A 60,948-nucleotide genomic window follows, 5' to 3' on the forward strand; every position below is an offset into this window, starting at 1 on the left:
CCTTAGAAGATTGGGAAAACAAGGCTTCCAGAAGTTAAGGTCCTAGCCAAGCCAGTATAGGCATACCTCATTTTATTGTGGGTCACAGACGTTGTTTTTTTTTTTTTTTTTAAACAAATTGAAGGTAATTCGTGTGACTCACTTTATTGCAGTGGCCTGGAACCAAACTTGCAATATATCTCTCTGAGGTATGCCTGTAACGTCATCGGGCCAGGATAAGACTATCTGGTCCTTAACGTGCTAACTATGGGGCTTCCCTGGTGGCTCTGCTGGTAAAGAATCTGCCTACAGTGTGGGAGACCTAGGTTCAGTCCCTGCCTTGGGAAGATGCCCTGGAGAAGGGAATGGCTACCCTTCCATGGACTATCTAGTTCATGAAGTTTCAAAGAGTTGACCACAACTGAGCGGTCAGGCTGACCACGGCTTCTCCCCTGTATCACACTGCCTCCTGCTGGTGCCCACTGAGAGGGCAAGAAGTTCTGAAATGCCTCAAATCAGGTCCCTTAGATGAGATTTGGCTACTTGTGGTCAGGAAGACAGTGATGCTGGGACAAACACGTAATAGTGGGACTTTGAAAAATGAGAAAGCTCATCAAGCTTTTCCCTTAATATTTATGCAATTTATGTGTTACACATTAACTTAAAAAAAAAAACAAAAAATGAGAAGATTTTTGATATAGAAGGAAAGGAAAGGCTTTTCAGGCAGGCAGGCCATGAATGGATAAGTTAATAAAAGTAGCTCACACTTACTGAGTCCTCACTACAAGCCAGACCCCCTCACCAAGGGTGCTGGGAATACTAATTCATTTAATTTTTATACAACCCCCATGCAGTACCTCTGTTATTTGTGCTTGACAGATGAGGAAACAGAGGCACAGAGATGGTTAAGTAACTTGCTCAAGGTTACAAGTCTAGCAAATCGAACAGTTAGGATTTGAGGCAGGTAATTTGGCTCCTGGTTAGAAGCAGGTAGGCTGGAGCTTCCCTGGTGGTCCAGTGGTTAAGAATCTGCTCTGCAATGCAGGGGATACCGGTCTGATCCCTGGTCCGGGGAGATCCCACATGCTGTGGGGCTACTGAGCCCATGAGCTGAAACTATGGGAGCCCACGCACCTAGAGCCTGAGCTCCATCACAAGAGAAGCCACCGTAATAAGGCTGTGTACCGCAACCAGAAAGTAGCCCCCATTTGTTGCAACTAGAGAAAGCCCACGCAGCAATGAAGACCCAACTCAGCCAAAAATAACTAAATAGAGCAGGCAAGCTGGGATCACAAAGCAGCCACAGTCACCAAAGATCTGACAGAATGAGAGGCCTCTTCCCCTATTCTGGAATGTCCACCGTAAGGAGATTTTGTCCGACCAGGATACCGAACAGTTTAAGGTCCAACTCTAATTCATTCAAGGATCCAGCATGTCATGTCACACCCTCAATGATGCTGCCACTTGTCCTCCTGAGTTCTCCTTTAGTGGCCCCAAAATAGATCTCTGCTGATTCTGGGCCAGTGGCATTAGTAGAAAAACGTTTGAAGCTAGACCAGTTACTGGGCCTCTCAGAGAAGGGGCACACATACCCACCAGAACTGGGATTTCTGTTTAGTCCCGATGATGCACGATGAATTTCAAGCGCATCAGAGACACCTATAGGTGGCTCACATCCTATGTCCCCCCTTGCTACCTACACCCACAGCACACCTAGTCCTTTGGAAATGCCCCTTATTCACTAACTCCCCTGCCTGTGGAAGATATGGTAGATGTGGAAGATAATGATACATGCAATGATGAAGGCTCTCCAATCTCCAAGGTCAATGTGGCAAACCCAACACAGAAATGCAAAGAAGAAAGAAAGGCTCAGGAACCCAGTTCGTGTAACCCCAAGCTGGAAGTGGATCTGGAACTGGGGTTGGACAAGAAAAGACTCGGAAAAGGAGAGATGGACCTCTCCAGGCCTATCTACAAGGATAGAAAAGGAGAAAATAACTCAGGGTATGTATCCTGTAAAATCATAAGATTATGCAGTCAGCGGCTCTGCAGCTAGAAAATCGTAACACAAATATTTAAGAAAGGGGAGGCAGTTACAAGAATGTCCCTGTTTGAGTAAATATAGTTTCCTGATGGACACAGAACTAAATTTCAGTAAAAAAAAAAAATACACTGGTGGTACAGTTTTCCAACATGCATCAAAAGCCTTACTCATGTGCCTCCTCAATTCGACCCAACCTCATGTGGCAGGCCCTGGGCTGGGCTCTTGGATGTACGGTAAACAAGAAGACAGAGTGCCAGCCCCAAAACGAGCTGACTGTGGAGAACGTATTTCAGGAAGGGTGAGGTATGAGGTGCTCAGGACACAGCACAAACGGGATTTAATCTAACCCAGAAAACCAAGAAGAGGTGAAATGTCTTTTAAGTGACACTTGAAGGACAGGAAGGATTTAGTAAGGCTAGAATGGACACGTGAAGTGAAAGTTGCGCAGTCATGTCCAACTCTGCGACCTCATGGACTATACACAGTCCACAGAATTCTCCGGCCAGAATACTGGAGTGGGTAGCCTTTCCCTTCTCCAGGGGATCTTCCCAACGGAGGGATCGAACTCAGGTCTCCCGCATTGCAGGTGGATTCTTCAGTGAGCCACAGGGAAGCCCAAGTGTAGGCTCTGAGCAAACTGAGTAGTAGGTGAAAAGGAAATAATAGAAGTTGTATACACACACACACACGAAACACGAGCCCAAAATGAAGTTGGCAAATAGGCTACTTCTTTTCAGGCTTTAAAAGCCATTTAAGGAGTCTGCATCATATTCAAGAGTAAAAGGGGAGAGTGACGAGTGAAATTCTGATCAGTGTTCTCCTGTATATTCTTTGACTCAATAATTCTACTATAAGGAAATTATCCTAAGGAAATAATTATGAATTGTGCAATGATACATTTAAAAGGGTATTTCTAATATTGAGATAGTCTAGAATTACAAAATTTTGAAATAAACTGAATAACTTATGGTGGTGAAAGTGATAGTCTCTCGGTTGTGTTGGATTCTTTGTGACCCCAGGGACTGTAGCCTGCCAGGCTCCTCTGTCCATGGGATTTCTCAGGCATTGCAAGCAGATTCTTTACCATCTGAACCACCAGGTAAGCCCCCTTACAGTAGTTGTTTAGACAAATGAGACTTTGGTTCATTGGTAAAATATTATGTAGCTGCTAAAGATACCAGAGGAAAAAAAAAACAATAACGTGCAAAGATGTTCATTACATGTTGGATGCAAATTGAAGGTTATATAAAATATACATAGTATAATCTCAATTTTGTATATACACACACATACACACACAGCGAAACAGGTATACAAGATATTGGAAAGCTATATATCAATCTCTCTTTTCATGTGGGATGTTACTAGTAATAGCTGATTTAAATTTAAACCTTTTATTTTTTCTAATTGTTCCATATGTGCTTTTATGATTTTAAAAAATTGTCTTAGAAAAAAAGAAAAAAAAAGAAAATTTTAAAAAAGAAAAGAAAAAAATTTTTAAGATTATATGTCTTACGTGTTTAGAGATTTCTGGGGTGCCGACCATATTCTATTTCTTGACCCCTGATGGATTAACACTGGCCTTTTGCTTTACTTGTTAAAACGTAAACTTTAGAATAAAGTTTCCTCCCTGCACATTACATTTCACGATTTTAAAAATGCTTAATAAGATGCACGCATTTTTCAATAGTTTACACATAGCCCCGCGTCTCTAACGTTCCGTAATTTCGGAGTTGACAACCGCAAACCATGGAGTGTATCCGTCATGGCAACGTAGACTTCAACTCCCAGCAGGCATTGCAGCCAGCACACTGGGATCTACGGGGTCCGAGAGGGAGGCTGGGAGCCTCCGGTTCTTTCCCTCCCAGAAGCCCGCGGGCGGCTCGGAACGCCGTCCGTATCATGGCCGCGGGAGCCGGGACGGCGGGCTCCGCTTCCGGCCCGGGCGTCGTGCGTGACCCAGCGGCGTCACAGTCGAGGAAGCGTCCCGGCAGGGAGGGCGGGGAGGGCGCGCGGCGATCAGACGCGATGGCGGGAGGAGGCGGGAGCAGCGACAGCAGCGGGCGGGCGGGCGGCAGGCGGGCGTCCCGTAGTGGCGGGCGGGCTCGGCGGGGGCGCCACGCGCCGGGGCTTGGGGGCGCCGCAGAGCGCGGCGCGGGGGAGGCGCGGCTGGAGGAGGCGGTCAACCGCTGGGTGCTCAAGTTCTACTTCCACGAGGCGCTGCGGGCCTTTCGGGGTAGCCGGTACGGGGACTTCAGGCAGATCCGGGACATCATGCAGGGTGAGGGCCGGCCCTGGGGAAGGAGGCTGGGGGCTCCTGGGAAGGGGATCTGTGCACACTCCCCCCGCCCCCACGTGTCGCGGCTGGGGGTCGCCGAGTCAACGATGTCTTCTTTCCCAGCTTTGCTTGTCAGGCCCTTGGGGAAGGAGCATACCGTGTCTCGGCTGCTGCGGGTTATGCAGTGTCTGTCGCGCATTGAAGAAGGGGAAAATTTAGGTATGGCTATTTTTTTATGTTCTTCTCTTAGCTTACTTATTTAGGGTTACATTGTTTTCAAACTTACATCCTGAAGGATTCGGGGTTAAGGTGGGCTCTTCTGTTTCAGTCACGGTGGTCTTTTTCCTTCTAGGACGAGTTTATTCTCTGGCTCTACTTTTCTCCACTTAGTATTCTCTTGGCTGCTTTTTTGTGTTTATTTCCTCCCACCTGTTTCTTGCTCGCCCCAACTTTGTTGCTATCTAAATTGAATTATGTGAAGATGGACATTTTTCCTCCATAGTAGAGTGTTTTTAAAGTATGAGCACCTTTTTTTTTTCTTTTCCTAAATTGATCTTGACAGCTGTTTAGCAAAATAATCTATAGTTTCTGACTGTTTGTATCTGATTCTGATATTTAAGATGCATATGCATGTGTTAAAAAAACCATTTTTTACCTGTCCTGGAAATTACTGAAGGTCACTTGAAATTCAAGGATTTGAATTTGGACCCTTAACATGTTTGTAAGCCTGTAGCCAGGATATCAACAAATTAAATGCAAGTCTTACTATATTTGGATTTTTTCTTTTATATGTGTGTATATATATATATATATATATATGGGCATAATTCTGCTCTTTAGAAAATAGGTTAAAGTAAAAACTGTGCTTTTTGTCCTAGACTGTTCCTTTGATATGGAAGCTGAGCTCACACCACTGGAATCAGCTATCAATGTGCTGGAGATGATTAAAACGGAATTTACACTGACAGAGGCAGTGATCGAATCCAGTAGAAAACTGGTCAAGGAGGCTGTAAGGCTCTATTTTTAATTTCTTTCTTCTTTTAACAAAGATCAGAGTTCTTTGAGGAATCAGTGCTTATCTTTCCTGTGTGGAGTGGAGGACAGACAGGGATGGAGAGAGAGCAAGTGAGCATACGGAAAACACATTAACACACACACATAGGTGTTACTTCATCAGGTGACGTTTCTTCCTAGCCCAGTCTTGGAAGGGACTGTTGAGGCACGTGCTCAGCTTTTGTGATTTTTGTAACTCTTCCTTGTGGCCCTGACAGGAGGGGCCACAGTACACAGGAAGTGGGCTGGCATTGAAGAATGGCATTTGGGAGGTTGTGCCATTCAGAGCAGCATGTTGAAAGTGCTAAAAGTAACTGGCTTAGGATTTGGTCACCCTTGTTTATTATAGACTGAGGAGAAGAGCTGGTGCCTTGGAAAATGTGGGACTGCATTGTGCTCTTTCATGCAATTACTGAGAGGCTTAGGGAACATTCCTTTTGAGCAGACAGAATCAGAGATGCTGAGATAATCAGCCAGTTAGAAAAATAGTAATGGTAGGAGGCTGACGCAGGCAGCGTTCTTGACAAGAAAAAAGCTTGTAGAGTGTCTAGGAATTTGGGACTGGAACTATGTCATGGTTCAGGTAGCTTTTAAGTAGTGGAACTTATTTATATTTAAAATATTGAAGTGGCCATGGAAACCAGTCAGAAAAGCTTTTTCTTCTCCAATAACTAAGGCTGGGGCTGTGGAAGCAGATGCAGAGATGGGGACTGAACAATAGCTCAGCATTGTCTTGGTGGTGAAAGTAAGGAAATTGGTAAGAAAAGATAAGAGCACCTCCTAAAAGGATGAGATCTCAAGAGCAGAGAGGTAGGAGATAAAACCTTGCTTAGCAAAGACTTTTGGACCCTTGGCTGTGTGCTGGGTACTCAGACACCATGTTAAAAAAAAAAGTTAAAAAACTGTGTGGGATGCCGATATTTTATTTATTCAGGTAAGGACCTTGGGGCAGGATCTACGTTTGGTCTTGCAAAGAATGCTGAGAAAATTCCCATTCCAAGGAGGAATGATTACAAGAATAGATTTTTAGTATCGGTGAGTCAGGTTTGTGGCGGAGATAAAATGCCAGAAAAGACATTAGCAAAGGAGGAGAAGTCCATGCCTACTTGGAAAATAGCTTAAGGATCTTTTGAATGGGAAGAAACGGTGCTAGTTCAGGGTAATTCATGTAACTACTCTTAAGTGGCCAGCTGATTCAGAAATGCAACTCTTTCAGAACCCAAGGGTTATAGTTCTGACTTCTGGAAGAGCCTGTGGGCTTTCATCTTCAGCTGCATGTTTATTATTTAAGTTCATAGATCTCTTGTTTGGAGGCTTCTTTAGGAAAAATTTGTTAGCAAAATCTAGATTCCCTTAAAACAGTCAACCATTTTCTTATGTTGACTCCCTTCTGCTTTTTCATTTTCCACCAGGTGCCAGATCTCTCCTTACTGTATTACTCTTACTGCTGTGTAACAAAGTAAGCCAAAACTTTAGGAGGTTAAAACAATAAATACTGTCTCTCAGTTTCCAAGGGTCAGGAATCTGGTAGTGATTTAGCTGTGCTTCTAACTGGAGGTCTCTCATGAGATTATAGTCAAGCTGCCTGCCACGGTTACAGCTATCTGAGTTTTGACTCAGCCGGGGCTGATGAGTCCGCTTCTGTGCTCACTCCATTGGTTGTTAGCAGGACTCACTTTCTTGCTGGCTGTTGGCTTGAAGACTTCAGGTCCTTGTCTCTCCTTAGGGCTACTTAGAGCATAGTAGCTTGCTTCCCCTAGAGCAGTAGTGATGGAAGAGAAGAGAAAGCTGTAGTCTTCTAAAACTAATCTCAGAAGTGACTTACCACTTCTGCCATATGCTCTTGTTCACATAGATCTGACCAGCTGGATTAGTGTATGGAATGGGACTATGCAAGAGGTGGGGATCACTGGGAGCCATCTTAGAGGCTGGCTACCACAGTAATATCCAAGTTATTAAATGATGATGTATCACTTGTCTCTTCAATTTATTTATTTATTTATTTAATTTATTATTTAGTCATAGAATCTGTTAATGGTCATCTTTAGGAAAATATCTTGAAATGCCTATGCTCACTGAGGCTTTTTGTTGCATTTTTAAGCTTTGTAAAGTATCACTGTAATTTATCTTAAAGTTTATTAAATTTATTTTTTAAAGTTTATCAAATAAGTTATTTGTTAAGTTTGAACTTCTCCATGCATGGTCCAGGGATCTTTGCAGGTCTTTGGGACCCTTTCAGGGTTCAAAACTATCTTCATAATAATGCCAAAATGTTAATTGAGGTTTTCAGTGCACTGACATTTACACTGATGATGCAAAAGCAGTGATGGGTAAAATTTCTGGTGTCACAGCATGACCAAAGCAATAATAAAATGTATTAGTAGTCATTGTATTCTTCATTGGCACATGCTTACAGTTTTAAAAAAAAAAAGCCAGTTTCAGTTAATGTCTTTGATGAAGCAGTAAAAATTAGTTTTATTAAGCCTAATTAATTTTATTAATATACCTAAGAATGTCTGATGAAGCAGTAAAAATTATAATTTTATTAAGCTTTGAACAAAATGTGTTTTCAATATTTCATGACAAAATAGGAAATTTTCCTGTAGCATTTCTATTGCATACCAAAACATGATGGTTTTCTTCAGGAAAAGTACTTGTGTGATTGGGCTGCATGCTGACCTAGCTGCTTTTATAATGGAACACAGTTTTTGAAATAATTGACAAATTTTGGTTTTTTGGATGTGGTAATCTGGTAGTCATTTTCTTGAGAGAGCAGAGTGAACTTGTCATGTCAATGAAAACAATTGGTAGCATGTGTTGCCAGAGATAAAATTCAAGCTTTTCAGGTGAAAATTAGAATTTTGGAAAACCTACATTCATATGCTGGCTATCTTTCTAATACTTAATTCTGAGATGATTGATAGTAATATTAAAAACTGTGATTTTGAAAATATTTTTAATGAATGTATCAAACACATGGAAGATCATAGCTCAGTAAACCAGCATCTTCCAAATGACCAATGAATTGTATTGCAAAATCATTCAAGGGTAATAGATCCATTAAAAGTGCAAGCTAGACTATCACATTTTAATATAATAATGATGAAAAGTTCACTTGCCAAAGTTTGGTGCAGAGTCAAAGAAAAAAATCCACATTTTCTAAAAGAGCTCTTAAAATAATCCTCCCTTTTTCAACTTTGTGTGAGGCTGGAATTTTTTAATATCCTTCAACCAAAACAACGTACCACAACAGAATGAATACAGAAGCAGAATACCATCTTTCTTCTATTAAGCCAGATATTAAGGAGATTTGCAAAAATGTAAAACAATGCCACCCTTCTCATTAAACTTTTGTCTTAAAAAATAAGTAGTTTTCATAAAGATATGTTATTTATATTAACCTGTAATGTTTATTGTTATTTTTCAATGAATGAATAAATATCTTGAATTTTTATGTTTTATATTTCTAATAACAGTAAATATCAATGGGTATAACCCATGTAAACAAAAGTTCTTTGGGGGTCCTCATTAACATTTAACAGTATAAAGAATCCTGAGACCAAAAGTTTGAGAACTGCTTCTGTAAGCTGATGATGATATTGAGACTGTGTTGGTTTTCTTTTTATAACTGAAAGAGGCCTCAGGTTTTTGTGAACATGGGAGAATAACATACATGGCATGTCCTTGGGGAAGCGTTTATGTGTTGCTTTTGCTGCGCATCTTTGGTAATAGCGCCTTGATTTTCTTTGTGGGGGAACTTACCCCATTTGAGGGACTGGTGCATCTCACACTGTCTTATAATTTTAATTTCTTAAAACAGAAAGCTTTGTCAAGGCTTTCTCAGCATTCGTGCTTCCTTAACATCCAGATTTCTTTCTGAGTTTGCTTCTTTAGCCTTTCACTTCTGCAAGTTTGGTTTTTTCTTCTTAGGTCCTTTCTGGCATTTCCTCCAACATAAACCTATCTCAGCTATACTGAAATCTGTGCTTGGAATTTTGCTTTTGTTTAAGTTAGCCAGAGACCATTGCTGTTGCTTACATGGTAAGAACCTTAACAGATACATAAGAGAAGAAATTATCCTTATCTCTGACAACTTCCAAGTTTTTAAAAAGCAAAGTTTCATATCTTAAAAAAAAAAACAGCAAACGAAAACTTCCTGGGAATCAAATTAATGCATAGTTTTTTAAAAGCTCATAGTACAAACTTTGAAGGTAGGCTTTCAATTTAGATTTGAAAGCATTCACATTTCCTTTCTTGTTTCACAATTTAAACACAGTTGGGCCTGTATTCCAGTTCTAGGGAAGATAGATAAGCATACTCTTCTCTTTCTTAATGCAAGTATAAATCTTGGACAGAATGAATGGAGCAGCTATCTGAGAACACAGAAATGTAAAGGGCAGTAAGCAAATGGAGAAGACCAGAGTATGAAGGTCTACCAAACTGCTGATGGGTAGATAACCATTTTTCCCCTTTCTAGTATCACCAGGCCTGGACTTGAAGAATTCTGAAACCTGGAAGTACATTCCAGGTGTGAACAGAAATAACTCCAAGAGAGGCTCTCTCTGGTCTTAAGAGCAGGAAAGGGGGCTGGCTAAGGGTCAGAGAGGGTGGAAGAAATCTCAGGGGGTTTTTTCTTCCTTTTTCCCTCCTCCTCTATCCTAGCACCCAGGCAGTATTACACTGGTGGCAGCAGTGACATAGTAATGATTACAGTGGCAGGAGGGCAGTCACCTAAAACCAAACGAAAAGAACCTTTTTTCTTTAGTAGTGGAGCTGTAATTCCCAGAACTTGAAATGGATTCCACTTTTTTTGTCTATTCTGATGCTTAGTCCTGGATGCAGATACAGTTAGTATGTGGCAGAATGGGAAACTAAAGCCCAGGAATGCAAGGCTGGTTCAATATTTGAAAATCAGCGAATGTACTTTACCCTGCTCGTCCAAAGAAAGAATCATATGATCATATCAATTGAAGCAGAAAAAGCATTTGACAAGATTTAACGTTAGTTCATGGTACAAACACAGACCAAACTAGGAACAGAAGGAAACTTACTCAACCTGACAAAAGGCATCTACAAAAAACCTACAGGGAACATCATAGTTAATGGTGAAGAACGGAATGCTTTGACCCTAAGATCCAAAATGAGGGAAAGCTGTCTGTTCTCACTTACATTCTACATCATACTAGAAGACCTAGCCAGTGCAGTGAAGTCAAGAAAAATAACAGATTGGAAAAGAAGGAATAAAACTGTCCCTTTTTTCAGATCACATGGCTATCCATATAGAAAATTCCATGGAATATATCAAAAAGCTATATAATAAATAGTTTAGCCAGACTGCAGGATATATGATCAACACACAAAATCAGTGAAATGCTAGCAGTGAAATGAAATTATCAAAACAGTATCATTTATAATAGTTCCAAAGAAGAAAAATACTTAGGTATAAATCTAATAATAAAACATGTAGGTGGGACTTCCCTTGTGTTCATTGGTTAAGAATCTGCCTGCCAATGCAGGAGACATGGTTTGATCTGGGTCCAGGAAGATCCCACATGCCACATGCCAACTAAACCCACCTGCCACAACTGCTGAAGCCTGCACGCCCTAGAGCCCATGTTCTGCAACCGGAGAAGCCACCGCAAGGAGAAGCCTGAACACTGCAACCAGACGGCAGTCCCCGCTCACAACAGCCAAAGAAAGCCCATGCACAGCAACGAAGACCCAGCCAGCCAAAAAAAAAAAAAAAAAAGTAGGATCTGTATGTGGAAAAATTGCAAAATGCTAATGAAGAAATCACAACCTAGTAAATGGAAAGAAATACCCTGTTTGTGCATTAGAAGACCTAATATAGTTTAAGATGTCAATTCTCTCCAACAGATCTATGGATTTACTATAATTCTAATCACAGCCTCTGCAGGATTTTCTGTTAGATACAGACTGATTCTAGAAGACATATGGTAAGGTTAAAAAAAAACAAAAACACTAAAATCACGACAGTTCTGTAAAAGAAGAACAAAGCTAGAGGACTCACACCCAATGTTAAGAATTACTATAAAGCTACAGTATTCATGACTATAGATAGATGAGTGGAACAGAAGATAGAGCCCAGAAACAGACCCATTCAAACGTGACTGATTAATTTTTAACAAAAAAATGTGAAGGTGAACTTCCCTGGTGGTCCAGTGGCTGGGACTCTGCACTCCCAATGCAGGGGGCCTGGGTTCCATCCCTGGTCAGAGAAGTGGATCCCACATTCTGCAACTAAAAGATCCTGCATGCCACAGCTAAGGCCTGATGCAGCCAAATAAATATATAGTTTTTTAATGTGAAGGTATTTTAGTGGAAAAAGGATAGTCTTCAATAAATGGAAATTAAAACAACTGGATGTCCATATGCAAAAATAAATGAACCTTGACCTAAAACTCACACAAAAATTTGATTCAAAGTGGATCATAATCTAAATGTTAAGCAATAAAACTTTTAGAAGAAAACATAAAAAAAAAAACCAACTATGTCTTGGACTTAAGGTAAAAAGCTTCTAGATAAGACACTAAAAGCATGCTCCATAAGAGCAAGAAGTAGACCTTCATCAAAATTGAAACTTGAGAAAAACACTGTTCAGAGAATGAAAAGACAAGCTATAGAGTGGGAGAAAATATTTGCACATCACATATCTGACAAAGAATTTGTATCCAAGATATCTAAAGACCTTTCAAAATGAACAAGAAAACAAACACCCCAAAGAAAACAACTCAAGAGAATATACTGTTGGCAAATAACATTAAAAGAGGCTCACCATTTATTCATTGGGGAAATTCTGGCACATACCAATTAGAATGGCTAAACTTTAAAACTCCTCTAACACTAATACATGTGAGTGTGAATATGGAGCAACTGGAATCTTCATACATTGCTGATGGGGATGCAGAAAGGTATCTCAAGGGCATTATTATAGGGAAAGACATAAGGGAAAGACACAGGTCTCAAGGGCATTACACTAAGGGGAAGAAGCCAGACTCAAGGCTATATCCTTTAAAAATTAAGCTGAGTGACTCCATTTATATAATGCCATTTATATGACATTCTGAAGAGATGAAACGGTGAAAAGATGAGGGGTTAGGGGTGGGGAGGAGGTTAACTACAGAGTGCAGCAGAAGGGAGGTTTACTGGATCCGTGGCTCTCTGGGATCATTGTGGTGGCTGCAGGAGTTGACACGTGTTAGAACAGAATGCCCAAAAAGAGTTAAAACATAATAGGACCTCAATGATTTATAAAAAGTAAAACCTTTGTATTCTTCAAGAAAGTAAGTATAGTCTTAGTATAGTTTTTCTGCTGATAATAATATAAAAGTGAATATGATGGTCTGATTAAAATGAAAAGACTTACCTCATCCCCTCCCTGGCAGCAGGAACTTAGTGTTGTCACAGCTCTTCAGAAGCATGTGACACCAGGTTCCTTTGCCCTATATGGTTGTGCTCAGCCTGTTGAGGACAGAAGCACCAGAAATTTGTATTTTCTGAATTCCCTTGCTAGTCATTTTTCCTTTGGTCTGTACATATCTCCTTAAACTCTTCCCTGTGAAGAACTGAAAATATCTGGGACCAGTTTTCCTTCCCTTTTTTTGTGTGTGTGAGGTATGTTTCTTTGACACTATTTATTTTTTTGACACTGTATTTAAATTAGCTACTTTATCCTATTAGATAACTCCAGGTGGTACCAATTTTTTCCTGGCTTTCCTCATTTAAAAAAAATGTGCACATATGTTTTTAAATATCCTTTTTAATTTTCAATCACTGTTATTTGCCCACTGTGTGTGTGCTCTCGGAACATAGAACATAGGTTTCTTGACTGAAGGACTCTCCTTTTCCTCTGTGCCTGAGGAGACCTTCTCATTCTACGTGGAACTTTGTCCTGTTTTCTTTGCTGCTTGTGGAGTTAGCCCCCTGGGGTTTATAGTATGAAAGGCTGTGCTGGTTCTCCTACAGAATTGGCCTGAGTTCCACTAGTGGAACTCATCAGCAAGTCCCTCCCCCCACACTACCCCCCAGTATATCCTCCTCTCATTCCCCCATTACATCAAACTTGTGCATCCCAAAAGAACAAAACCAACTGTTCCAGGGGTCTGCTGTCCATTTTGCCTTTCCATAGGAGGCCCTATTCAGATTGAGTAAATGGTCTGTAATCCAGTAGATCAGATTCTGCTATATCAGCTGTCTTTTTTTATTCCAATGTAATACTGAATTAGTGGAGGTGATGGAATTCCAGTTGAGCTAGTTCAGATCCTAAAACATGATGCTGTGAAAGTGCTGCCCTCAATATGCCAGTAAATTTGGAAAACTCAACAGTGGCCACAGGACTGGAAAAGGTCAGTTTTCATTCCAATCCCAAAGAGAGTCAATGCCAAAGAATGCTCAAACTACTGCATAATTGCACTCATCTCACACGCTAGTAAAGTAATGCTCAAAATTCTCCAAGCCAGGCTTCAGCAATACGTGAACTTCCAAATGTTCAAGCTGGTTTTAGAAAAGGCAGAGGAACCAGATATCAAATTGCCAACATTTGCTGGATCATCGAAAAAGCAAGAGAGTTCCAGAAAAACATCTATTTCTGCTTTATTGACTATGCCAAAGCCTTGGACTATGTGGATCACAATAAACTATGGAAAATTCTGAAAGAGATGGGAATACCAGACCACCTGACCTGCCTCTTGAGAAATCTGTATGCAGGTCAGGAAGCAACAGTTAGAACTGGACAGGGAACAACAGACTGGTTCCAAATAGGAAAAGGAGTACGTCAAGGCTGTATATTGTCACCCTGCTTATTTAACTTCTATGCAGAGTACATCATGAGAAACGCTGGGCTGGAGGAAGCACAAGCTGGAATCAAGATTGCCAGGATAAATAATCAATAACCTCAGATATGCAGATGATACCACCTTTATGGCAGAAAGTGAAGAAGAACTAAAGAGCCTCTTGATGAAAGTGAAAAAGGACAGTGAAAAAGTTGGCTTAAAGCTCAACATTCAGAAAACAGATCATGGCATCTGGTCCCATCACTTTATGGCAGTAGATGGGAAAACAGTGGAAACAGTGTCAGACTTTATTTTTTGGAGCTCCAAAATCACTGCAGATGGTGACTGCAGCCGTGAAATAAAAAGACGCTTACTGCTTGGAAGGAAAGTTATGACCAATATAGACAGCATATTAAAAAGCAGAGACATTACTTTGCCAACAAAGGTCCATCTAGTCAAGGCTGTGGTTTTTCCAGTGGTCACGTATGGATGTGAGAGTTGGACTGTAAAGAAATCTGAGCCCCGAAGAATTGATGCTTTTGAACTGTGGTGTTGGAGACGACTCTTGAGAGTTCCTTGGGCTGCAAGGAGGTCCAACCAATCCATTCTAAAGATCAGTCCTGAGTGTTCATTGGATGGACAGATGTTAAAACTCCAATACTTTGGCCACCTGATGTGAAGAGCTGACTCATTTGAAAAGACCCTGATGCTGGGAAAGATTGAGGACAAGAGGAGAAGGGGACAACAGAGGATGAGATGGTTGGCTGGAATCACTGACTCAATGGACATGGGTTTGGGTAGACTCTGGGAGTTGGTGATGGACAGGGAGGCCTGGTGTGCTGTGGTCCATGGGGTCACAGAGTAGGACACAATTAAGCGACTGAACTGAACTGAATACTGAAAATCTAGTACGTTACACACTGTAGTACCTTACACAGTTGTTCATATGGTTGAAAAATAATTGTTTTTTATACAGGAATTTGATAGAATGTGGAAAATTGCTTGGGTATATAAGACTCAGTTTTACTTTTCAGTAGAGCTTATTTTGATATTTGATATTTGGATTATATCCTTCGTTATTACAACAGTTAAAAAAATTTTCCCCCTTTTTTAGGCAGTCATTATTTGTATCAAAAACAAAGAATTTGAAAAGGCTTCAAAAATTTTGAAAAAACATATGTCCAAGGACCCTACAACTCAGGTAAATTTGCTATAATTTTGCTTCCATTACCTATATCCACCTCATTGCTTTTTATGGGGAAACAGGGAAAGGGTTCTCTGTCAGGAATGTTAATATTTAGTACCTTGAACATGTCTTTGATATCTAGGATAATTTACTGTTAGAAGGCTCTTCAGAAATTTGAAAAATTTACAGAAATCATTTACTTGACCATTTCTACCCAGTGTGTGACAAAACTAGTGATCAGCACCGGCACTAACACATCTGACTTTATTTACATAAATGCTGATCCTGCAGACTTGAGACTCTGCCTTACTGAGGACTCAACGCCTCTGTTTTCTGGTGTCAAAAACTCTGCTGGTACCCTGCTCTTTTTTTTATATATAAATATAAATTTTATTTTTGAAAAGTTAATATATATGTATATAATACAACATTCATAAATATAACAAAATAGCTTAGTGAAAATTCTCTCATCTCTGACTTGGCTATCTCATTCCTCTCCTTAGAGGGAACCAATGCTTTTTTGTCCTTAAGAGATTCTGTGCATATGCAGGCAAATAAGTGTGCATGTGTGTATGTACAGACATACACATATATCCAGTCTTCCTGGTCTTCCCGTATACGTATGTGAGCGTATTCTACACACTAACTTCACCATTAAATTGCTATTTTCACTTAATGTATCTTGGAGATCTTTTTATATTAGTACATAGGGAGCTTTTCATCTGTTTTGGTTTTGTTTTTTGAAAGTTTAAAAATCTTTATATGTAAAAGTAGAAAGATACTTTAGATCCTAAGTTCTTCTTCTTTTTTTTTTCCCTTTTGTATAGCTACATAGTAACCAACCGTGACTGGTCAGTAATTTTTGACCTGTTCTACACTGTGGTGGAGAAAGCAATGGCCCCCCACTCCAGAACTCTTGCCTGGAAAATCCCATGGACGGAGGAGCCTGGTGGGCTGTAGTCCATGGGGTCGCTAAGAGTCAGACATGACTGAGCGACTTCACTTTCACTTTTCACTTTCATGCATTGGAGAAGGAAATGGCAACCCACTCCAGTGTTCTTGCCTGGAGAATCCCAGGGACGGGGGAGCCTGGTGGGCTGCCATCTGTGGGGTCGCACAGTCGGACACGACTGAAGCGACTTAGCAGCAGCAGCACACGGTGGTAGGCTTGCTTTTCCCCCAGTGCTATTCATTGACAGCACTGAGAAAGTTCTGATAGTGTTGTCTTAACTCATCACTGAAATCTTTACTGGAGTTTTCCTTTCTCATGTTTCAACTATTGGTCCTTTGTGTAGAAGCTGAGAAATGACCTCCTAAACATTATCCGTGAAAAGAACCTGGCCCACCCTGTGATCCAGAACTTCTCCTATGAGACCTTCCAGCAGAAGATGCTGCGCTTCCTGGAGAGTCACCTGGATGACGCAGAGCCCTACCTCCTCACGGTGGGGCTTGGAAACATTGGTCATCCTAAGTTTTAAAGAGAACCAAAAGTCTGGCTTTTGCATGTGACCCCAAAGGTCTATGTAGGATTCAGAAACTAGATTAGGGGTGAGATTGAAAGGATAGAAGAGGAGACACAAAGTAAAATCACTTAGTTTGTTGTCCAAAATAACTGTTTGGAATTCTTGCAACATCAAGATCCTTTTAGCACCACTCAGGTTGAGTTCTCCTTTAGTATAGAAAACTATGAGCCATTGTGTGGGGAAGGAAAGAAGATAGAAATTTGAGACAATTCTTTAAGTTCTCTCCCTTTTTATATCCTCGTGTAGTCTATGCCTAAATTGGGTTTGTAAGTGAAACGTGCTTGCATATTGAATATGTTCATGGTAAAAGCAGAGAGTTAATGAAATTCTGTGACTTCCTCTTCTTGATTATATTTTTCCTTTCTCAGATGGCCAGAAAGGCTTTGAAATCGGAGTCCTCCGCCTCACCCACAGTGAAAGAACCACAACCTCAGCCAGCACCAGAGCCTGTGGAAAAGCCACTCAGAGAACCTGCCAGGTAAGAGGGATGCACTTTTGTGATGTTGGGATGAAACACAGCGGAAGCATAGTTATCATCTTAGAGCAGAGTCAGTCAGTTATTCCTGGTGATTTGACCTCCTAACATGTTACTGGGCTACTCAAGGAAGGCACTGTGGGTTTCACAGAGCACACCCTGGGAAAATGGGAATATTGAAAACAGGATGTTAGGTCTTTGGCAGAAGTTCCCAACTGGCTATTTATTCCTCAAAGGCTCTTTCCTTCTGTTGCTCTGTCTTTGCCTCAGTACTTCCCTGTCGATACTTTATCTCTTAATACCGTGTTCAGACTTGTGAACCAGATTCCTGAGACCAGTTAACAAAGCAGAGATCTCTTTGAGGGGCCTGTAGGAGATGTAAAGGAGCAAAGTGGATCCAGGATAATACAGTGGAGAGCACAACCCAAAGAAAGCATGCTTTCCAGCTTTGTGTGATTGTTGCAAAAAATATTTTTGAGATTTCCCAATTTTTGAATGTTGGTGGTTAGCCCAATTAAGGGGAAAGAAGAAAAGGTTAGACAAGACACATCTCCCAGCTAGGACTGGCATGCAGGCTGCCAGTTTGCCTTTTCCTTACAGTGTTTACTTAAAACATACTAGCTATTCCAAATGCTCGATGAACTTTATTTTGAAAAGGCAGTTTCTCATTGTTCCAAGACTGGCACGCCTCTCACTGAGAATTCTCAAGATCCCATTTATAAGTGTATTGTAGGAGAAATGGCAGAATTGAGACCACTCTTTAACTAGTCTCATGTGAGGGTTGGACTGGGACAGCTGGAAGTAGAGTTTAGACTTGAAGGTGAGATTGCTGGATTATCAGTTGGTCACCCAGATGGACTTGTAGCTGTTAGACATTCTGCAGAGCTCTTGGATTAAAGGAGAGCATCACTTTAGTCCATGCAGAGTAATGGGTTAGCACACCCGCTGAAGAAGTCTCTGGAGGGACTATCATTGGCCCTTGTTCCTTTTAGGTTCTCTTGAAGTTTAAGCGCCATAATTCAGTTTACATATCATATTTAAAACCTCTGCTTAACACTTATAAATGGAAGTTCTTGTAAATAAAGGCTGTATCACACACTTTATCTTTTTTTAAATGAAGAGTTCTCAACTTGAGTCTATAATGTGAAGCTTCACAGTTTGAAAAAGTTGTGGCTGCTTGGATGGGCCTCAGCGGTGGTGAAACTGATTTTTGTGTTTGTGTTGTTTGTAGGCAGCTACAGAGCACACCAACCACCATTGGGATTAGGACTCTGAAAGCAGCTTTCAAGACTCTGTCCAGTGCACAAGATTCTGAGGCAGCCTTCTCAAAACTGGACCAGAAGGATATGGTCTTTCCTAATAAAGTGTGCCCGCCATCACCAGCCCTCAAAAACAAGAGAACAAGAAAAGATGATAATGAAAGTTCTGTCCCCGCTGAGGGTGAGGGTGGCTCTGAACTGCAGCCCAAGACCAAGCGCATGACAATAAGCAGACTGGTTTTGGAGGAGGACAGCCAGAGTACTGAGCCGAGCTCAGGCCTCGACTCTTCCCAGGAGGTCACACCGGCATCACCATCCAAGCCCACTGTCCTCAACCAACCCCTCCCTGGGGAGAAGAATCCCAAGTATGAAGACCTTCTTTGTAGAAGTTTGGGGGCTGGTTGGTGGTCCTGGTTAGGCCTGGTATTGCTTCCGTGAATGAAGTAACTTTCAGCTACGTTATTCACCACCAAGGCTTGCTCAGACTGCTAGAGTGTGACTCAGGGTGGGGAGGGACAACATAGCCATTCTGCCAGTTCTGAAGCCCTGTGCTGGGCTTCCAGGCATTGCACTAGGTGGGAGTGGAAGGGTGTCAGAGCCTCCTACTCACCACTGCTTCCACTTTTAGCGAACTGCTGAGTGCCTTGACTACTAAATAGTAGTCTTCTTACAAGAAGTTTGTTTGAATCGGGCCACATTATACTCTGATCCTTAAAAGAGATTTATGAATATTTATAGTTTTGCACGTTCAATGGACATTTGAAACTTGGCAAATTCAGGAAATACTAATCTCTCACATTCTGCTAGGCTCTGTGGGGCAGTGGTTAGAGTGCTTTCATTTCGCTCCACTTCATGACCCCAACCTGGCTTTCGGTTTTGCTACCTTTGTGCCCTCTTGTGGATCTTTCCTTTAGGCTGACTGGTTGCTTGCTCCCCAACCCTGTTTCTGTCACTGTGCTCCTCTTGCTGCCTCTCATTCCCCATGTTTGGACTACCATTCCTCCATCGCTTGTCAGAATCCCATCTGTCTTTCAAAGGGAAGAAAAGCGATGTTAACTAAATACTTTCTGTGGGCCAAGCACTTTCATTTATCTTAATATCTACACTCACTCTTGAGTGATTTATTTAGCCCCATTTTATCAGTGAGGAAGGTTCAGAAATGTACTAACTTACCTGAAGTCATAGAACTATAAAGTGGCAAAATTGGGCTTTGGGATTTTTAAATCCTAGTTAGTCTTGACACAAAAACCCATATAGATACACCATGTACACCAAGCTGCCTCACCTCCATAAATTTCCCCTGGTCACCCTGCTGTAAGTGACGACCTCACTGATCTCCTAAGGGCACTGCCATCTCTACTTCTGCACTCTGTTGTAGTTGTTTGGGGACCTATGCCCCAGCATGCTTGTGCTAGGTACTGTGTGGGGCTGTGGCATCTGATAAGTGATTTATACTTGGGCACAGTTCTGCACTATATACCACTATCTGCATTTGGAAGTGAGTCAGTCATTGGCTGGGCAAGCTGAATAACACACAATTATTCTCATTTGATACCTGATCTCTGCCTCTCACAGCAATTCTATGAAGTATAGGTGTTGCTCCCATGAACAGATGAGGAAACTGGAAAGGGTATGATTACAGTGGCTTTATAAATGGAAGAATCTGTCAAGGGTATGAGGTATGATGGGTACTCTAAAGCAGAGGTTGGCAAATTATGGCCTCTTGGCTAAGTACACCTGTTGCCTGTTTTTGTAAATAAAGTTTTATTGGAACAGCCACACTTATGAATTACGTATTGTCTGTGGCTGCTACCTTGAGTTGAGTAGTTGCAACAAAGTAAGGCCTGGAAAGCTTAAGATACTATATGCACTTTACAGAAAAAAGGGATTCCCTGACTCTGGTTCTAGAAGAAGCTTAGGTGAGGTGCCCTGGGAGCTGCAGGGAAGAAGAGCTGGCCTGGGCAGCAGAGTTGTGGGCGGGCAGCCTTGCAGAGGGGCTAGCCTTGGAGAATGAGTAGGAAGTCATCCAGCATATTGGGAGCTGTGGGCTTCTGGGCAGTGGGAACCTCTTACAGCTCAAGAAAGCCTGATATGCTCCGGAAACTGTCATGCAGTCTGTATGGCAGGAGAATACAGTGCACAGAGAGGATGAAGGGAGAAAGGTCTGGAAGGTAGACAGGCCAGATTTTAGCTCTTTTTACGTTCTATCAGGCAGAGGTTCTCAAGTGGGGCTTCACATCAGTTACCTGCAGTGCTGGGTTCCTGACTACTGAATGAGAAGGGACAGGGAGTGCTCTCTAATCTGCTTTGCTAACTGTGCCCCAGATAAATCTAATACACCTAATCTGAAAGCCTCTGAGCAGACATCACTGACAGCTTTTGTACCGACACTGAGGGAAAGGAGAGGAGGGTGGTGGAGCCTGCTGCCTGGTGAGCAGTCAGGACCAAGGGGAGGCTGAGCCAGTGGAATTGGAGGCGCGGAAGGCAAGTCTGTCATCTTGATGGGGCCACGACTACTAGGCTTTCATATCCCTCATGGCACATGGCACAGAACTAGTGCTTAAGAGGTATTTTATTAACCAAACAAAGCAACAGTTCTTGGTTCTTGGAATTTAAGGGGACACCAGCAAAACTTCTATAAAAGGGTAAGAAAGGAAACATTTTAGCCTTTGTGGGCCACTTGTGTCTGTTGCATATTATTTTGTTTTTTTACCACCCTTTGAAAAATATAAAAACCATTCTTAGTTCAAGGGCTGTACAAAAACCAGCAGCCACAGGCTGTAGTCTGCCAACCCTCTGAGACCAGTAAGTTGTTCTAACTTCACCACTTAGGAGCGCAGTGAGCCAGGAGTCTGCACAGCCAGCTAGCAGTCAAGATGAGAACCAGGTCTGAGCCCCTTCTACAACATGATAAGTTAGGAAATACTGAAACATTTATACATGTAATAAATGCTGAGTTCAGAGGAGGCACAGAAAGTTAACAAAGTGATCTGCAAAGACAGTCTACAGGAAGACTGACCAGCCACTTAGGTGAAAGTGACGGACCTAGAGGTCAAAACCAGTTTTATCCCAGGACTTGGATAAATTGATGAAAAACTTAAAACTCTGATCCTGACTTTTATTTACGAGTAGTACTTAACATAGCTAACATCTTGAGATAGATAAACCTCATGTAATTTTTACTTTGTCTCAAATCAGTTATTCTTAGAAATATCCTTTTGGAGGTTATGATCTAATTTAAAAACAAAGAAGAGAGTCCACTATTTGTCTGTCACTTGTTAAGTAACTGTATAGAAAACTTATGAAGTTTTTTCAAGTATATGCATTTATTAAGCAAACTGCTTTCATTACTCATTTGAAAAATACCCAGACAGGCTCTGCAACCAAATTTCTTAGTGGGGAAGAAGACCGCAGTTTATCTGTGCTCTCTTGTCAGGCTTTTCAGGTGATTCTGATCTATATAAATTCTTCAAAACTTAGTTCAGATACTTTCCATGTTTGTTTTGTAAAGGATGTTACAATTCTCATGTTATAATCTGTGCTATGTTCGGTAAGGCTGAATATAATTTTCATTTATTTAGCAACTTGGATTTTGGATTATGTTTTAGTTTTGGAACTGTTCTTGGTTGCAACTAGGTACTAAAAATTTCATGTTCACAGGGAGGATTCTTGTTTGCTTACTACTGTAATCTTTGATAGTATAATTCCTTTATGGCTCTTTGATAATCCAATTGTTAGGTTAGTTAATATCTCTCCAGCTTCTGTTAGGGTATGTGTTACGGTGCAAGTTGTTTAGGGTAGACAATGAGGATAATGGTTTCTGATGTCAAGGTGCTTACAGTTACAGGTATGTCGTGAAATGGTTGTGTAGTACAGTGACAGCAGAGGAGCAAGGGATTTTTGTATGTGTTGGGCAGTCTTCATTGAGAATGATGGCCTTGAAAGACTTCACTTGGCAGGGAAGGGAATCCCAAGCAGAAAGAAGAGTAAACAGAGGCAGGAAAGCAGAGCTCATAGGAGGAAGGAGGGCGAGGCTGTCCTGTTTGAGTGGGTGTGTGGGTGGTGTGGCTCTGATGTTGGTGGGGAGAGGAGGAACTGATGAGAAATTGATGGGCCAGACTGGATGATCTTGGCTCCCCTATATGGCCATTTAGTCTTAACTGTTTACACAGTGAGAAGCATCACTGAATAGAGGAGGGATCTGTAAGTTTAGGATGACTGTTCTGGTGGCTTCGGAAGGAGAATGGGCTGGAGGAGAGAGATTCCAATTAAGAGGCTAGTATGATACTGGTGAAAAGTACTGGACCGTGGGCTTGGGCTTGAGGAATGGGGAGGAAAAGGAGAACACTCCAGGGATAGGAACAGAGCATCTCTATGACAGAGGGGAAGGAATTTGCAGCTTCTAGGTTAGAATAACACTGAAATCTTTATGAATCCAAACCAACCAAACTAAAAGGCCCAGGAAAATGAACAGGTTGTTGAAAGCGGATGGTGATGTATTCAGTGCTGAGTTTGGGATGATTTTGTTTTACACCTTGTCCTCTCATTGATTTTACCTCAGAGTACCCAAAGGCAAGTGGAACAGCTCTAACGGGGTTGAAGAAAAAGAGACTTGGGTGGAAGAGGACGAACTGTTTCAAGTTCAGGGTAAGCCAGAAGGTTCTCACTGGTCTCTCTCCTTGACACTTGCTGAAGTACAGATGCATGCTACTGTCAACAATGTTCCAGAAACTGCTTGTCTCCAAAACAGAAAAAAGTTTAAAAGTTCCACATAGTGATTCATGAGCAATCAGTTTTATGTGTTTTCCCATTAAAGAATGGAGACTATCAAAGCAACATTTTACAGTTAAAATTCCTGGTTTGGTTTAATAAATCCTATATTTAATGGTAGTTGATATTCTTCCCAAAGGAAGAAGTGGTCATTCCCTACATTTCTTATTTAACTAAATAGTCTCTTACCAGTTTCTGTATAATAAATGTTTTTTTCCAAGATGAGAAATGTTACTTTCCCTTAATGAATACTAAGCTTCATAGCATTTGCATTAGGATCCCCCGGCCACCACATACTTTGCACTCTAATGAAAATATCTACATGCTAAACCTTAGTCTTGCAGATGCTGAAGACTTTTGTAACACAGCAGCAACCAGTAATCTTTTGCTGGTCTCAAAGGTTTTGTCCTTAAGAATTACCTTTTGTTGGCAAAATCAAGATTACACAGAAGATGGGAGAAATAATGATGAATAAAAGTGGCATTAAATATGTTTAAAAACAGGATATAAAAGTTCTAGAAAACATCCACTTCTGATGCAGTCCAGATCTGTCAGTTTCAGAAATCTGCTTCTACTATATATAGTAGGAAATACTTCATAATTTAAATAATCTGCTCCTGTAAGTACCCCTTCTTCTGTCACCCTCCCTCATTCTTTAGGAAGCATTCCTGGGACAGCGATGTCTGCTAAGGCAGACCCTGCAGCAGGTTCCACGTTTATGCAACTTTGCCTTACGCAGCTTTTTAACTGGCTCTTGTTGGCTTGAGATGGCATGTCCATTACACTTGTATACCCTCCTGTAGCCCTCTGGTCCTTTAAAAAATTATCTTGGTCCTTGTTTTATGAAGCCTGACCTATATCCATAATGATGAAAAGGTAGAATCTGAGTTGATCTCACATGGTCTATTGGAGTGGGAAGCAATAATTATTACCCCATTCTTTTTGTTTGAGGAATTGAGCCAAATTTTACTTACATCTGATATTTTGAAAATTAAAAAATAATAAACTGGGTTATTTCAAAGCAGTGGTTAACAATGAGTTAACAAATTATATATATATATACACACACACACTCATAGGTCTATGTATATGCACGAATACATGAATATATTACATTCACACATATATATGTATGTGTATATTAGGAGTATATAGATATATTAATATATATATTAGGATTTTAAATACCACAGTTCCTCAGTTAAGTTTAGAAAATGATATTGGTTTTACTAAAGAGCCTGAAATCCTGACTGTTTACTGAATGCCTGTTTGTGAAGTATTTGCTTTGTACAGATTCTCATGGACTGAAGTGATTGGTATCTTTCAAGCAAAGGACAAAAACAAATTATCCTTTAGTGATATCCTTTATTCTCTCAAAGTCTGTAAAATCTGAATCAAGTTTTCCCTTTGGGGATGTTCTGTGTCTTTATCTTGTGGGTTGTACTGAGAAAGGTGAGCTCTGACGTGAGTCTGCTTCTAATGTTTTCCAGCAGCACCAGATGAAGAGAGTGCAACCAATACAACAAAAAAGCAGGTAATTGTTTTAACCTGTCTTTTCTAATGTTTTCTGGTTGTAGGGGTAGAAGAGAGGTAAAATAGGTACCCACATTTCACAGACATAGACTACCCATGCACCTGGTAAAAAATTTTATTTGTAGTTTTCAGATAATCCAAACTAAAGTAATAATTACTCTCTGGAAGAAAAATCTAGGTCAGAAATCATGGTTTCCCAACCATGAACAATGCCATGTTTAAAGTTCTGAATGCAGAAATGATTATTAGTTGAGGACAAAACAGTAAGACACTGAGAATTAGTAAATGTTCAAATCCATGGTGTTAATTTATAATCTGTATCATGTTTAAAGAGTATAAATCCTTCCTTTGGGTTCAGATTATTCTCCTAGACCTCTTCACTGAATGAAAATGTAAGTGGAGAGAACAGGTGTTGATAAATCCTTTGTTTCTCTCTTTTCTCCTTGCAGAAGTGGACTGTAGAGGAAAGTGAGTGGGTCAAGGCTGGAGTGCAGAAGTATGGAGAAGGAAACTGGGCTGCCATTTCTAAAAACTACCCATTTGTTAACCGAACAGCTGTGATGATTAAGGATCGCTGGCGGACCATGAAAAGACTTGGCATGAACTGAAACAGGCTTTCATTTCCACAGAATTCACAGGAGCATGGTTCCTAATAATAGCCCCTGGTAGTCTGCTGTTTCTTTCAGAAGCTGGGCTGGGATGAGAATTTTGGGCATCCTCCTCTCATGTGGGGGAGGTCCCAGTTCCACTTCATCACAGTTGGAGATCATGGAGCTGAGAAACAAAGCCAAGTCCACCCCATGTCCTTGGCAGAGATGACAGGCACATAGCTTGTACAGTGCCAGAATACCATTAGTATTTCCCTTCTTTAGTGGTTTGCTTGAATTTAAATCCCTGGTAATCAGTAGAACCTTCTCCTAGGAAATGGTGGAGTCTGTTAGGAGCCACTTTCGACTCCATGACCTGTTAAAACCAGCAACATGAGCATTATTTGGAGTGAACTTCTTCCAGGTAAAGCTTTGGCCTTCTGATGCAAATGCAAAGGAACTTCAACTGTCGTGAGCCCAGGTTGATGAGAGACCAGTCCTGGTGGAATCAGAGTCCCTTTAAACATTGTTCAGCCAATTGTGACATCGACACCTAGAAACGTGACTGCCTTGGCATTTGCTCTATTTGCTGGCCTCCGTAGGCAGGTTTAACCTCCACTTCTCACGTGGTTGAACCGGTGTGTTTTTTGGTAAAATGGTGATTGTAGATAAGCTTAGCCCCTGTCCCCATCCACTCTTCCCAATTCCCTTCTTTATGCTGGACTTTTAAAGCTTAAAAAAATCCTGATTAAGTATAAATGCCTAATTCCATTCTTTGTGAAATGGTTGCTTCCGCCTGGTTCCCTAATTGTGCTGTGTTAGTGTCTTGCACTGGAATTCAACATTCCCTTCTCCTTTTGTACTGTGTTGTGCTTGCTGTCTCTCAGATCCTTAAAGACTGTCTTTTTAGCAAAAAAATAATTTCAGTAAAGTGTTTTCTGTAATCTTTTTTTAAAATGAGAACTAATTATTGTCCATAACTTGTAGCATTCATTAAAGTCTTGCTTCTCTCAAATTTAAGTAGCTGTTTAATTGCAGCTGAAAAAACAGAGATAGCAAAATGCTGAACAAGCTTTGGTAAAACCTGCTGTTTGTGTTAAGAAACTAATGTCAAACTGTATTGAATGTTCTAATCCTTAGAAGCTGTGCCATACAGACATGTGGAAGTTCTTCTTAATCTGTCTCATTTCTTCATATACCATACCTCTGAGGACAAAAGAATTTCCTTTTGTCCATTTCTTTTGACAAAGCAAATGTTAAAAGTTTAAAAATTCATCTTGCAGTTAAAATTTGGAAACTTTGTACAGCTTTATTACCTATTACTACATGTTTAGGGGTTTGGTACTGCTGTTTTTCTAACAGTTAACCCCAAATTAAACTAGTAAGAAGGTGAGAACTTGGTCTCCACTTGATGTGGTGGTAGCTAGTCGTGGTCTCCCTCCAAACCAAGCTTTAAGATCCAGTAGCTTCTTTATTTTCAACTCTCACGTTGTTAGATGTGACACTGGGATATACTTAAGGAAGCAAAATATTCCAGTAAGTGTTTCTCCAATTTGAGAAGTGCATAGATCCACTAGCCACCCCCCCACCCCTTTTAATATAACTTCAATGTTATTTTTTACTGTAATGTTATGGAATGTGTACAGAAAAAATTCTGCCTATAGTTTTATGGAACCAGACCACTTACCATGAACTGATGAGACTGTTTCGGTGGCCCTGTCACTGCTTACCACATATTGGTGGGCAGTGTTAGGATTGGGGCAGTGGTGGGACTCCAGTGGGGGTGCCGGCGTCATTGTGTGTCACGGGGAAATGATCCCAGTGTCTCCTACCTTCCCCTTAGCGACACTGCAGCCACTGTGCCTCCAGATTGCTGTGATGTCATCTGGCATTTGCTGGAACTGAACACAGTTATGAAGTACGTTCTTCATAACAGCACATACTTGGTGACAGTTAAAAGTATCACCACTCGGATTCATCATGATGCATTCTGAAGCGATACTTGATTAGAAGGTACTCATGCTTAAGTTGATGGCTGAGAGAAAAACATGTAGACTCTGTCAGAACTCAGAGACTGACAGACACACTGTCCTGAGGGGTCAGAATGTGAGGCCTACTCAGGGCCTCAGCTGTGCTTGTAGATGGTGAATTAGCTACTGGACTCTGGATGTCCATTTCATTTCTAATGCAGTAGGTAATGGTACTTCCTTTGTAGGGTGATGTGAGAGTAAGATGCAGGTAAATCTCTCCTCCATAAAGACAGTGGGTGTTCAGTCAGTCTTTTTCCCCCTGTGGGTGCTAAAGAAGCCACAGATAAAAGAAGACATATCTAGTGTTTGAACAACGTAACGGTCTTTCAGTGGGTTTTGGATAGCTTTAGGTGACTGTTATCATTCAGGTGGATGGTAGCAGAATGAGGAGGGTTATCCATGGAGGAGTTTGACCACTGTCTCTTGCTCACTCTTCATCCATTTAAATGTTTCTACACACTTCCATGCTGTGCTTTGCTCTCCTATGCTGTAGCACTGGGCAGAAAGAAGTCCAATGAAACAGGTTTTGCCCCTTGTATCTTATAGGAGCAACAGGTATCATCTAGCAATTTGATATGAATGAAAAAAAATCTCCCAGCGACTACTGAGAAATAAGTCCATACATTCAGATAGTTGGAAATAAACCTGCTTAATGTTTATTCCCAACAGGTAAAAACTGAAAAATGACAGCCTAAAGGAAGGGTGGAAATCGCTCTTCTGAAGTAATAGGTTCTATTCAGAAACCCATTAAATATGTTTGGTAAGCCACTGAGTGTTTGAAGTTAAAGCAAAAATTCTTCCTGTGAGCCAGATGTGGGGTATCATGCCAGTTCTATTCTGGAATATCTTATGCGTGGCCCTGAGACTGGCCTAAGTGTTACTTGTGGAGTTAATCATTACCCCAGCAGTTGTCTAAATTGCTCGATTCCGTGCTTGGTTTGACAGTACACATATACTAAACTGCTTGATTCCACTGGGCTGCACACACAGGAGTCTCCAGAGAGCAGCATGTTCCCTTTGCTCTTTGGGGCTGGACTGGTGGTTCTGAACCTAGTGAGCTCTGCTAGGAGCCAGAAGACAGAACCCCTTAGTGGCACTGGGGACCAGCCCCTCTTCCGTGGAGCAGATCGACACGACTTTGCCATTGTGATCCCTCCAGGAGGCACAGAATGCTTCTGGCAATTTGCCCACCAGACTGGCTACTTCTATTTCAGTTATGAGGTAGGTACGTGGTCATACTGGGGACTTGTTTTTCTTGTTTGTTCATTTCCTTTTATAAAGGGGGTCGGTCAGGTTTTAAATAAATACAAAGTTCTAGTTGTCTTTATTATGCTGTGACTCCCCACCTGTTAGTGAAATGGGTCTGCAGTTAAATGGAAACTTGATAGATGAAAAATCACTAGAACATATGGCTTGGCTTCTCAAATTTGGGGCTGTGGCAGTATGCTTGAAGTCATGGGACAAACTGGGTGCCTCTTCCTGGAGAGGTAATCATCACATTTACTTGAATTTGGAGATGAGAGGGGAAAGAAAAGAGTCCATTTTTTAAATATTAAAACAATATGGATATGGTACCAAGCTGAATGAAAAAAAATCACATGGACTTTGGAGACAGACCCAGAGATTTCAAAGATACTTTAGTTAATGAAGTTGGGGAAACAATATTACTCAAATTCCCGCAAATTGAAGAATCACCGACTCAAGGTTTCTCTATGTAGTCAGTCCTGTTGCTTAAATGCTTTAAGCCAAGTACTTTAATCCATGCTGTGCCCAAGGATGGTCTGCTCAACAGTAACTTAGAAGCTGTTCATTTCCTTTGTTCTTTATCTTGGAAACCTATTAACTTTCTAAATTTTGTTTACATATTTAAAAACTATATTAATCTTATTCCAATGTAACTTAAAATTCATTTTATACTAACTTATCAGAGGTTTTCCTTATCTCTGAATTAATAATAGAATAGTAGCTACCACACAGCTCACAGCCTGGGCTTATCAAGATCCAGCTTGGAGACAAGTACCTATTGAATGCCTTACTTGCTGTCAAGTATCAAATAAGCCCAAATCTGGTATACCACTGGGGAGGTCAAAACCAAGTGAGTTCAGCCAAGAACTACATGGCCAGATTCAAGGTCTGAGACATGTTTTCTCACCAGGGGTGCTATTGGCATTTTGGACAATTCTTTGTCTTGCTTACTGTTTCTAACATGGCAGGATGTTCAGCATTGCTGCCTCCCTGCCCTCTCCTACTCACACGCAACATCACTGCGATACCGTGACCCAAATTCAAGGTGGGGGTTGGGCAGTACCATCCCTGACTGAGAACCACTGTACCGATGGTCACTGGATGTCAATCTTACCATTCAGTTAGCTTCCTGATGATGTAGCAGGGGCTTTTCTCCCTCTTTAATGTGTCTCGGCAGGTTCAGCGGACTCTAGGAATGTCACATGACTGGCATGTTGCTGCCACTGCACATACCCCACAGGGTTTCCTTATAGAGACCTCTAAGCATGTTCGGGGCCAGATTAACTTCTCTACCCACGAGACAGGTCTGTTTCCATTCTCACAGCTATTGTAATAATCATGTATTTCTTTGAAATTGGGAAAATAATGAGGAAATATTGAAATGAATAAGTACTGAGATGCAAAAGCCCTGACTTTTCCACATATGGATGGTGAAACAGTAAGGAGAAAAAATTAACCTTGAACACTAGAAACCAGATTTCCTGTAGACTGCCAATGGCCAAGGACATTAATCAGATGTCCTTGACTGGGCTCCAGAAGCTTGATTTTATTTCATCATCTCCAGTGAACCAGATTATGGGAAAGTGATCAAAACAGGCAGACCCATTTATGATACAGAATTACAATTAATAAATTTATTATGGGATAGTACTCCAGTCATCAGAACAACTTGAGCCAGTTACCAAAAAGCACATTCAGAATATAAGGAAATGCACGGCCATGACAAATATCCACATTCTACAACAAAGCACTTCTCCAGTCACCAGAAAATTCCCACAGCCAGATAGAGCCTGTCCTCACTCCGGACAGCACTAGTCAGTTTGAACTGTTCTCTGTACCAGCCAGCTACACAAAAAAAGACAGTATTTCTCAACAGGTATATAAGACAATCCTTCAGTTCACAGCACAGGCTATCAGCATTATTATTTAACATCTTGGCCCCGATAAGCCAGTGGTGCCTTCCAGTCACTTAAGATAATCAAATACACTGCAGCATCTTTCGACCCTGCTCCTCCCCACTGCTCCCCAACTGCCACGTGCAGGAGGTGACCCCAGCTGAGAATAAGCGTCAGTACATACCCCAAACCAGCAGCCCCCATACAGACCACCTTGCAGGAAGTCACTCCTGGATAGCTTCTTTCATTCACACAGCATCCATCTTTTTCCTACTTTCAAGATCAAGATGATATCCCAGCTCTAATGGTGTACAAGCAGGCAAACAATATGCTCTTAATATGCTTGTGGTTATAAATAGTTTAGATGTGAGAATTATAGGTTGAAAAAGATGAAAACGTTTTCTATCCAATACAGAGCTCAAGCTACTAAAATTTGGCAAAACAACATTATACTATTTAGTAAATATGTTTCAAGAGCGAGCAGGATCTTCCACATCAAAAACTGAATCTGCAGTTTTGTCTATAGTAGCACATTTAATTTTGGAGAACAGTTATCTCCAGGGAAATTTAGAGGGTGGGAGGGTAGGAGATCAAGAACTTGGTAATGATCTCGGAATTCGTACAGGTTTTTATCAGCTTTGTCTAGCAAACCAGCAAAATCGCTTTGGTTCCGTGCAAGTATACCTCAATTTTGGAGTCTTCTATGAGGGGCCTGAGATGGACCACAAAGAGAATGAAAGAAAACAACTGAATGATACTCTGGATGCAATTGAGGTAATTGTTCTGTGGGAGAGAAACATCCCTGGAAACTAAGTTTAAATTTGGAGGAAAGATTAGAATTAGTGGGAATAATATCATACTAGTGAAAGCTCATTTGGGTAGAAACCAAACCGGCCAAAAGATTTGAAGCCCTTAATTAATTTTGTGCCTTGGAGCTCTTGAAAGTCCTCACTTGTTTTCTACCAGGCATCAGCAAATAATGGCTCATAGCCTTTTAATTTAGATATAACATACCACTTTCAGTGTACAGTTTAGTGGTTTACAAGGTCCTGCAACCATTACTAGCATCTAATTCCAGAAGTTTCATCACTCCAAAAGTAAACTGCATGCCTGTTATTCACTCTCTGTCCTCCATGCCCCCACAGTCCTGGGTAATCCCTCACTCATCTACTTTCTGTTTCTACAGACTTGCCTGTTCTGTACATTTCATACGAGGGGACTCATACACTGTGATCTTTTGTGTTTGGCTTCTTCCACTCAGCAAGTTTTCAAGGTTCAGCCACACTGTAGCATGTGTTAATTCTTCATTCCTTTTTCTGGATGGATAATATTCTATTGTATATATGCATCGTATTTTGTTTCTTTACTTATTAGCTGGTAGACATCTGGGTTATTTCCACTTCTTGACTATCATAAATAATGATGCTGTGAGCACCTGCATATAGATTTCTGTGTGAACATACTTCTATTTTTGTACACATAAAAGTGGTATACTCTGCTAGTATGGTAACTTTTTAACTTCAATGAGGAACTGCTCTTTTCCACTGTGGGTAACACATTTTACATCACACCAGCAGTGTTTGTTGAGAGCTGCAATTTCTCTATATCCTTGTCAATGTGTTACTGTCTTTGTTATAGCAACCTTAGTGGGTGTAAGTGGTATCTTGTGGTTTTTGAGTTGTGTCTCCAATGACTAATGACACTGAACATTGTTCCATGTGTTTTTTGGCCTTTCGTATATCTAGTTCAGAGAAATGTCTATTCAAATCCTTTGCCCATCTTAAAATCTAGTTTTTTTAAATGGTGGAGTACTAAGAGTCCTTTATATATTCTAGATAACAGTCCTTTATCAGATATATGGTTTGCAAATATTGAGTTGGCCAAAAAAGCTTGTTCAGGATTTTCTAGCCTATCTTCCAGAAAAACTTTTCAGCCAATACAGTATTTTATCTCACTGTTTGGGATCTCTCTCCACTTTCCCTGATGCACAAAAGCCCAGTTTTTGTAGGTGAAGCTTTACTGGAACAAAACAATGCTCATTTGACAATTACAGTTAGTCCCCCTCTGTATCTGCAGGTGGAGAATCTGAAGATATGGAGGGCTGACAAAGGGACCAGAGCATCCTCTGCCGGTCCTGGGACCAATCTCCCCGCAAATACTGAGGGACAGCTAACTGGACACATGTCCGTGGCTGCTTTTGTGCCACAGTGGCAGAACTTAGTAACCACAACAGAGACTGTATCACTTGCAAAGCCTAGAATATTTACTGTCCGGCCCTTCAGTAACAAATCTGCAGGCTCTCATCTTTTACCATAGACGAAGGACAGAAGACACTGCCCAGAACGGCATCGATATGCTAAGTATATGTCTACATCTAGACATACTCTGGAAGAGCTTTCTGGTTTCAGCACTGAAGTTTTTCATTGTAAAAATTATTTTTTTAAAACTGAAGTCCAGGTAATTTTTCCATATACAACAAAACTAGCCATTTACCAACAACTCCAATAGCCCTTTTTTTGTTGTTGTTCTGCACCCTCAATAGCCAACTTTTACATATCATAAAATCATGTGAATATAGGAGGTTAGTGCTGGTGGGTACCCAGGTGAGGCTAGATGAGAGGTAGAAAGGAACCCTTGCTGTATTTCATTTTCTGTCCCGCAGGAGAGCACACGAAAGGTGCATTACAATATCTTTCACATGTGGCGACACTACAACTTCGCACGCATGAGAAAAACAGCTGACTTTTTCCTTCTCCAATCAAACTATAACTACGTGAACTGGTGGTCAACAGCCCAGAGCCTTGTCATTGTTCTTTCTGGGATCCTGCAGCTGTATTTCTTGAAGCGTCTCTTCAATATCCCAACGACTACAGAAACACAGAGGCCAAGATGCTAAGCTCAAATGACTACAGTGCCCTAGCTCTTTCCTTCTGGGGCACAAGCTTTGTCAAACCTTTGTAAAGTTGTTGGGGGAAAAATCAACTTCAGAAAGTTGTACTCTATGGCTCTCCTCTACACAGGCAAAACAGCAATAAAATAATAAAATGTGTTAAGTTCTGACACTGATTATTTCTAAAGTATGCACTAAATGCTACCATCAAAATACTTCCCATCATATTGCAACCTCTTAACCTTCACTATATCTATTTAGAAATTAACAGAGAAACTTGGAAGGGAGAAGAGTTGAAACAAATGGGACAAAAATATATAAACTGGGTTTTGTATGTTGCATACTGAAACAGGAGTTGTAGAGTGCTTTGCTGTAACTGAAAAATGCTTTCTTTTTAGAGATGTCATCTTCGAAATTTAAAATAAGCAGTATATGCACTAAAGAAACTACAATACAGGGAGTTAAATTTTTTCTATATGCTTTTTTGCTAAAAAATACTTAAATAATTCTAAAAGTAATTTTGGAAGGCATGGGGGAGGACAGAAGAGCTGAATTATTATTGCAGGGCAGGGTCTCTGATTAGTGCTTTTTGTCCAATCCAGTGAGGTAATTAAAGATTTATAAGAATATACATATAAATGAATCACTCTGCTGTACACCTGAAACTAACACAATATTGTATATCAACCATACTTCAAGAAAAAAAAATTTAATTAAAAACCAAAAGATTTATAATAGAAATCAAGGTGATAAAAATAACATTCAGCCGGGGATCATAAAACTCAAGAAAAAGATCAAGAAAACCGCTTATTAAAGCCAAGGTAACATAATCAAATTATATTCATAATATCCTGTTCTTAGTAACAAAAATACTCAGTATAAGTGTTACAAAAACAAGTCTTAGCATGTACTCAACACCATCATTTGCCAAGCATTGTGTTAGGTGCTTTACAATCATGATTCTGAATTCTAAAAACTATTCTTAGGAAGATGGGTAAGGTATTTATTGAAGTTTAATGACTCATCTAAGGCCATATAGCTGGTAAATGTGAGAAATGGTGTTTGAATCAGAGTTTCTTCTTCCACACCACACAGCACCTATCATATAGAAAAGCCACAGAATAAACTGCCCTTACTATTTTATCTATATTTCATTTGCAAAATCCCAAACATGACCTACTACTATGATATGGCAATATCTATCTTTCATAATATTAATAAATAGTTAAGAAAATTCATTATGCCACTAAAATTAATTTCCTGTAAAAAAAAAAAAAAAGAAAAAAGAAAATTCATTATGTTCTTATCACGTGTTTGGAAAACAGTGTTATCACAGATAACAATAACAAGCTATTCTTGTCCTCAGTTCCAACAGTTTAGAACCTGTTACTCAAAACAAGAAGCCCTCTGATTCAAATATAAAACACAGTAATCTATTGAGTCACAATCACAAAGATCCAAAACCCAATTTTTGAGTCATTTCTGCATAGTAAGAATCCAGCCTGCATTTGTCCGTGATAGAGAAAATATTAAACTAAGAAATCCCTGAAGAGGTCACAGTGTTGACAAAAATTCAACATGACGGTGGCGCCTACAGAGACACAGGAAACAAAACTAGCCCCTTCCACACAGCCACAAGTCCTTGCGACGATTTTGCTTTAAGTCAATGTCTCTTCATGTCGCACATATTCCCCAATGTCTGCTTGATGAAATACCACAATCGCCATGGGGTCTACTTTCCTGCAGTCTTGTGTGGACTTTGCTGCCACCCCAAAACCCTGGGATTCAAAAGAAGAGACACTGATTCACTCAAGTCATTCCATAAATACGCATTGAGGTCTGGAAACAACAAAGATGAAAAAATACAGTTTTTTGAAGAATTCAAAAGGTGCCAAGAATTTAGCCTCTCAAGAGCAGACTGAAAACACATCCTTCTTGAAAGAAAAGATACTTGATTTTTTAACAGCCACCATCTCTACTCACCAGAGGGACATCTGCCATGGAGTACACGACAACTCCCTGGTACTGAGAAGTGTTTTCAGTGATTCGCCCAAGTCCAGATTTCAGCACATGGTTCCCATACAGGAAGGACTGCTCTGCTCCAGGTTTTATCCACACTTTATACTAGAAGAAAAAGAATTAAACCCAAAAGACATAAAAAGGCTAACAGTTACACCTTTGTAGATTAGCTAGCTACTACGTCTGTGGTTAATTTATTTTTCTTATGAACTAAAGCTTTTCTACTTTTACACTGAATTATGGGCGTGTATGTGTGTGTTCAGTCGCTCAGTCATACCCAACTCTTTGTGACCTCAAAACTGAAGTACCCTGACCTACAATACTATGTCAGTTGCAGGTACAAAACATAATGATTGTTATTACTACACATCATTTATTTTGTCATATGAATTTTCAGGGAAAGAGGCCTGTTTCCCTTAAACCGTTCACTCCATGATGAGAACTACCAAGAGATTCTTTCCTCAACTCTTCAATTTCTCCCATGGGCTAAAAGTTTAACAGCTCTTTTTCTGTACCCCACTGTGCTCCTCTTCATAGCCACCTATTTACTTTTCGGTCTTGAGCTGCGTCTGCATAGGCTTTTCAATTTTTGCTGGAGATAAGGACCACTAAGCAGCCCCACAGGGTTAGCCCCCAGCCCCAGCGACGCCCAGGTAGCAGATGTACAGCATCAGGTGCTGGCACTGACCCTAGGCAATGGTCAGGGACTCCGCTGCATAGCAGATGTGCCTAATTCTGCGTTCTGATGTGGCCTTCAGCCTTGACTGTCTCCATCCCTAGTGGCGAGCTGAAACCACCCCACAAACCTTGGCATAGGGTGCTAGGTAATCCAGAGCCGTGATGTGCAACCGAAACTTATGAGTCTTGGTGAATTTTCCGAAGCACGTCCCCAACGACACCAGCTTGTCACCGGAGATATTGGCGGCCAACTTCAAAATCTTCTCACTGAAGGGATAGGGAAGGAGGAGGTGAGGGAGTAAGGTGGGACCCAGGCCTGCACCCGCTCCACGCTGCCTACCTGGCCCCGCGCCCCCTCACCTCACGTAGTACACTCGGTCTTTGTGCAGCCTGAAACAGTAGGTGCCGTCGGGCCTGTCGACCAGCAGCTGAAGATTCTCCCCGATGCTGAGAGCAAAATGAGGACTGGAGACTGCGCCCGGAGCCGTCCACGCACCGCGCCCCCCGCCCCACCCTCGCCCCTCCCCGCCAACCACGCACTCCCTCTTCTGCTCCAGCACTCTTACTATTTTGCTATCTTCTCAAACATTACTCGGGTCTCCTCTTCAGTCAGCGGCCGCATTTTCCCGCTGGGTTGGAACGCCGGATCCTCGTGCCTCAGTTAGCGGAAACGGAAGCCCAGCCGCCGGCCGCTCCTTGGCAACCCCAAAGCCGGCCTCTCTAGCTCCTTTCTAATCGTTCCCCACGCTAGCGCCCCGTAATCTGGAGGACTCTCGGGAAAAGAAAGCCGGCCTGAAGAGAAACCATAGAGACAGTGACACCTCCACCCCCCAGCCACTTCCGGTTCTAGACTAGAAAGTCAGCGCCCTCCCTGGACGGGAGAGGAAGTGACGCTGTTGCCGAAAACATGGCGGCGACGGTGACGATCCCATCTTCAACTACGGCCTCGGCCACGACGACAGCCACCGCGGCTGCTCTCGGGGAGGTGGAGGATGAAGGGCTCCTGGCGTCGCTGTTCCGGGACCGCTTTCCGGAGGCCCAGTGGCGCGAGCGGCCTGACGTGGGACGCTATCTCAGGGAGTTGAGTGGCTCAGGACTGGAGCGGCTGCGGCGGGAGCCCGAGCGCCTGGCCGAGGAGCGAGCGCAGCTGCTGCAGCAGACGCGCGACTTGGCCTTCGCTAACTACAAGACCTTCATCCGCGGCGCCGAGTGCACCGAGCGCATCCACCGCCTCTTTGGGGATGTGGAGGAGTCGCTCGGCCGCCTGCTTGACCGCTTGCCCAGCTTCCAACAGAGCTGCAGGTGCGGCGGGCCCGGAGCTAGAGGGGCTTCTAATAACTGTAATAGCTGTCTTTATGATGATAGAAATACTTAACACTTAGTGCTTACTATATGCCAGCTTCTCCTCTGAGCATTTTATTAATCATTTTAAGCATCACAGCAGCCTTCGAGGTTGGTACGCCATTCCCATTTTGTGTATAAGGAAATTGAGACTGCCCCAGGATGTTTCTAAGTCAGAACTGGAACCCAGCAGCACATCCCTCTTATAGGGCTCTTGTGAGCACTAAATGGAATGCATACAAAGCACTTACCATTGGGTCTGACATATCGTAATTAGCACCCTACAATTGTCAGTTTAATACATGTGCATATTTAGGTAAACATACACATACACACAACACACACGTACATAACGATAGCTTGGCTCAGAGATCATCTGATCCAAAACTTTCATTGACAGGAGACTGACAAGGAAATCCCCTTTGGGAGCAGTAATAATCCTCAAAAAAACCCCACAAAAACCCCACCAAACTTCCTTTTTGAACCATATTCTGTCTCTCTCCATCATTATCCCGAATTCTGCCTTCCAGCCTTTCATGAGAAAGTGTTTTCTTTAGAGTCTTTCAATATTTGAGAATAGCTTTCATATTCTTCCAGTCCTCTAGAATAGAGAGGGGGCTTCACAAAGCAGGCCTCTGCAGTTACAGAGAAGAAAGGGAGACTAGCAGGAACTAAGGTTGGATAATAGCAGAGGAGATTAAGAGGCTGAGGGAACTTGGGGATTAGGTTGTAGTTCAAAGCTACTTGGGGCATCATGCAAATAAGAACAGCTGTTATTAAAGGAACATTTACTCCATATCAGATTCTGTGTTAAATGGTTTATACCCATCAACTCATTTAATCCTCACATCCTTATGAGGTGGGTCGTAATACTGTTTTACCAATGAAGAAACAGTTCAGAGAGACTTAAGTACCTTTCCATGGCTTGTTAAGTGGCGTATCTGGATTCAAATCTTTTTTTTTTTTTTTTTAATCACTTACTAGTTGTGTGATCTTAGACAAGATGCTTTAAATCTCTGGGATAAAAGTACCTGAGTTTGGTGTGAAGATTAGATTAATCGTCTAGCTTGGGGTCAGTTCACAGTAAGTGCTTGGTAACTGGATGCACAGCAGTGAACCACCAAATGTTCTGACTGTTGCTAGGAATTTTGTGAAAGAGGCTGAGGAGATCAGTTCCAATCGCCGGATGAACACCCTGACTCTAAACCGGCACACGGAAATCCTGGAAATCCTGGAGATCCCTCAGCTCATGGACACCTGTGTCCGGAACAGCTATTATGAGGAGGCCCTGGAGCTGGCAGCCTACGTACGCCGACTAGAAAGGAAATACTCCTCCATCCCTGTCATCCAGGTAGCCAACTTGCCCAGAGAAGACTCAGACCGAGCTGCTTATGGCCAGGACTTCTGTGGCCGTCACTGACCCTGTAGGCAGAAATCTTGGGGAAACTCCTGGCATATTTCACATCAGTTACTGCGAGGCAAGCAGGCTTGCTCATAAAACATACATTCATTATTCAGTCAGTTGGTAAATATTAACCACGGGCCAGGCAGTGATCTAGGTGCTGGGGAACTAGTGTGAACAAAGGCAAGGCTGTGGTTCATGTGACTATAAGCTGTTAACTGGCAAATAAATAATATCCTTTCAGATAGTGAAATACAGCAGGGAGTGGGCCAGGAGACTAGGTGGGTTGCTCCAGGAAGAGTGGTCAGGAAAGGCTTTTCTAGAGAAGTAACATTTAAGCTGAGACCTAGATGATGAGAAGCCAGCCACATGATGTGGGAGAGACCAAACCAGAAAGTGTCTGACCAAGTAGAGCAGGCTAAGGAGAGAAGTTGGGAGTGTTTAGAAGTAAAAAAGACAGCCATTCTGGCTGGTCTGCGGTGAGCAAGGGGAGAGCATTAGGACGCAGGTGAGGGCAGGAGAACCAGGCAGGGCCTGTAGGCTACAGTGAACCAGATCTTTGTTGGTGAGCCTGGATGCACCAGTTTTAGGAGGTCTATCTCATAGGTCAGGACGGCGGTGGGAATGTTGGTTGGCAATACTCAGGGCTAGTGGAGTGGGTTCTGGGGAGTGTCTTCCCCAGCGTACTGACTCACCCCGTGTTGTCAGGGCATTGTGAACGAAGTGCGCCAGTCCATGCAGCTGATGCTGAGCCAGCTGATCCAACAACTGAGGACCAACATCCAGCTCCCTGCCTGCCTCCGTGTCATTGGCTTTCTACGGCAAATGGATGTCTTCACTGAGGCTGAGCTGAGGGTCAAGTTCCTTCAGGCCCGAGATGCTTGGCTCCGTTCCATCCTGACTGCCATCCCCAATGATGATCCCTATTTCCACATCACAAAAACCATCGAGGCCTGCCGTGTCCATCTGTTCGATATTATCACCCAGTACCGTGCCATCTTCTCAGACGAGGACCCTCTGCTGCCTCCTGCCATGGGTGAACACACGGTGAATGAGAGTGCCATCTTCCACGGCTGGGTGCTGCAGAAAGTCTCACAGTTCCTGCAGGTGCTGGAGACTGACCTTAACCGAGGGATTGGCAGCCGTCTGGACTCTCTGCTGGGCCAGTGCATGTACTTTGGGCTGTCCTTCAGTCGAGTGGGGGCTGATTTCCGGGGTCAGTTGGCGCCTGTTTTCCAGCAGGTGGCTATCAGCACTTTCCAGAAAGCAATTCAGGAGGCTGTCGAGAAGTTCCAGGATGAAATGAACTCTTACACCCTCATCTCGACTCCAGCAGTCCTGGGCAGCAGTGCCCTGCCGGCTGCTGCTCCGGTCACTCAGCCGGGGACCCTGCAGCCGCCCATGGTGCTCTTAGACTTCCCGCCCCTTGCCTGCTTCCTCAACAGCATTCTGGTCGCCTTCAATGATCTGCGCCTCTGCTGCCCCGTGGCCCTGGCACAGGAGGTGACCAGGGCCCTGGAGGACGCCCTTGACAAGGTGAGCGCAGACTGTTGGCTCTCTACTGGGGCCTTTTTTTTTGGTGGGGTGGCCGCGGGGCCACTCCTTTCGTTACAGGTGGCCAGACTTTTGTAATACACCAGTCCGTGTGACAGGGTGTCTATTGACTTAGGTTTAGTGTGGTTTTAGAGGTTTTTCTAGTTGAAAAGGTCTGGTTAGTCCTCCTTCATGAAGTGGCTCACCTGTAGTCATTTTTCAGTGATGTATTGGATTTCTGTTGCTGCATGACAAACTCACACAAACACAGCATCTTAAAACAACACATTTATCATGTCTCAGTTTCTGTGGGTCAGGAGTCCAGGCACAGTATAACTGGGCTGAGCTTCTGCTCACAAGGCTGCAGTCGAGTTGTTGCCCGACTGTGGACTCATCTGGGTCTTGGGATCCCCTCCTTTCAGGTTCATTCACAGTGGCATATTCCTGTTCCTTACAGTTGTAGGACTGAGGCCCTCAACTCATAGAGACCACCCCACTCCGTGAGCAGTTCACAGCTTTTGATTCTTCAGGGCCAGTGGGAGAGCATCTCTCCTGCCTGAGTCTCTTTCTCAGCCCTCTTTTTAAGAGGCTCATCTAATTAAGTCAGACCCACCCAGGATAACTTCCTTTTTCATTAATTCACATGCAGCCGATTTGGGATGTTAATGAAAACTGCAGAATCCTTCACCTTTGCCATATCTTATTGGTTCTGCCTGCGCTCAAGGAGGAGGAGAAAACAAGGGAGTGGGTACCAGGAGATGGGGATCACAAGAGCCATCTTAGAATTCTGCCTAATATAAGTAACACTACTGATCTTACTAATATCCAAGTATGGTGCACATTTTTAAACATTAAATCTTAGATGTTGAGGTGCTTCTTATAATTGATGGCATCTTATAGTCCCTGTCAACCAGGTGGCAGTTGTGACATGCTTGCATCAAGTCTTTCTGTTGATGTCCTCCTGTAAAAAACAGCAAGAAAGCATGAGCAATGAAGCTTTATAGTGTCAGTGAAATTCAGATAATAGTAATTAGCTAATATCCATCTAGAGCTTACCTCATGTCACATAGTTCATCATACTTTATACATATTCAGCCTTTATCCTCACAACTCTTTGAGGTTAGGTCCTTTTGCTGGCTCTGCTTTATAGATGAGTGAACTATCAGACACAGAGGGCTTAAGTAATCAGAGGCCACAGAAGCAGAGTGCACAGCTGGAACTAGAGCTCAGAACATCTGGCACCAGAGGCTCTTTGTTATTTACTTGTTTGTTTGGCAGTACATTGCAGCTTGTGACCAGGGATTGAACCCAGGCCCTGGCATCCTAACCACTGAACCACCAGGCAATTTCCCAGTCTCTGTTCTTAACCCTGTCACCATGACACCTGTCTGTAATGTTAGCTAGGCTTACTCTGTTATTTGTATGTGGAAATAGTGAATGTTCTTTATATGTGGAAATAATGTATGTTCTTTTCCAGGTCTGTTTTCCTCCTCCTTTACAGTTTTCTAGTGGTTCTAGCATTCTGGAACGTCAGAGGCCTTACTCAGTAAAACCTCTTATGGTATTGCTGATATTTTCCTGGATCCATCAGAGTTCTAGTCCATCTCCCATGGGAGCCAAAAATGATGTAGTCTGTGTATTTCATGATGTTCCTGCTCGGGAAACTGCGCAAATAATAAAACTAGTTGAGTAAGAACTACATCACTGAAGTGACAGAGTTGTGAAGACTGACCACAATTGTGAATTTAAACAAGATAATGATGTACTGTTTGGAAGGACTGTTCTTTTGGAAAACTTCAGGGCTGCACATCTTTGTCACTTTTGATGGGGATAGATTAACAGGTAATTGGTGGTGCCCTTTTCTCCTAGGTAACTAAAGTAATCCTGGCCTTCCATCGTGCAGAAGAGGCTGCGTTCAGCAGTGGGGAGCAAGAGCTCTTTGTCCAGTTCTGCACTGTCTTGCTGGAAGACCTTGTTCCTTATTTAAATCGCTGTCTCCAAGTCCTTTTTCCTCCAGCTCAGATAGCACAGACCTTAGGTAAGAGAGGAGAAGATAAGATTTTTAAAACTATTTTATTGACATAATTCACATACTAAGTAATTCACCTATTTTTAAAATTCAGTTTTTAGTAAAAATGTACAGAGGTGTGTACAGCCATTGCTATCCTCTAATTTTAGAACATTTCCATCACCCCAAAGATCCCTGGTGTCCATCTGTGCTCATTCCCCAATCCCACCCTTAGCCCCTGGCAACTACTAACCTACTTTCTGTTGCAGTAGATTCTCGCTTTCTGGACGTTTCTTATCAGTAGACTCATTCAGTTTGTTTATATCTGGCTAAGTGAAAGAAGCCAATCACAAAAAACCATAATGTATGATTCTATTGCCATGAAATGCTTATAGACGGTGTTTATGAAGTATTTTTTGGTAATTTGCCTTCGTATCCCTTTGTCCACTGTCTCTGTGTGGCGAAGGGCATGCGGGAGGGCAGTGGGCAGTGGTCGCACCAACAGAGTGGCTGCTCTTGGCTCCCCCAGCTTCTCCTTGGCCCTGTCCGGGGAAGCCGGTGCCTGTCCAGGCTCTCCTGGCAGTCTGTCTCCATCCGCCCTGCACTCTGCTGTTTCGATTACCTTCACAGTCTGGCTTTTACGGCACAGCTCCCTGTCCCCTATCACAAAGGTGACTTTTACTCTACTGAAATGTGCTGTGTTCGTCACTCCCAATAAGTATTTTGGGTTTTTTCCCCTTGTAGACACATCAATATTTAACGCTTTTTTCACTTATGTTCTTTACTTTCTGGGTCAGGCATTCCACCCACTCAGCTTTCCAAGTACGGAAACCTGGGGCACGTGAACGTCAGCGTCGTCCAGGAGCCTCTGGCCTTTATTCTGCCCAAGAGAGAGCCGGTCTTCTGTCTGGCCAAGGAGCTAGTCCCCGAGCTCCCGGCTCCAGCGCCAGCACTGCCGCCCAAGGCGCCGAGCCCCGAGCCGGTCACCCCGGCTGTCCCTGACGCGGGGCAGGAGGAGGTGGAGTCCGCGGGGCCCCCGCAGCCGGACGAGCCTAGTGCGGGCATCTGACCGGTGCTGCCTGCCCCCCAGGCCTGTGCGGCCTGTACCTGGGCGTGGGGCCGGGGAAGGTTACGCAACCCCGGTGGGAACGGGTGTTGCCACGCGTGGGAGAGGCTGCAAAAGGCGTAATTCAAGAGAGAACCCCCCCAATACTGTAAAGCAACCATACTCCAATTAAATTTTAAAAATAGTGAACCTCTTGGCTATTCTTGTAAATGCTTGGTTAAACTACCAGAAACGGGACTTAATAAGGCCGAAAGCCGCCGCGGAGAGGCAGGCTGCGTACGGGTAGCGGCGCCAGCGCTCCCGGAAGGTGCACGGAAACTTCACTTCCCGGCGTCCCTGGCGGCGGAACCTCGGCTACGGGGGCCGGCGAGGGACGCGTCCGGGCGGGCGACTCTGCTCCACGCGCCATGGGTCACCTGGGGGCTGGGCTGCTGCTGCGGTGGCTGCGGGCGCCGCGGTGCGTTGGGTCGGCCCTGCTGTGGGGAGAGCGGGTAGCGGTCGGCGGCGCCCGAGCCTACAGCTCCACGCCCGCCCGGGATGGACTCGAGGGGCCGGCGCGCCGGCGCTCCTACTGGCGCTACGTGCGGCGTCTGGTGCAGGGAACGCCGGAGCCGCCGTACCCGCGCGTGTGCCAGGTTGGGGATCCGGTGCTGCGGGCCGTGGCGGCCCCGGTAGAGCCGGCGCAGCTGGCGGGACCCGAGCTGCAGCGGCTGGTGGAGCGGCTAGTGCAAGTGATGCGGCGCCGGCATTGCGTGGGCTTGAGCGCGCCGCAACTCGGAGTGCCGCTGCAGGTACTGGCGCTGGAGTTCCCCGAGGCGCTCTTCCGCGCTTGCGCGCCGCGTGTGCGCGAGGCCCGTCAGATGGAGCCCTTCCCCCTCCGCGTGTTCGTGAATCCCAGCCTGCGGGTGCTGGACAGCCGCCTGGTCACCTTCCCTGAGGGCTGCGAGAGTGTCGCCGGCTTCCTTGCTTGCGTGCCCCGCTTCCAGGCGGTGCAGATCTCAGGTGCGGAGAGGTGGGGTCCCTGGGGCGGCGACTGGGTTCCTGTGTGCTCCCATTCAACCAGTGTAGGCGGCGGGCTCGGATCCCACGAAACAGTTTACGCCAAGTTGCAGTTGAAGTGTAGACATGTCGATGGCTGATCTGAGGAGCCTACCGACATGAACAAAAAGCAGACCCAGAGTGGACGAAATTCAGGACGGCGGATGGGGCAGGAGGTGCCTGTGAGAGCAGGGCCAGCTCAACTGGGGCACAGGGGTGGGGACTGGAAGGGTGGCCTGGTTCCACTATGAGCTCTCACCCCGTTCTCTGCCCTGTCGCTCACCCCGTGTCTCTTCTCTCTCTCTGTCTCACACACACATCTCTGCTATTAGATCTGTCGTGGTGGCTTGGGAGAAGTGGAACCCATCTTTGCCTAGCTCAGGGTGATAAGCCAGTACCTGTCTGTCATACCACAGGATATTGTGCAGAATGTGATTCTTTGCTGGAGGGTTGGGATGGTGGTTCTTCTTGAGCAAGCCACTTGGGAAGATCATTTCTCATTTTAGCCCCATAGTGAGCCTAGCAACCCACCTGTCAGGGTTGGGAACCTGGTTGAATACTTGGTAGAGTCTGAGTTCAGACTTCGTTTTTAGGATGGAGAGGGGCTGCCGTCTGCATTCCCTTCCGATGTTGCCTCTTGTAAACACAGCCAGGGGCAGGGAAAGTCTTAGCAGGTTGAGAATGATGCAGTTCCAGCATGTCCTCACCCAGGCTGTACCTTCCTCTGCAGGGTTGGACCCTAGAGGAGAGCAGGTGGTGTGGCAGGCGAGTGGGTGGGCAGCCCGCATCATCCAGCACGAGATGGACCACTTGCAGGGCTGCCTGTTCATTGACAAAATGGACAGCAAGACGTTTACAAACGTCCACTGGATGGAAGTGAATGACTAACCAAGACGCACACACTCCGGCTGTGAGCTGGGCACATCTTCCTTGCTGGACTTGGTGCTGGCTCTGCTCTGACAGAAAACCACCGACTGCCAAAGCTGCCGAACTGAGTTGGAGGAAGATGCTAAAAATGTGCACCCTGAAATGAGCTATGGACAGTATATCTTCAACTTGAAAAGAGAAATATCTCCCCTAAAGGAGTGGGCATTTCCTGGCAATTTTGTATAGAGATGGGAGGTGAGGGGTGCAAATAAATAGCCACTCTCAGTAGACATGATTTCAGAAGAGTGTAGCCATCTATTCCCCAAGCCAAGATTAGATTATGATGTAACCCCCCAAACATCTGAAAGCTGTGTTTAAAATGCAGATTAAGGCTGTGGTTGCTCGTCTTCACCAATTTCTTATGTTACAAAGGGTCTGTGTGTGTTACTTGCATAGTCTCTGTTTTGGATACCAGTCTGCCTGTGGAAGTAAAACACAGGACAGAATATCCCCAGCTCAGTGCCAGTATTAAGATAACTGAGTCATACGTTTTTCAAGGTTCAGATAGCTTAGGTCTCGGGCTTTTGCTTTCCACCTTTAACAGGCCTGGGGCAGATTTTCCTGCTGAGATCTCTTAGGTAGCTGGGACGTGGCTCGTTCTTTGGGTGGAGGCCATGGAGCAGGGCTGGGAAAGGGGCGATACAGGTTTCCCCATGATCTGAGAGAATTCTGATGAAGCCTTTCCTAAGCTGAAATAGCATACATGGAAGAAGCATTTACCTTAGGACACATCATGCTAACAGGTGCACAAAATAAATCGAGATACAGCACAGATGCTCACAGACACAGTTCAAAGCGATGATGGCTTGAGGCTGAGATCCTGAGTGTAGCTCCTGGGGAAGGAGCTTGGGGGTGCCACTCTGGCTGCTCTGGGTGCTCGCTGCTTCTGTAAGAGCTTGCTGCAAAACAGAAGCTGAATGGTGTTTTAGCTTTTGCCTTTTTTTTGTAAAAGTGAAAGTCCTCTTCAAGTTTCTTTCCATTAGTGAAAACAGGTACTAATGTAGGTCTTTCATAGAAGTGAAGCAGTGCAAAGTGGTTTCAACAAGTGGGGACTGCCTGTAGTTGAGAAGGAGCAATGAGCCTTTTCCTGTCACCATCAGGGCAGAAATAGGAAGCAGAATATCTGCTTCCTCGTCACCACACTTATTCTGAAAAAATAAACCAGCGTCATGGTGACCACGGTTTTAGCTCTAAGATTCTGTCAGAGCTTTGACAAGAGGTGAAGGAACTCATTTTTATGTTGAGTTTTGCCATGCAGGTACTCTTACTGAAGTCCTCCAAAATCCAAATACAGGTATAGTAAGAAGTCCAGTAAGCTGTTTATAGAGAAAATGTATCTTAAACAGTAGTTAATCAAACGACCCAGCAAAGACCCATTCTCCCCAAGTGCCTTCTCTAAACAGCCAAGTCTGGGGTGTGTGAGGCCACGCAAGCCCGCCAAGTCTGGCTTTGTGTCCATCACACTTCAGGGAGGAACAGGGCCTAGTGCTGCCCTGAGGTTAAGGACAGACTCAGCCCTCTCGGAATCTGTAGTAAGCTCTCATTTATACTGACAACATGGCTCCTGAGGAAAATTAGGATTCAGTGAGCCTCCTTTCCCTTGCAGGATGGCATTAAAACATTCTGAAGGTTCCTTACAGGCCCTGAGGTTAACAGTCCTTAATCATGGCTTTGTTATACAGATTGGTAGTTATCTGCTGGACACTTTCTGACTTAAGGCCCAAAAGAAAATGACTGCTCAATGTGGACCTCGGGGAAAGCCTGAGATTCTGTCGCTGACAATAGATGAGATTTATGGTTATAATAAACAAGGATGGATTTGATCATTAACCCAAGACAGTACAACCCAAAGATAACAAATCCTTGCCTTTACGAGGAAGAAACTCTCTTCCAACTTGGGCAGATAGATCAGCTGCAAAACCATACACATGATTCAGTGCCTTGAGCTAATGAAAGTTTTAGAAGTTAGCTTCCACAGTGTAAGTCAGTGTAGGCAGAGGGTTAAGAATGGAATCCCCAGGTAGGGAGGAAGTGAATTGCAGAGTAAGCGCTTAGGGAAGGAAGTTCCTCTGCACTTACTAGCCATGTTGAGCATCACCACTGCCAGCCTCAGCAGCGAACAAGACAAGTGTTTGCCCTGTCACTCAGGGTAGAGAGAGAAGTGGGAAGGCAGGGCAACTGTGATGAGAACTGTGGCGATGAGCCCCAGCAGCCCTCCAGTTTCTGCTAACCCCTATGACTTGCCAATGTGTTCAAGCAGCAGCAAGAAGGAAGCAGGTTGAAGAAAAAAAAAAAAAGGCAAGGGCCTTCCGTTTTAAATAAAGGTAACGAAACACAACTGACTAAAATGAAACAGTACAGGGAGGGGGTGGCCAGTAGTTAGTTTTTGAATGGTATTTTCAAATGGTAACTGGTGGCTGAGGGTCCATAACTAACTAATCAGGAACATGATGTGGAAACTCTCCAGCAAGTGACACAGCTCCCCCGACCCAGCACAGCACCATCTGGAGGTCAGGCTTGCTGACGCTCCAGGTAACAAGAGCAGGGCTGGCCCACTGCCCTGGAGAGGAGCACTGTGCCGAAGCCTTCATAAAACTGAGGAAAAGCTGGCTCAATTCAGCAGACACCTCTACCCAGACAAAGAGACACCACAGTGCAATGCTAACATCATCAAGAGGAAACCACGCCTCATCAGTCGTGGGCCATTCTGGTTGAAGATACTGACACTAAGTTTGGGAGGGGGAGGAGAGCTAGAGCAACTGGATCCCAGGCTGTTCCTGCCGCCCCTCAGACAGGACTCCCAGGCCTGCCACCAGCTCTGGAGCCGCGGCTGCCTCACTTCCAGGAATCACAAACTCAAGGGGCCACCGGGGCTGGACAGGAAATGCCAAGGAGTGAGGCAGTCCGGGTGGGGAGGGTGAGCCGGAGGGGCACAGTCCCCTGACGAAGAAGGCAGACCCTGGATGCAGGGCCAGTGTTTCCCTAGTCTGCTTCAGAAGCCAGAGATCTCAATTTTTGTCAGCTCTTGACTTTTAAATGTTAGCAGCAGACCAAACCAAAGCACAACTGCAGGCCGTGTCTAGACTACAGGCCTCTCAGCTTGCAGCCTCTCCTCTGGAGGTTGAACAGGAACTGCCCAGGTCCCTGAAACACACCCACCACTTCCAAGGCCTTGGGGGAAGAAAGGTCTCGTGAACGCGACAGAACAGGCCCGGAACTGCAGCCACTGGTGACATTCCTGTTTACTTGCAGCTCCACTGAAGAGAAGAGAGCAGAGACCAGAGGGTCTTTCTAGGGGAAGCAAGTGTGGCCTTCAAGGAGCCCCCAGACAGGAGTCAAAGATGAGAGCACTCTCAGGTGGGTCAAGAAATGGAAAGGGTTTATTAGCCCGCTTCCAGGACAGGGGCCCGGGGCAGTGGCTGGCCTCAGTGTTCTCACCTTCAGAGGGATTAAAAAGAGGCAGCAGTGACACCGGCCTGACTGCGTTCCCTCGGTCTGATCTACACAGCTTTGTGCTCACAAAAACCGTCCTCTCCTCCTGCAGGGAGGACTCGGGGCCCGGAGGAAGCGAATGGCTTGGCTCTACTCGTGGCCCATAGAGGCAGAGTGGACTGGGGACCCCGGGCAACAGCCATTCTGTTCACTCGGAGCAATACTTGGATCTGGAAGGGAGGGGCAGCGGGGGGCACTGGGCAGCCATTCTGAAGGGCCGCTGCGCCAACTCCAAGGCCGGGGCCGCTCCCACTCCCCGATGCCTCGGGCAGGTTTTAAATTTATAAACAAGTCAAAAATCCAAGCAGCATTAATTTAGGGGAACAAAGAATGGCTTAAAAAACCACCATGGGAAGGGGCAGGACAAGGAGATGGTGAGCATCCAGAAGAGGAGGAGGAGGAAGCAGGAAGAGCCAGTACACCCCAGGTACCGTATGTGCTTCTGCGACTCCGCGGCGGGGAGGCCCTTCCTTCCTGCTCCCCCACTGACGGCCAGTCAGCAGGGGTTCGCTGCAGCGGCCTTGGGACGAGCCCTGGAGCTCTGTGTGGCCACTGACCTGGGGAGTACCGTGGACTGACCCCAATCAACCTCCCACCTTCACCATCAGGCAAGTGAAGAAGCTTTTAACTCTCCTGTCCAAAGTCCTCTGAGAACTTCTTCACTTTCAGGAGGTCTTCTGCATTCACAGTGGGCCGAGTGGTGGCCAAGGACCGCAGCATGTCCGACTGCAAAGAGAGGTGCAGGCAGGTGAGGGGGGCTGGGCTCCACGCCCAGCTGAGTCTCAGTCCCACACAGTCCAGGCTGGGAAGAGGGGTGGGAGAGCCCTGCCTCTGAGGTCACCCCCAAGTCCCAGATGCAGAACTCCCACTGCCTGGCTTCTGTCCGAAGGCCTCCTGGGGCAACCCATGACATTTCTAGACGGCCTACTTCCGGTTGAGGGAATTTTAAGTTCCTGTTATCTCAACTCCTGTGAGCAGCTCTTTGTAAGTGCACGCCCACCACACCAGGCCCAGTGATCTTGCCTGACACCGCCTCACAGGACAGGCAAGACCACTGGCAAGGCTGAGATAAGGAGAGGCCAGGAACAGTGAGCTGAGTGGCTGCCTGTGCAACCACACCAAATCAACAGTGTTAAAGACAGTTACTGGTTCCTTCTGGGTAAGAAGGCCAACCTCAAAGGGACCAAAAAAGCAGTCCTCACCTGGCCTTTACTCTTCCTGTTGAAGAAGATACAATTCTAACACTACGGCCTCCATCCTGGGTCCCCACTGGGTCTGGTATAAGGAGCGCCAGCTCCAGAGCCCCAAAGACCATTCTGCCTAGGAGGAGCCACACAGCACAGAACATGGAAGGGGAGGAGCAGCTTTTATGCTTGGACCGAAACCCCTAGGTTCCTGGGCTCTCTGTAGTCCTCTCTCCCAGCCAGCCACTTACCATGCAAACCACAGGCTCTAGGAGTTTGTCACCAGGGACGTCCATCCAAGTCATCTCCATGGCCCCTGGGTCCCCCGGAGAGCATGGGGTCAGGAGGTCATCGATCATAATGCTAGGGTTGGTGCGGGAAGGGCCACAGACCTGAAACCAAACAGGAGCCTGACTGGCTGGAGGGGCTGCCCCTTGGCATCTGGGGACACCTCGGGTTTCTGAGCCCTGAGAAGAAAGTGACAGCGTGATGTGGACGAAGGCTTGGGTTTCTAGGTCAGCAGTCTGATCTGACTGATGGGCCCCTTCAAACTCTCGGGCTCTGGGAGTCTGGGTGGCTCCAAATCCAATTTCAGAGGTTTGCGATCAGCATGCTGTTCCAGCTGTTGTTCTCCAGAACCGTAATCTGTGACCCAAAGGCCTAGAAAGCTTCCTTAACTCATCAACTCCATCAAATCTCACCATGAACGCGGTGACGTCAAGTGTTTTTCCAACCAAAGGCTGCCTGCTCCGTTGACAACATTTCCCCAAGTATCTCCAGGGCTCAACGCTTATGTCCTTCAATTCCTGACTCAGTTCACCCAGGGTGCCCCATCCATTAAGGGTGCAACCTACCCACACCCCCTCCCAATCGCAGAACATCAGACCTCCCTCCCTGGCTGTTTCCCCCATCACCCTTAAGAAAGGAGTCTTTGCTGTCTGTCTCCCCGACTAGGAATGAGGCTCGGGTAAGGGTTTCCGTCGGCTGTGGTCACAGGTGTCTCCCCAACACGCAGAGCAGAGCCCGCAGTGCCCGCAGTGACCCTGACAGCCATCTACCACATGCATGCACTTCCTCTGCATGGTGTGCCATTTTATGCCCCTCGCTTTCAGACACGCAGCAGGGCCCACCACAAGCATTAGCACAGGGCTGGCACAGGTGGCGGGGGTGGTGGTCACGGCCCCCTGTCCTCTGGCATCACCCGATTTGAGGTGGTTGCCCTCAAGCCAGCATTGCGGGGGTCGTGGAGCAGGTACAGCCCCGCCCCTGAAGGCACTTAACCTCGGCTCCCAAGACGTGCTGTCACCCAAGCAGCCAGAGAGCCAACACCCCCTTTCCTGTGACACTTTCTAAGTGGCTCCCTGTGGGCCCGCTCACCTTTTTGAAGTGTGTTGCTGACTGCACTTTCCTCACAGGCTGCATGAGGGAGTCCCGCACAATGACACTGATGTCTGCGCCCGAGTAGCCTTCTGTCTTCCGGGCCAGCTCGTGGATGTTAGCCTCTGTGAGGTTGTGAGGAGTGCTCCCCAGATGCAATCGGAACATCTGGGCACGGGCAGCCTCCTCCGGCAATGGGATATAAATTCGCTTTTCAAACCTAGAGAGCCAAGCACACGGCAGGACTTGAAAGCGGAAGGTGGGATGGTCTCAACGGAGAGGCTCGGAGGCCCTCCAGAAGCCAGCCTCACTAAGGGCTCTGCAGACTCGGAGAAACCGCCAGAGAAACAGCATCCAGCTAACATGCCCGCTGCCAGCTGCAGGCAGACTACGGCTGGAGACAGACCTCGGCCCTGGGCTCCTCCAGGGAAGACTCACCTCCTTCTAATGGCCGAGTCCAACACCCACGGGATGTTTGTGGCACCTAGCACCAGAGTCCCATCATTGTTGTTCCCCACCCCTGTGGACAAAGGGAAACAGACACCAACTCAGCACCTGCCAGGCTCAGTCAGGACCCGGGGTGAAGGACCTTGGGGGCTCTGTGTCCTGAACTGGAGCTGTCCCCGGATACCCCCATCAGGGCCCTGGCAAGGCTTACTGGGGTACAAGCCCCACAGCCCTGCCCACCTCGGGAGGGGCAGAGAGGCGGCCGGCCAAGGCCGCAATGAGAGGGAGTTAAGAACTGCTTCTCTGCTAGTCCCTCCACCGTAAGAGCAGTCAGGTTCAGCTGCAGCTAAATACCAAAGCCCAGGGCTGGCTTCAGGTGGGGCAGGGAGTGGGGAGGGGGCCCGGGACTGGCACGCACCCTGCATCTGGACTAGGAACTCCGTTTTGATCCTGCGGGCAGCCTCACTCTCATTCTCGTTGCGGGATCCGCAGAGCGAATCCACCTCGTCGATGAAGATGATGGAGGGCTTGTGCTGCCGGGCCAGCTCGAACAGATTCTTGACTAGCCTGTGAGGGGAGACACAGGTGGGATCCCGGCCCAGCCCAGGCCCCTGGCACCACCCTCCTCTCGCCCTTCCCTTGGAGAAGCTGAGTCGACAGAAAAAGCAGTAGTAACAAGTCCTTGGGCAGCCCTGCACTGGGAGGAAGAGCAAGCCTCAGCATCAGTCCTGAATCCTGGCAGCCCTGCTCATTAACTCTGGACAAGGACAAGTCCCTTCCCTTCCTCTCAGCCTCAGTCTCCTCATCTGCAAAATGGGAGCCAGTATAGGGAATAAGTTAACTGTATAAAGTCCCCAACGGAGGACACTTAGCTGAAACCCAGTTACTGTGAGTGCCTTTCCTTTCCCCTCATGTGGACTCATGGCTCCCAGTGACCTTCCAGTCTCGGCTGGCTCTGTCAGGACAGTGTCCCACCTGACAAGCTAACGACACCCCTCTCCCGGCGCCTCTGGGAGGCGAGTCCAAGGGCAGGGAAGCCGGACCGTGAGCAGCCACGGCAGCCGCCGTGGGAGCGGAGCCTGGGTGGACTCACTTCTCGCTCTCCCCCAGCCACTTAGACATCAAGTCTGAGGAGGACACAGAGAAGAAGGTGGAGTTGTTGGCCTCCGTTGCCACTGCTTTGGCCAGGTAGGATTTCCCTGTGCCGGGCGGTCCAAAGAGCAGTATCCCCCGCCAAGGGGTACGCTTGCCTATGAGAAAGAATGAACTTGAGTGAGCTTCTTCCTGGCTGGGGAAAGGGAGAAGAAAAAGCAGAGGGGCCGGAGTCACAGTAAATACGGCCGGGAATAAAAAGCTCTACGAGACGACTTTGCTGTAGGAGCAGAAGAGTCAAGGCAACTAAATCACCTGCCAAGAGCTTGCTTGGTCCTGGCCCTGGCTCCTGACCCCTGGGACCCGGCAAAGTGACGCTGGCTGGCGCTCGTTCCTGACCCTGTCTACCACTGGAACGATTCAAAGTTCTAGTCACAAAAGTGTCTCTGACATGGAAAGAAGCCAAGGAGTAGGTGAGCACGGTAAGCCGGCCCTGGACCTCGCCTGCTAGGGGCGAAGGGAACCGAGTTGCCACCTACCCCCGGGATGTCTGCATCACGGGGGCCCTGAGCTGGAGCTCTCAGAAGCCTGACTTTTGTGCACTGAGGCCTAAAGTGGCTTAACTCTTACCTGTGAACAAGTGCGGGAATTTAATTGGCAAAATGACAGCTTCTTTGAGGGCCTCCTTGGCTCCCTCCAGCCCAGCCACATCATTCCACCGGATGTTGGGCTTCTCCATCACGACGGCACCTGCAGGACCAAGACAGAGCCTTCGACCTGGAGCCTGACCCATCTGGGGGTCCCTGCCACCACCCACCACCACCCGCCACCACCCACCACCACCCACCACCACCACCCACCACCACCCACCACCACCACCCACCACCACCTACCACCACCCACCACCACCACCCTCGCCCCTTCCCACCACCACGGGCCTCAGGCTGCTTACCCATCAGCTGCTCTTGCAATTTCTTTTTCTCTGGATTATCCCCTTCACTGTCACTATCGCTGCTGGGAAAGGAGACAGAAGACAACAGGCTGGAGTGAGAGGCAGCGAGCAAGGAGGCTCAGAGAGCGAGGCCAGGCTCTGATGGCCAGCCTGGTACTAAACAGACACATTCCTTTCTTGACAGTGGTTGAGAGGTCCGCAGACAAGGCACCCCAAGGATGTCGGGGCTACACGTCGTCAGCAATCCCCTCTGGATCCTCCAGGAAACACTCTCCTCACCAACTCTCGCTTCTTCATGAAGGGCAGAGAACAGATGTGTGCGCTCTCAAGAAGGCCGGTGGGGGCCCTGTGCTCTGGCTGGACTTCAAGAGCAGCCGGGCAAGCGCTGGGAGCTGCCCCTGGCCTTTCACAGGGACTCCCAGCAGGACAGGATGTGGCTGTGTCTCCAGGGCTGAGCCTGATCTGGACACAAGTCACATGTCATCCTCAGAACCCTTCCAGGCCCCTGGGCGGGTCCTCTCAACCCAGGAGCAGAGCTCCCCCCTCGGGGGTCGGGGGCAGAGCTGACACGTCACCCTTCTCTATCCTACTCCATCAGCTCTGGGCTGCGCACCCTCCCTTCACCTCCAGGACATCATTGGCCTTTGTGCTCAAACCACAGGTGCGAGGTGACAGGCTGTGGAGGGAACGCTGGCTGTAGAGTCCAAAACAGAGGCCCCAGGTCTGGGTCCAGACTCCATCAAGTAACAGCTCTATGACCACAGCCATCCCTGAACCTCTCTGAGCCTGCCGCTGTCCATCACGTGAAGATGAGAACCTCTGATAACACAGCTGGCACTTATTTGATCCTTACTGTGCTCCAAGCTCTCTTCTCCGGGCTTTTCCTGCATTATCTCATTTGTTCCTTAGGGCAACACTGGGAGGGAAGTCCCACTACCTTCCTCCTCCTACAGATGAGGAACCTGCAGGCCCAGCAGGGTCATGGCGCTTGTACAGGGTCACACGACTAGGAAGTGGCAGAGCCAGGCTGGATCCTGACAGTCTGGCTGCAGAGTCCAGGGCTGACCCCCTACCCTGCCCACAGCTTTTCCATACAGATCTAGTGAGACAACGGATGTATGTTTCCTGTAAAGGGCTTGGTGGGGAAAAAAAAAAAAAGTGAAAAAAAACAAAAAAAAGGGCTCGGTGAAGGCAGCTGCAGGCATCATCTCTATTACAAGTAGAATTCCCCAAAGGACAGCACCAAGATGACAGCGACGCAGGAAACGGACCCTGCTCGCAGGGGTGCCGGCCCCCGAGGGTCCTCCACTCCTCCGTACTCACCCCTTACTCTCGCTTTGATTCTCCTTGACTGGCTTCTTGCCATGCTTCTCTTTGTTTCGTAAGTAATCCTTCAGCTTCTCCGCCCGGTCCAGGTACTGCATGCACTTGGCTCGAATGCTCTCCTTGGCTTTGTCACTGTGTGCTTCATCTGCAGAAGGGGCACCGCGGGGGGGGGGGGGTGCCCTGTGAGCTCCGTGTGCCCGCCCTCCTCTCACCGGGGCTCTGAGGCTAGGGAGGGCCCTGTGGGGGACTCACATTTGATAGCGTGCAGGAAGTACTCCACGGCATGCTGGTAGAGCCGGAGCGCCTCCTCGTAATTCTTGGCTTTATCCTCTTCTGTGGCTTTTGTCACCAGATCAATGGCTTTCTGGAAAGGCAAAACACACAACCCAGTGCTTCCCACGACATCCAGAAAGCCCCTGGGTTCTGGGTAGCAGGAGTACATTGATAAGAGATATTGCCAGGCCCGGGAATCCATCAGCTGCAGACCTTTATGTTGGCCTACTTGTCCAACATCAACTACAAAGGCCTTGAAAGGAAGCTTTAAAAGACAGCTGTCCCACTCCACAATACACTCATACAGTTAAAAGCAACTGCCTTCTCAGTCATGCGGAAGGAAGCCTGATCAAGTATCTCAGGTTAGGGCTCAAAAGGAGAGTTCACTTTCTATTTCGCAATTTCAGGGGAAAGAGAAATAGAGCTGGACTGAGAGCCTGCAACAGGGCAAACAGCAAAACCAACTGATTGCTGCGCTGGTCAGCATGGAGGCCAGAAACTGCTCTTGAACTTGTGATCCAGAAAGGACCCAGCCAGCTAGGAAAGTCCTTCATCAACCTGACAGTTTTATGATATGGACTTAAAGGGATCTTAAAGGGATCTCTACTTTTTTGTATTAGCCCAACTCACTTCTCTAGGCTCAAAAGAAAAGACAGTTTCCTTAAAATTGATTCCTAGGGAAGGGATGCTTAGCCACGTGACTCAATACATGGATACCTCGAGGAAGAAAAGTGCCTGCGTACTTCAAAGGCATCTATGTGCTGCCAGTGGTGGGGAGTGAGCTTCCAGACCCTCCTAAGAACTCTGCAAGAGTGTCTTTGTGAACCTGCTAAATCCCACAGGCCTGTGCTCTGGACCGAACTGAAAGCCTGCTGGATCTCTCAGGCAGCTGCCCCACACCTACACATCCAGTTTTAGAAACCATGGCTTCACCAAGCTGGGAAGCACCACCAGAATTATCCTCTTCAAACTGAGACAGCACTAGACAGCAGGCAGGCAGAGACCACTGGCCACACAGCGAACAATAAGCCTCCTGACTAGCTCTTGGCAGGGCCCAGGGCCTTTGTGCAGCCCTTTCTCATCTGAAAATACGAAGTCTCAGAAAGACACAGAGAGTTCTACAGAACTAACAGATTGGGACAGGTCAGGCCAGGCTGATGTCACACAATCTCACCAGCTTGAAAAGATATGGAAAAGCTACTGTTTTCTCGCTCCCTATACTCCTTACAAACAGATGATGGCTGGGAGCCCTGAACCTTCCCGGATGATCAGCTTAAACACAAACTTCATGTGTTTACTGTCCTCCGCGACGCCTCTCTTCAGACAGACATGAAACGGGGTGTTCCTGTCACCGGCGGCTTCTCATCTCCAGAACACACCTCCAGGTCCTTGGCCTTTTCCACTCTACACACTTTGCTTGGGTCTTTTTTGAAAGGGGGGTTCAGAGAGATACTATAGGAATGCTCTGCTTCTCAGGCAGCAAAGCGGGCCCACCCCTGCCCCCCGAGATCCTCAGTGCACCTCAGAGCACACTCACCGCTTCCGGCAACCATACATAGTTTTTCACATACAAGGGGTGCGAGTTGCAATTTAGAGTCAAAACAGTTTTGCTTAACAGGAGGGAAAGGCGACAAAACTGTCAGCTCTGTGCAATCTCTAGTAACAGGTGTGGCTAAGGATGAAAGAAAAGGGTAACAAAGACATGCTAACAGATGGTAAACTTTCCATAAAGGACCAGAATGTGGATATTTTAGACTCTCCTGCCCTATAATCTCTGTTGCAGCCACTCAACTCTGCCTTTGTAGCCCCAAGGCAACCAGAGACAATACGTAAACGAAATGAGCAGGGATGGGTTCCGATAAAACTTTACAGACACTGGAATTTCAATTTCATGACTGTCACATATCACGAAACATCCCTTTTCCCAGACACTTAAAAATGTAAAAACCGGGGCTTCCCTGCTGGCTCAGTGGTTAAGGAACCCGCCTGCCAGTGCAGGAGACATGGGGTTTGACCCCTGATCCGGAAAGATCTCACATGCGATGGGCACCACAACTACTGAGCCAGTGCTCTAGAGCCTGGGAGCCACAGCCGCTGAAGCCCTTGCACCCAAGAGCCTGTGCTTTGCAGCAACAGAAACCACCACGATGAGAAGCCTGTGCCCAGAGAGCAGCACCTGCTCTCTGCAACTAGAGAAAAATCCACACAGCAATGAAGACCCAGGACAGCCAAAAAATAAAATGAAATAATTTTTTTTTTCAGAAATGAAAGAACCCATCACACAAGATCACATATTATGATACATACTTCCATTTATATGAAATGTCCAGAATAGACAAATGCTTAGGGACAGAGAATGGATTAGTGGTTGCCTAGGGTTGGGAGAAATAGACAGTTGGGGGCTGGAGAAGTGTGACTGCTCAAGGAGGCAGCGTTTCTTTCTGGAGTGATGAAAGTGTTCTAAAAGTGATTGTGGCGATGACTGCACAACTCTGGGAAAGTCACTCAGTCATGTCCAATTCTTTGTGACGCCATGGACTATACAGTCCATTCCATGGAATTCTCCAGGCCAGAATACTGGAGTGGGTAGTCTTTCCCTTCTCCAGGGGATCTTCCCAACCCAGAGATCAAACCCAGGTCTCCCGCATTGTGGGTGGATTCTTTACCAGCTGAGCCACAAGGGAAGCCCAAGGATACTGGAGTGGGTAGCCTATCCCTTCTCCAGCGGATCTTCCCAACCCAGGAATCGAACTGGGGTCTCCTGAATTGCAGGGAGATTCTTTACCAACTGAGCTATCAGGGAAGCCTCTAAATATACTAAAAGCATTGAACTGTACACTTTAAATGAGTGAATTGTATGGCATGTGAGTTATATCTTAATAAAGCTTTCCTTTAAAAAAAAAAAAAGGAAAAGGCATTCTTAGCTCATAAGCCCTAGGAAGGTGAGATCTGCAAGCCATGTTGGTCCACCCCTGTGATAACAGCTTCCACTGGTAGCTGGTAAGGTTTGGCTCTGGACACCAGCAAATTCCTGGCCTAGTACCCACTGTATTCCATGCCTCTGTTCCCCTCTTTCTCTCCACCTGGAGTAACTATCCCTGCTGGTATCTGCCATCCCCCCATTCTTTGACTACCGACCCAAATGCCTCTTCTTCCTCGACCTCTTGCCCAACTCCCCGAAGCACTGTACCTGTCACCACTTAATGAGCACTTAATATGTTGCTGACATTGTGTTAAGAATGCCTCACCTGAATCACTCGATCTAGAGCCACTATCACAACAACCCTACAGGGCATCACCCCATTTCACTGACAGGGAACCCGAGACTCCAAGATCAGCTAACGAGCCCAAGGTCACATGCTAGTGAGGGGCAGAACCGAGATTCAAACTCAGGCCTGAGACAAGAGCGCGCTCCTGTTTTCCTGCCCAGCTAGGGCCGGCAGCACCTGGAGGACGGGTCAGTCATGCATCCAGGTGGCGCCACCCCAGCACCACCCGACGCGATCCAAAGAATGAATGAAGGGTCTTAGGCCGAGAAGAGGAAATTGGAGACCGGGGAAGGAACGGGGGCCTGTTCGAAGGGAGGCAGGAGGAGAAGGGAGATCCAGCAGCCCGACCGCGGGCCCGAGCTTGCCGGACGTCTCTTGTGAGGCCCGGGTGAGGCTGATCCCCAAGGCAGCCCCGGGTCGCCAGCTACACACAGCGACCTCGGGGCTCGGCCCGGTCTAGCGGGCCAGGCATTCTAAACGCGAAGCGACCCATGGTTCAGAGCGCGAGAAAAGAGAAACGGGCACAGAGCGACCGGGCCGGGGCGCGAGGCCGCGGCTAGGAGGAGGCCGCCCGCCCGGCCGCAGGCCCCGCCGCGCCTCCTTCGGCCTCCGTAAGCCGGGCTGGGCCGCGCCGAGGTACCTGGAGGGTTGACGTTGTCATTTCATCTCCTGGGTCTGCCCCACACCCCGCGGCGCTGCTTGCGGCCTCGGTCCTGCCCCGGGAGCCGAGGAGCTGGTCCGGCGCGGAGAGCCCGATGGGTCAGCGGTGGGCGCGAGGAGGGCGGCCGCTCGCAGCCGGAGCGGAGTCCGAGGGCGAGCGAGGAGCGCGGCCCAGAGCGGTCGGGCCAGAGCCGTGCGGCTGCCCCCCGGCGGCCACGGCCGGCACTGCAGGCCGCAGCTCTCAGCCGAGGCTGTGGGACCCGGGCGTGAGCAAAGGGGCGTGTCGGGGGCGGGGCGAGACTGGGTCCCCCCCCAGGGGCGGGGCCAGAATCGCACTGGAATGAAATCAAGTCCTGCATCCCACTTGAAATAAATCATCATCTATTGGGCAGGTTTTTCCTCTCACAATAAGCCTGACTTCTCAGAGCTTTGGGTTCCTGATGTTTAATAAGTTATACTAATAATAACAATTAGTATCTGCCTTGTCTGCCTTTTGGAGGAAATGAATGAGCGAGCTAATGTAAACAGTGTACCCCACACTGGGTCTTAGACCCTGGTTACTGTTATTAAGATGCCAGTGGCTCTGTCTAAAGCCAGTTCTGTTTTCCTTTATATTACTTTTCTCCCTAGGAAAGTGATTTTCTTAGGTCTCCAAAGCTGGAGGCTCTACCCAGGAGATCTTAAGCATAGCAGATTGGTTATTAACAGAAGTGCAGCGTGTTTAAAAACCAATAGGAAGAATCCAGTAAAGAAAGCTAGCCAATGGGAATGGGACCAAAGCCTAGGTGGGTGGATTGGCTGCAGACAGTAAAGTGGGAGCGGAGAAGATAGATGCCTACTTCGGCTGGGCAGAAGATAACAAGACGTAAGGAGAGTACCTTTGGATGCCTTCTGTTTTCTTGGTGAATTAGAAGAAAAGAGAATCTGCTGATAGAGGGAGAGAAAGTGGAAGGCCTGTGGTTTGAGGAGAGTAAGGGTGGTTTGAAATCATTTCAAGTGAACAAAGGTGATAAAGGGCGGCAACTCTATAAATGTATAGAGGTGACAATTTGTGTATCTGTTAATCCCAAATTCCTAATTTATCATCCATCCCCCTTTCCTGCTTTAGTAAGTTTGTTTTCCATGTCTATGACTATTTCTGTCTTGTAAATATTCACTTGTACCATTTGAGCTTCCACTTATAAGTAGTGTATCTGTCTTTCTCTTTCTGACTTCACTTTGTATGATCACCTCTGTCGTTGTTGTTGTATAGTCTATAAGTTGTGTTTGACTCTTTTGTGGCCTCATGGACTGTAGCCCTCTGGGCTTCTCTGTCCGTGGGATTT

The 60,948-nt window shown here is 45.6% G+C and overlaps 6 protein-coding genes across 10 annotated transcripts; 4 read left to right on the top strand and 2 right to left on the bottom strand.

Annotated features, from left to right (window-relative positions):
- Positions 1–3,925: 3,925 nt before the first annotated feature.
- LOC128071118 (telomeric repeat-binding factor 2-like) lies at positions 3,926–26,871 on the top strand. 3 transcript variants are annotated; one of them, XM_052664086.1, is made up of 10 exons: positions 3,926–4,304; positions 4,425–4,520; positions 5,180–5,310; positions 15,261–15,347; positions 16,628–16,774; positions 17,224–17,333; positions 18,562–18,954; positions 23,151–23,236; positions 24,853–24,893; positions 25,342–26,870. In XM_052664086.1, exons 1-10 carry the CDS (start codon positions 3,926–3,928, stop codon positions 25,498–25,500), a joined length of 1,629 nt encoding a protein of 542 aa, XP_052520046.1. In that variant the 3' UTR covers positions 25,501–26,870. The 3 variants fall into 3 exon arrangements, with proteins under 3 accessions (XP_052520046.1, XP_052520045.1, XP_052520044.1); XM_052664085.1 differs by having other exon boundaries at positions 24,850–24,893; positions 25,342–26,868; XM_052664084.1 differs by having other exon boundaries at positions 3,926–4,520; positions 24,850–24,893; positions 25,342–26,871.
- A 1,646-nt stretch (positions 26,872–28,517) lies between these two features.
- On the top strand, positions 28,518–33,545 carry LOC128071123 (transmembrane emp24 domain-containing protein 6). Its single transcript, XM_052664091.1, has 4 exons — positions 28,518–28,730; positions 29,932–30,058; positions 31,275–31,423; positions 33,312–33,545. The coding sequence occupies exons 1-4, from the start codon at positions 28,518–28,520 to the stop codon at positions 33,543–33,545; spliced, it is 723 nt and encodes a 240-aa protein (XP_052520051.1).
- Positions 33,546–35,040: 1,495 nt separating this feature from the next.
- On the bottom strand, positions 35,041–36,861 carry LOC128071124 (60S ribosome subunit biogenesis protein NIP7 homolog). Its single transcript, XM_052664092.1, has 5 exons — positions 36,803–36,861; positions 36,597–36,683; positions 36,365–36,503; positions 35,523–35,663; positions 35,041–35,317 (listed from the first exon to the last, which is right to left on the bottom strand). The coding sequence occupies exons 1-5, from the start codon at positions 36,856–36,858 to the stop codon at positions 35,198–35,200; spliced, it is 543 nt and encodes a 180-aa protein (XP_052520052.1). The 5' UTR covers positions 36,859–36,861; the 3' UTR covers positions 35,041–35,197.
- Positions 36,862–37,143: 282 nt separating this feature from the next.
- Positions 37,144–43,775, top strand: LOC128071120 (conserved oligomeric Golgi complex subunit 8). Its single transcript, XM_052664088.1, has 5 exons — positions 37,144–37,538; positions 38,721–38,928; positions 39,688–40,515; positions 42,382–42,550; positions 43,318–43,775. The coding sequence occupies exons 1-5, from the start codon at positions 37,144–37,146 to the stop codon at positions 43,587–43,589; spliced, it is 1,872 nt and encodes a 623-aa protein (XP_052520048.1). The 3' UTR covers positions 43,590–43,775.
- A 208-nt stretch (positions 43,776–43,983) lies between these two features.
- Positions 43,984–45,786, top strand: LOC128071121 (peptide deformylase, mitochondrial-like). The gene is made up of 2 exons (XM_052664089.1): positions 43,984–44,588; positions 45,355–45,786. Exons 1-2 carry the CDS (start codon positions 43,994–43,996, stop codon positions 45,510–45,512), a joined length of 753 nt encoding a protein of 250 aa, XP_052520049.1. The 5' UTR covers positions 43,984–43,993; the 3' UTR covers positions 45,513–45,786.
- A 3,041-nt stretch (positions 45,787–48,827) lies between these two features.
- On the bottom strand, positions 48,828–59,767 carry LOC128071115 (vacuolar protein sorting-associated protein 4A). 3 transcript variants are annotated; one of them, XM_052664081.1, is made up of 11 exons: positions 59,604–59,767; positions 55,674–55,785; positions 55,419–55,566; positions 54,096–54,154; positions 53,774–53,893; positions 53,145–53,301; positions 52,470–52,618; positions 52,043–52,124; positions 51,605–51,824; positions 50,479–50,694; positions 48,828–49,769 (listed from the first exon to the last, which is right to left on the bottom strand). In XM_052664081.1, the coding sequence occupies exons 1-11, from the start codon at positions 59,622–59,624 to the stop codon at positions 49,668–49,670; spliced, it is 1,386 nt and encodes a 461-aa protein (XP_052520041.1). In that variant the 5' UTR covers positions 59,625–59,767; the 3' UTR covers positions 48,828–49,667. The 3 variants fall into 3 exon arrangements, with proteins under 3 accessions (XP_052520041.1, XP_052520040.1, XP_052520042.1); XM_052664080.1 differs by having other exon boundaries at positions 48,832–49,769; positions 54,096–54,157; XM_052664082.1 differs by having other exon boundaries at positions 48,848–49,769; positions 50,479–50,619; positions 54,096–54,157.
- Positions 59,768–60,948: the final 1,181 nt, after the last annotated feature.

Source organism: Budorcas taxicolor, unplaced genomic scaffold (genome assembly GCF_023091745.1).
Source record: "Budorcas taxicolor isolate Tak-1 unplaced genomic scaffold, Takin1.1 scaffold153, whole genome shotgun sequence".
Classification (NCBI taxonomy): domain Eukaryota; kingdom Metazoa; phylum Chordata; class Mammalia; order Artiodactyla; family Bovidae; genus Budorcas; species Budorcas taxicolor.

Coding starts and splice junctions, on each gene's coding strand:
- LOC128071121 (XM_052664089.1), top strand. CDS start 43,994: ATGGGTCACCTGGGGGCTGGGCTGCTGCTGCGGTGGCTGCGGGCGCCG. Junction 44,589..45,354: donor CCAGGCGGTGCAGATCTCAG/GTGCGGAGAGGT, acceptor CTTCCTCTGCAG/GGTTGGACCCTAGAGGAGAG.
- LOC128071123 (XM_052664091.1), top strand. CDS start 28,518: ATGTTCCCTTTGCTCTTTGGGGCTGGACTGGTGGTTCTGAACCTAGTG. Junction 28,731..29,931: donor ACTTCTATTTCAGTTATGAG/GTAGGTACGTGG, acceptor GTGTCTCGGCAG/GTTCAGCGGACTCTAGGAAT. Junction 31,424..33,311: donor ATACTCTGGATGCAATTGAG/GTAATTGTTCTG, acceptor TCTGTCCCGCAG/GAGAGCACACGAAAGGTGCA.
- LOC128071124 (XM_052664092.1), bottom strand. CDS start 36,858: ATGCGGCCGCTGACTGAAGAGGAGACCCGAGTAATGTTTGAGAAGATA. Junction 36,684..36,802: donor TTTGAGAAGATAGCAAAATA/GTAAGAGTGCTG, acceptor TTTTGCTCTCAG/CATCGGGGAGAATCTTCAGC. Junction 35,318..35,522: donor CCATGGCAGATGTCCCTCTG/GTGAGTAGAGAT, acceptor TTTGAATCCCAG/GGTTTTGGGGTGGCAGCAAA.
- LOC128071115 (XM_052664080.1), bottom strand. CDS start 59,624: ATGACAACGTCAACCCTCCAG. Junction 51,825..52,042: donor GACTCGGCCATTAGAAGGAG/GTGAGTCTTCCC, acceptor TTGGCTCTCTAG/GTTTGAAAAGCGAATTTATA. Junction 50,695..51,604: donor CAGCAACACACTTCAAAAAG/GTGAGCGGGCCC, acceptor CTTTCTTCTCAG/GGCTCAGAAACCCGAGGTGT.
- LOC128071118 (XM_052664084.1), top strand. CDS start 3,926: ATGGCCGCGGGAGCCGGGACGGCGGGCTCCGCTTCCGGCCCGGGCGTC. Junction 15,348..16,627: donor CCAAGGACCCTACAACTCAG/GTAAATTTGCTA, acceptor TCCTTTGTGTAG/AAGCTGAGAAATGACCTCCT. Junction 16,775..17,223: donor CAGAGCCCTACCTCCTCACG/GTGGGGCTTGGA, acceptor TTCCTTTCTCAG/ATGGCCAGAAAGGCTTTGAA.
- LOC128071120 (XM_052664088.1), top strand. CDS start 37,144: ATGGCGGCGACGGTGACGATCCCATCTTCAACTACGGCCTCGGCCACG. Junction 37,539..38,720: donor AGCTTCCAACAGAGCTGCAG/GTGCGGCGGGCC, acceptor GACTGTTGCTAG/GAATTTTGTGAAAGAGGCTG. Junction 38,929..39,687: donor CCTCCATCCCTGTCATCCAG/GTAGCCAACTTG, acceptor CCGTGTTGTCAG/GGCATTGTGAACGAAGTGCG.